Source organism: Geotrypetes seraphini, chromosome 1 (assembly GCF_902459505.1).
Source record: "Geotrypetes seraphini chromosome 1, aGeoSer1.1, whole genome shotgun sequence".
Lineage (NCBI taxonomy): Eukaryota > Metazoa > Chordata > Amphibia > Gymnophiona > Dermophiidae > Geotrypetes > Geotrypetes seraphini.
In genome coordinates, this window is record NC_047084.1 from 211,764,550 (window position 1) to 211,832,066 (window position 67,517).

Here is a 67,517-nt window from a genome sequence, read left to right on the forward strand (position 1 = left end):
CTTTCCCCAGTCCGTCACCTATGATAAATAGAGGGCCTCATCCCAGGCAGAAAGGACCAATTGCCCACCAGGGGCAAGAGGACACTGACTGTGGGATTCTGGTGCCACAACAGCAGAACCGTGTGCCATACCCTCCAGAGGAGACGAAGAAAGATACTTTGTCGAAAGGACCGAGGCAAATCCACCACCCTAGCATGTAAAAGGGAGAGTAGACTCATAGGAAAAAAATAATCCCGCTCCAAGGCAACATCGGTGAAAAAAGCAGAGTCCAAAACCCAATCCATTACATTACATTGTACTTATTGACTGCGTAACTAGGAGTTCAACGCGGTTTACAAAAGATTACTAATAAGAGTCACAATGCATGGAATAAAATGAATTAAATAGTCAAATATTTAGAAAAAGATAGGTCTTCAATTGTGTTATGAAGTGTTTATAGGAATAAGCTGTAAGCAGGAAGGTTCAAAATTCTTTATCATGAAGAGCTGCTTGAGATGCTAACGTGTGATTCTGAAATTTCTTGCTTTTGCAGCCCTGAACAGAAGGAAAGTTAAACAAGGGATGAGTTTTTCTACTGTGTTTGTATGAAGCTAGAAAAAAATCTGTTAACCAGGTAAAGAGGGGCTGTACCATAGAGAGCCTTATAACAGAAGCAGCCCAGCTTAAACAACACCCGAGCCTCCATAGGCAGCCAATGCAGCTCACAATAAAAGGATGTGACATAATCATATTTCTTCAAGCCATAAATCATTCTAACCGCTGTGTTTTGTATTAATACAAGTCTCGCTAGTTCTTTCTTGGTAGTTGTCAAATAAATAATATTACAATAGTCCAGTAGACTTAGTAATAACGATTGAACTAATAATCTAAAGGCAGCAAAATCAAAGTAAGCTCTGATAGTTCGTAGCTTCCATAAAGTAAAATAGCTTTTATGTACTACTGCATCTAGCTGGGTTTTCATAGTAAGATGCTGATCTAAGATAATTCCAATATTTTAATCGTTGAATGGACTATATAAGAAATTGAATTTATACTAATGGAAGATTCAAAAGGGACTTTACTAGAAGATGCCACGAAGAACTTTGTTTTATCTGAGTTAAGTTTGAGCTTAAATTGTTTCATCCAAGCATTCATCTGATGCATTACAGTTTCAATTTTAGCAGTAATCTGAGACAAAGCTGACTTGAAGGGTATGACAATTGTAAAATCATCGGTGAAACTAAACATCTCTATGTCCTTGTTCTTTAAGCATGAACCTAGTGATGAATGGTAAACATTAAATAATGTAGGCAAAAGAGGAGAACCCTGGGGGACACCGCAGGGGTTCTTCCAATTAGGAGAAAGGTGAGTCCTGAACCTAACTTGGTAAGGTCTGGCTTCTAAAAATCATTAAACCATGAATGAACTTTTCCTTGAAGACCCAGAGCATCCAAGCAGATTAGTAAATTAGTGTGATCCACAAGATCAAATGCACTACTAAGATCGAACTGAAGTATTCCTCATGTGTTGCAAGAGGCAAGCCGGATTGTACAAAAGGACATCAGCCACCCCAAACCCCCCCTCCCCCAAGGCCCCAAGAGATATCACCAATGCAATTTTGGCCTGTGGCCACCCCAACAAAATCTCGATAACAGAGAATAGAGGAGCCAAACATCCTTTTTAAGGAGACAGAGAGGGAGTGTCTGAAGAGCATACAGCCAATGGGGGAACAGAACCATATGAAAGAGACTAATCTGCCCCATCAAGGACAGTGGCAGACCATGCCAATGGGCCAAAACAGATCGAGTATCCGAAAGCAGACTATCCACATTCAAGCGATAAAGCTGACGAACATCCATGGACAGGCGGATAGCTAGGTATCGAAAAGAGTTATTAGCCCACTTGAGGGGGAAGCCCACCCCCCAAGCATTCCTCAGGGAAGCCGAACAGGCCAAAGCCTCAGATTTACCTAAATTCAGCTGGAACTCAGAGAAATCTACATATTCTCTGATACTTTCCAATAAAAACAGCAAAGAGCATTGAGGGTTAGTGAGATAGACCAAGAGGTCATCAGCAAATGCAGTTATCTTAAAGTGTGCAGCACCCATTACCATCCCTACAATATCCACATTCGCTTGTATCTCCCGGATCAAGGGGTCCAGAGAAAGCATAAACAAAAGCGGGGAAAGGGACCAGCCCTGTCTGGTACCCCTCTGAATCACAAAGGGCTCTGAGAGGTCCCCATTCACCAGAAGCCACACCCCCGGATCACAATATAAGGCAGACAGCGCACTCAAAAAGAAAGGCCCCATCCCATAGGTCCACAACACCGCAAACAGATACCCCCAACACACGTGATCAAAAGCTTTTTCAGCATCAAAACAGATCAACATGTCGGGGGTACCATCTGCCTGTCCTTTTTCCAAGGCCATCAATATCCAATGAATATTCTTGGAGACCGGACGTGCCCGAACAAAGCCTACCTGCTGCTCTGAAACCAGAGAGGGTAACATGCAAGCCAAACAGTTCACCATAATTTTTGCAAAAAGCTTAGTCTCATAATTCAACAGAGAAATGGGTCTATAAGACTCCGGCAAGGTCAAGTCCCTCCCCAGTTTCGGAAGCAGAACAATAGTAGCCTATTCAAGTGCCGAGGGAGAAACCCTTTAGCCCCCACCAAATTGAAGACCTCCACCAACAAGGGGGAGATCTCATCCACCAATACTTTATAGAATTCCCCACGATACCCATCGGGTTCCGGTGTCATCCCCAAGGGGTTATTGCAAATAGCCCAATCTACCTCATCTGCCGAAATCGGGTGCTCCAGAGCGGCCGAATACTCCCCTGAGAGCTGAGGACAATCCAAGCTGTCCAAATAGACATCTCCAACAAAACCATTGGTCCCCAGAGAAGCATACAAAGCCATGAAAAATTCTCGGAACACCCAAAAAATGGAAGCATTTGTGTGATGAAGGGTTCCCCCACAATCCCGCAACATTGCAACATTTGAACATCCCAGATGCTGTCTTGCCAAGCATGCCAAAAGGTGACTGCTATTGTTGACGAAGCAATAAAGCTGAAATTTAAAATAAGCCCTCGACCTCATTTCCCCCAAATGAAGCAGCACGTTCAATTCAGATTGGACCTGCAACAATTGAGCTCGAAGGTGGAGGGACGCTCAGTGTCCATACTGCCTATGCAGAATGGACACCCGACGCTTCAAAAGAAAAATTGCTCGAGTGCGCACCTTTTTCTTATGGGCCACAAAAGCCAACACTTCCTCCTTAGCAGTTTCCCAAAACAAGATGGGATCTTCTCTGTGCTCCCCGTTGGTATGCTGAAAATCCCACCACTCGCGAAACAAAAAATCATGAAACTTCCTATCCATATAAAGATAACAAGGAAAACGCCAGGAATCTCTGCCAGACCCCAGAGGCCCCAATCCCAAAGCAACTCAATCCAAGCATGGCCTGAGATCTCTATTGCACCCCGTCACCACAGGAAGCAAGGATCGAGAAATCAACACCAAGTCAATCCTAGATAGGGTCCTATGAGCCCGAGACAAATGAGAATAGTCACAGATGTAATACGCACCAATTATCAAGGAGCTCCAAGAAAGACAAGAGCAACTGCACTCTGATCCATCAAAGGTCCAGTACCTCATTAAAATCACCACCCAGAATAAGAGGTAAGTCCCCAAAGTGTAATAACTGATTACAGAGAGACCGAAAAAAATTGGATAGAGGGATTATTGGGCATGTAGACATTACATAAGAGCAGGAGTTTATTATTAAGGGAAACAGATGCTATAATAAAATAGCCATTGGGATCTTGAATAATCATATGCGTCTCCAGCAGAACCCCCTTCCGTATCAAAATGAGGACCCCCTTTCTTGTTGAGAGCAGGTGCCTCCAAATAGCTACCCACCCACCAAGTACACAACTTAGCAAACTCCACCAAGGTTAACCGTGTCTCCTGTAAGAAAGCTATAGACGTATATAATCGATTCAAGAGGCGAAGGATTTTAGACCGTTTAATCGTGGAGTTACTCTCACCCACATTCCAAGAAACCAACTTACACTCCTGGATCATAGACCTTAGAAGATGATGGTACCCACAATAGACCTATAACAACAATCCCAAAGGGCATCCCAGCCATCGCCCTCCAGGTGCCTCTGAGGCCTGAAAACCTTGAGCACGCCGCACACACAGGTGTGTGTTACTTCCAAGAAGGCCCAACACCCACCGCGATCACTCCGCAGCATTGCCCACAGAATCAAAAGGAAAAAAAGAGGAGACCGAAGATATAAAGGCAGAGAGAGCTAAAACAAGTCCCAGCTCCATGACAATCCCAAAACCCACCAACAGAGCTCCAGAAAATCCCTTACTTGTCCACAACAGGCATACTCCCGCCATCCCCCCACCCGCAGCCATCAACCCTTCAAAGATCCACAAAGCAAAAGCCCCTGCACTCCTGCGAACCAGGACCCAGCAGCGTGTAGAAAACAAACAAAAAGAAAAAAGGGGGGGAGGAGAAGGCAAGGGAACTAAAAGCCCCCTACCCTGTGGACCCAATGGAGGGCCAGGAAAAAACAAAAACAAACAGAGGCCGCCCAGGATCACAAAATCATGGATGCTAAGTCCACAGGAAGGGCCCCCCAAACAAGCACGCAGACACGCAACCCCCCCAAAGCACAAAATGACACTACCCAAACAAACATTCGTGATGCACACTCATCACCCATACCCCACATACACAGGTAAAAGCCAACCAAGAGCCATAGGGCAACCTAACATCCTACAGGTCCCACCAAAGCAAATCCCCATGGCCCGGAGATCCAGAACACACTCTGTAACCTGCGAAAGTGAGGGCCAAGCAACAAAACTCCCAGGGCCAGGGGATAGCAGCAAAACCAAATGAGTCCTAGGCTAGAGTCCCCACAAGGCACCCTCAGGCCACTCCCTCAGGCATGTTTTCTGCCACAAAACGTTGTGCCGACTCCAGGGAAATGAAGTGATAAGCCTGGCCCTGATGCATAAGCCACAACCGTGCTGGATTCTGCAGTGAGAATGGAATACCTCTTGTTCCACTAGACGGACACAATCTGATGAGGACCAGCCAGCATGGCTTCAGCAAGGGGAGATCTTGCTTGACGAACTTGTTGCACTTCTTCGAGGGAGTAAACAGGCAGATAGACAAGGTCGAGCCAGTTGACATTGTATATTTGGACTTTCAGAAGGCATTAGACAAGGTCCCGCATGAACGACTACTATGAAAAATTGAGAGCCATGGAATCGAGGGTGACATACTCATGTGGATAAAAAACTGGTTGGCAGATAGGAAACAGAGAGTGTGGTATAAATGGACAATACTCGGACTGGAAAAGCATCACGAGTGGAGTGCCGCAGGGTTTGGTACTTGGACCCATGCTCTTCAACATATTTATAAACGACCTGGAAATTGGTACGATGAGCGAGGATATTAAATTTGCAGATGATACAAAGCTATTCAGAGTAGTGAAGATGCATAAGAATTGCGAAGACTTGCAACAAGACATAAACACGCTCGAGAAATGGGCCGCAACATGGCAAATGAGATTTAACGTGGATAAGTGTAAGGTGATGCATGTCGGTAACAAAAATCTTATACACAAATACAGGATGTCCGGGGCAGTACTTGGAGAGACCCCCCCCCAGGAACAAGACTTGGGAGTACTGGTCAACAATTCGATGAAGCCATCCGCGCAATGTGCGGTGGCTGCGAAAAGGGTGAACAGAATGCTAGGAATGATAAAGAAGGGGATCACGAACAGATCGGAGAAGGTTATCATGCTTCTGTACCGGGCCATGGTATGCCCTCAGCTGGAATACTGCGTCCAGCACTGGTCGCCGTACATGAAGAAGGACACAGTACTACTTGAAAGGGTCCAGAGAAGAGCAACTAAAATGGTTAAGGGGCTGGAGGAGTTGCTGTACAGTGAGAGATTAGAGAAACTGGGCCTCTTCTCCCTCGAAAAGAGGAGACTGAGAGGGGACATGATCGAAACATTCAAGATACTGAAGGGAATAGACTTAGTATATAAAGACAGGTTGTTCACCCTCTCCAAGGTAGGAAGAATGAGAAGGCACTCTCTAAAGTTAAAAGGGGATAGATTCCTTACAAACGTAAGGAAGTTCTTCTTCACCCAGAGAGTGGTGGAAAATTGGAACGCTCTTCCGGAGGTTGTTATAGGGGAAAACACCCTCCAGGGATTCAAGACAAGATTGAACAAGTTCCTGCTGAACCGGAACGTACGCAGGTAGGGTTGATCTCAGTTAGGGATCTGGTCTTTGACCTGGGGGCCGCCGTGGAAGCGTACTACTGGGTGCGATGGACCACTGGTCTGACCCAGTAGTGTCAATTCTTATGTTCTTATGTTTATTTAATTTATTCTCCCCCCCCCCCTCTTTTTACAAAATCATAATGTGATTTTCAATAATTCATCCTCAAACTATTTCCCAAATACTTTTAGCATTCCACAAGGATCAATACTCTCACCACTCCTTTTCAATATTTTAATCTTGCCCCTGATAACACTTGGTCAATCAATCGGTCTGTCACTATATGCATATGCTGATGCTGACATACAAATCCTATATCCACTAGACACTAAGAACCCCAATGATATTTCTGATTTAAACTCCAAACTAGAACAAATTAGCTGCTGGTTAGGTAACAATATGCTAGCACTTAACATCAACAAAACAAAAACAATGCTGATTCCATGGAAGGAAGGTATTACGGTAAAATCGCCAGTCAGTCACCTCAGTTAAAATCCTAGGGGTGATACTTGATCAGAAACTATCGCACCATGACCAGATCAGTTCAGTCGTAAAAAATTGCTTTTTCAAGCTTATAATGATTAGATCCCTAACAAAGGTGCTAGACCCAATGGCTTTAAATATATTGATACATTCCCTAATTATCACAAAATTGGATTACCATAATTATCTTTATATAAATCTACCGCAAAAGGAAATAAGGCGTTTACAAATAATACAAAATGCAGCAATAAAAAGGATAACGAACTCAAAAAAATTTGACCATGACTCCCCCCCCCCCTTCTGAAAACGCAAACTGGTTACCAATTCCAGATAGAATTACTTTCAAACTGACACTCTTAACATTCAAAATCTGTCAGGCAAAACAACCAATTTTCCTAGATAAATTACTCACTCCCTATACTCCTTCAAGGACCCCATATGCTCCTTTAAGGACAAAATCTCCTGACCAACCCTTCTTTGAAAATCATCACTACAAGAAGAGCAGAAATATTCTCCCTAACCATACCACAAACATGGAACCACTTGCCATCCTTTATCAGAGCAGAAACACGATTAGATAAATTCAAAAGCTCTCTGAAAAGTTTCCTTTTTAATGATGCATTTGAGAGCTGAAATTATTGGCAAACATTAGATCCGTAAAATTAAAATAATTAATATCTCCACAGTGAAAACCTAGCCTTTTTAGGCTACTATGCTACCCTCTCTTACGTATTTACCTACTTAATGTCACTTTCCTATTACAATTGTAGTTCTACTTTCCTTCCTGTTTGTTCCTGTCAGTGACTGTCTTGTTTTGGTCTTGTACGACTTAAGTGTATTTTACGCTGGTTCTTTTAATTGTAAATCACTTAGAAATTTTTATAAGCGTTTTATCAAATTTTAAATAAAACTTGGTAACAGCTCCGACACTCATATTATGAGTGTCGGAGCTGTTACCGCCTTGGCCAGTGATAAAAACCATGCTACAGTTTTGTAAAAGGGGGGTTAATATGGTCTCATATATTGCTAAATCTCCCAAAGGATTCGAAGCAGTTTACAAAACAATTAAGGACTCCTTTTATTAAGCTGCGCTAGCGGTTTTAGCATGCATTTAGTACGCACTAGATACTAACACCTCCATAGAGCTGGCATTAGTTTTTCTGCGGGGGGGGGGGGGGTTCGCAGGGGTTAGCGCGTGCTAATCTTTAGCACGAGCTAAAAACGCTATTGCAGCTTAGTAAAAGGATCCCTAAATTGACATAAGTAATGGCCAAAAATCTAATCAGGTACTTTGAATTTACCTCTCTGTCCCAACGGACTCACAATCTAACTATTGTACCTATGAAAGAAATAATTACTTACATTTACCTATATAAAGAGAAGGGAAAAGATAATACAATAAATTCAGTACTACTCGTGGGTGCGTTAAAGGCACAACTCGTAGGTGGGCAAAAGGCACAACTCGTATGTGCGTAAAAGGCACAACAGAAGGGAAAACTTCAATATCAAATAACTCCAAAGAAAAATCCTAAAAATATAAGCAGGAAAAAGAAAACAGAAAAATGAAACAAGCCCAACAAAAATAAAGCAAAAAGAAAATTAAAAATAAACCCCAGTCATTCTCATAGTCTACTTGTATTTCTTCTAGTACTTCTTAGTGGATCCCTTTCCACATTTTGAGAGACCCTGATTGCATAATCACATCTTCTTTTTACAACTCTATTCATGTAAGAGCCTATTTAGCACCACAAATGGAGCCCGAGAAGCAGTTAACCTACGACACAGAACATTTATTTATAAGCAGCTACAGTAATGGGTCACTTTCTCTTCCATTGTATTACTAAGTACCCTTATCTCCCATCTGTTTCCTCCTACCATATAAGTGTATAACAAAGGTAATTATAACTAGAAAACTGAGCTCTGTCAGGCTAATGCAGTAAAACTTTTAGCATAGATTTGTTTTTGCTTTGTGAGAATATTTTACTTTCTAAATGTAATAAAGTAATGAGATCTATAGTGCTAAATGGGGAATGAAGTAGAAATTGTGTTACAGTGGAATCACATTAACTTTGCTTCCATTTTAACTTCAATAGAAATAGAAGTTCAATTTATCTTGCATCTCTAACCATCACATTGGAGGCACTCTGTTCTAATCCCAAATGACTCAGGACCCCTGAGACAGGGACCCTGTGCCCCAGAGCCAAAAGTCCTTATACACTCTCACTAACCCTCCAACCAAGCCACTGTTCACCAATGTTCACCAACTAGAAGACCTAAATATATATATCCTAGAGCAGTGGTCCCCAACCATGTCCTGGAAGACCACCAGCCAGTTGGGTTTTCTTGATAGCCCTAATGAATATGCATGAGATAGATTTACATATAATGGAGTTGACTGGCATGCAAATCTGCCCCATGCATATTCATTAGGGCTACCCTGACAACCCGACTGGCTAGTGGTCCTCCAGGCCAGGGTTGAGGACCACTGCCCTAGAGGAAAGAAGGGATAAGGGAGATATAATACAGTCATTTAAATACTTGAAAGGTATTAATATAGAAACAAATATTTTCCAGAGATAGGGAAGCAGTACAACTAGAAGACATAAATTGAGTTTTCAGGGTGGTAGTTGTAGGAATAATGTCAGGAAATACCTTTTCATAGAGAGGGTGGTGATGCCTGGAATGTCCTCCCAGTGGAGATGATGGAGCCAATTACACTGACATGGGATAGACACAATCCCATGGTGTGGTGTCAGTGAGATTTCTTTGGTACTGGGTGTGGCAGGGATAAATGTGAGAGATAAGGAACAAGCTCTGAGGTCTAGATTCTCAAAACATTGCATTAAAAACTGACGAGTGGAGAGTGGTAAAGATTCTCTAAATTTGCATGTGCCTATTGCTGGTGATAGCGATGGGCACATGCGCAGAATAAACACACACACATAAAAAAGCAACGTCAACAACAAATCAGACCCCAAAGTCAAGCAACCCTCCACCCTACAGCGGGAGAGATGCCCATTCTCTCCTGCCACCAAGCAACAACCCCCCTGGCAGCCTTAAACAACATGGGCCAATCAGAGCATCAGCAAGCAAGCAAGAGAGCTTCTGTAGGTGAGGCTTGGGGACCCCCCGCTAGCCAAAGCAGTAGACTGCACCTCAATTTTGGAGGGTCTGGACCCAAATTGGAGGTGCCCAGACCCCCAGGCTCCCCATAGGCAATGCTCCCACACTCTCAAATCTATTTCCTTTTCCCTTCCTCACCCCAAAGGGATTGCAATCCTCCATCCAGAACCTTCCCCACCCCTGTAGCCCTGCCCTGGGCCTAACTTTAGTACAGTTGTTGGTATAAGGTCCAATAGGAGCAATGCCCACTCACTCCTGCCCCTCATGGCTGCTTGCTGAAAATGATTGTTGTGACCTCTAGAGATAGTTTCTCGGTACTAGCTTTATACCAGCAACTATCCTAAAGGTAGGCCCTGGGGATGGGGAATCTGGCAGGGGGATCACAATCCCTTCAGCAGAGGGATGAAAGGAGGAAGTAAATTTGGGGGAGGCTGGATGCAGGGAAATTGAGGAAGTGTGGTAGGAGCTACATACATTCGTACTAAGTATATGATATGCCCAGTGTGTGACACCCAGGGCCCATCATTTTTTGGCACCCTCTCCCCCCCCCCCCCCGTCTGTACAAAAAACATGATTTTTAGTAACAAGCCACACGTCACACATGAGTACCTAGGAAAAGGCAGCATCTTACATACTGCAGTGAGAAGTACAACAGCAATACACCCATTGTAAAACTAAAGCCAGACTAGTACAGATCAATCCTGCAGTCAATCCTAACAGAAAACTATGTCTTTCGAACACACAGAACACAAAAAACACCTTCGCCTAGTATGGAATGTCATCACAAACTTACCCCTCCCCCTTTTACAAAACTGTAGTGTGGATTTTAACCACGGTGGTAACAGCTCTGATGCTCATAGAATTCTGAGCATCAGAGCTGCTACCACCATGGCTAGCGCTAAAAAACGCTCCACAGTTTTGTAAAAGGGGGGATAAAATAGAAATACATAGACAACGGTTAAATTGAACCAGCAAGAAGCTGGACTCTGCATACAATGCAACACCACAGAAACAGTGACACAGGTCTCCTAAAGCAATAAATATATAGAAAATTTTTGTTCGACCTTTGTCTTCTCTGGTTTCTGCTTTCCTCATCTTCTTGTTACTCTCTTCCTTCCATCCACTGTCCCTCTTCTCTCTGCATCTTCCATTTGCTCTGTTATTGTGCCTCTCCCTTTCTCCCTCCTTCCAAATTGGTCTGGCACCCATCTTCTTTCATCCGCTCCTCCCATAGTCTGTAATTTCTGTCTTCTTCCCTGCCAGCGTCTTCTCCCAGCTCTCTCTTCCCCATTTTCCTGCAGCATCTTTTCCCCACTCTTTGTTCCTCATTTCCCTTAAGCATCTTCTCCCCACTCTCTGCTCCCCATTTCCATTCAGCATCTTCTTCCCACTCTGTCTTCCCCAAGTGCTTTCAGCGTACTTCTCCCCCCTCTGTCTTCCCCATGTGCTTTCAGCGTCCTTCTCCCCCCTCTGTTTTACCCTGTTTTCCTCTCCACCCCACCTTTTCTTCCTTTCTCCCTCCCTGCCCCTTACCTTCGTGGCGCTTTCTCCCCCCCCCCGGCCCGGACAACAGGCCCGGTGCGATAAACCTCCCTGGCCTGTGGCCAGCGATGTCTAAACTGCCTTCTTACAGCAGCCGGAGCGTTGTAGTTGCATAGGGCTGCTGTAAAGGTTGTCTCTGATGCAACTTCCGGTTGCATCAGAGATGACCTTTACGGCAGAAACACGCAACTTCAATGCTCTAGCTCAGGGGTGCCCACACTTTTTGGGCTTGCAATCTACATTTAAAATGACCAAGTCAAAATGATCTATCAACAATAAAATTTTAAAAAAAACACAAAGCACACTGTACGCTGAGAAAATGTTAATTATCATTCCTATTCTGGGGGGTTTTCAAAGAGGTCAAGGCAGATGACTCTATGCACTGTCACCTCAGTAACAACCATACAAAAATAGACAAATACCCCCCTCCCTTTTTACTAAAGCACAATAGCAGTTTTTAGTGCAGGGAGCTGCGCTGAATGCCCAGGGATGCTCTCGACACTCATAGGCTCCCTGCGCTAAAAACCGCTATTGTGGTTTAGTAAAAGGGGAGCAATAGTGCAAAATAAAGAGAGCAGATATAAATTCAGGCACGTTTTGATCACTAAATTTAAAATAAAATCATTTTTTCTACCTTGTTGTCTGGTGATTTCATGAGTCTCTGGTTGCACTTTCTTCTTCTGACTGTGCATCCAATCTTTCTTCACCCCTTTCCTTCCTCCCTCCCGTGGTCTGACATCTTTCTCCTTTCCTTCCTCCCTCTTGTGGTCTGGCATCTCTATCAGCCCCTTCCCTTGCTTCCCTTGGATGTCTGGCATCTTTTCTTCCCATCCCCACGGTTCCAGAATCTCTCTTACCCTCCCCATGCTATTCCTCCCCTCTCCCCCCCCCCCCGGCAGGATCCGGTGCTTGCTCATTGTTCTTCCCAGCAGCACTGCTGCAACTCTTCGGGCCACCAGCAGCATGAATGAAGTAAACATGCTGCCTTCAGTGACCCAGTTCTGGCCTCCTTTTTTTTTTTTCAGTGACACATTTGTTTGCCCTTCTAAAGCCGCCGCCACCCCAAGCTCATCTTCCCTGCATCGGGCTGACATCAATTCTGCCGTCGGAGAGGAAGTTCCGCCCAGCTAGGCAGCGATTGACTGGCCCAAACTTCCTCTCCGATGACAGAATTGACGTCGGGGAGAGGCAGGCTGATCGGCCCGGTAGAGTTTTCCGGACCTGGCCGGGTTTGCACCCCCCCTAAGGCTACACCCGGGGCGGGCTGCACCCGGGGCGGACCGCCCCCCCCTTAGTACGTCACTGGCTATGTCCCAATTTAGTTTTTCCATGGGGTCAATTTCTTTGAGTTAATTTTGTGCAAACCATGACAGTAATGAATCGCACTCCTAAACCAAAGTATGAGAAGCACGGTTTCAGTTCCTCAAATTTACTTCTTTATAGAGTTCATAACATGTAACATGAATAGGCAACTTATCCAGGTATGATTGGAAGTTCTTTTTGATCAAGCCTTTGCCACCCAGAATGATGGGAAATATTTATGTATCTTTTTCTAGATAGCTAGTGAGCCCATCGGGACAGATAGGGAAAAATGCTTGAAAAGTCCCTGTATGTAAACTGCTTTGAATGTGGTTATAAAACTACAAAAAAAATGGTATACAAGCCCCAATCCATTTTCCTTTCCTTTTCTTGGAATGTATTTCTTGGAACTTAAGGATCTTCTTTCTCTCTACTTGCTTCACCGAGTATTTGTATATGTATATGTGTATTTGTACATGTATCTGTGTGTCTATGGCATTTATTTTTGAAGTATAAGGATGTCTCAAAATGCTCAGATGGATGTCCATGTACTTGAAACATCCAAATCTCAATTTTTGGAGAGACGGAAAAGAGACAACCAACACTGCAGTATGTCCAAATATCAAGGGGTCATGTGTTTTGGATAGGAATAGGGAGGGCCCACAATCAGGACTTCCAACAGCAATTACCAAATGGAAAGAAATATTCAAGTCTAAAAAGAAGGATGCCCTAAGTAAGACTCGGTGGGCTGTGAAAATTTGCAGAAAGACTTTAGGAAATTGGAAGACTGGGCATCCAAATGGCAGATGAAATTTAATATGGACAAATGCAAGGTGACGCATATTGGGAAGAATAATCTAAATTATACTCCCTCCCCCCCCTTTACAAAACTGCGATAGCGGTTTTTAGCGTAGGCTGGCTACTCCAGAGACCTGCTTGCTGGTCTCATAGGACTGGCCATAACATCTTCAGCTGTCATACTGTTTCATTCACATCTCTGGGGAGTGGGAAGGGGTCATTGATCCCTGGGGGAGTATGGGAGGTCATGCTTCCATCCCTCCAGTGGTCATCTGGTCAGTTTTAGCACTGATTAATTTTTAAAAGAGGACTAGCCGTAAACATCCTAATTGTGCCCTGGACATTTTCTAAAATGTTTGATTATGGCAGAAAAATGCCCAAGTCATAAGCTCATCCTTGTCCCACCCAAAACATACCTAGACATTCCCCCGTCTAGAAAATAGGTTTTGAAAATAATGATTTGGATTGTTTCATGAGAAAAATATTCATCTGGCACTTTATGCCATTTCTTGGACATTTTTTTCTTTCAAAAATGAACCCCATAATGGAATTAGAAAAGGCTGAAAAAAGAGCGACCAAAATAATAAAGGGGATGGAACTTCTCTCATATGAGGAAAGGCTAAAGAAGTTAGGGCTTTTCAGTTTGGAAAAGAGAGAGCTGAAGGGGCATATGATTGAGGTTTCCAAAAAACCCCAGAGTGGTACAGAACTAATAAAGTGAATAGATATTTTACTCTTCAAATTAAATGATGTGGTAGCTGTGTTAATCCACTTTCCAAGGTAATATAAAGAAATAAAACAAAGGAAATAAAGTAATACCTTTTTTATTGGACTAACTCAATGCATTTTATGATGAGCTTTCAAAGGTAACCCTTCTTCAAATCAGAAATAGTCCAATAAAAAAGGTATTACCTTATTTCATCTCCCCCCCCCTCCCCTTTACAAAACCGCAAAAGCAGGCTGGTGTGCTGAATGCTCTGCATTGCTTCTGTGGGTTGCTATGAGTGTCAGGAGTAGCACACAGAGCATTCAGTGTGCCGGCCTGTGCTAGAAACCACTTCCATGATTTTATAAAAAGGGGGGAGGGTTGTTTTTTGTTTTATTTCTTTATATTACCTTTAAAAATTACAAAGACTCAGGGACACAATAAAGTTTCATGGAAATACCTTTAAAACGAATAAGAAGAAATATTTTTTTCACACAATGAATAATCAAAAGAAATGTCTAAGTTCATTTTGGCCTAAGCCGCAAGTCGCCCAAAGTCAGACATGGGAAAAGGTCCATTTTCAAAACATACATCCAGCATATTTTTTTTTTTTAATTTGTCCAACTTTACATCCAGCCATCTGATCACCCAGACCGCTAAGTCGTCCATCTTTATATTCAATTTTCATCCAAAAATTTGGCCAAGTCACAAACACCTAGAAAAAGACCTTTTGGCCACAGGAGGGGCCAGAAAAGTGATGGACTGGACACCAAGACATGGCACCAGAGTAGTGGAGTACCTTACAGGGCACTGCTGTGAACTTCACAAAAAGGGTCCCACATAAACATCTCACTACAGCTCCCTTATAGGTCATGGTGAGTCCCGCAAAACACCCACAGAATCTACTAGACTTACCTATTTACCACCCCAATAGCCCTTATAAGGAGCCACTTATATGGCAGCACAAAAGGGTTTTGGGGGGATGAACTTGTTTCACCAAAATTGCAGTGATTACAATGGCTTATGGGCCTGGGTCCTCCTCTCCATGGTTCACTAACCCACCCCCAAGACCAGTTAAGCCACCTCTGTGCAGCTCTATTAGGCTTTCCTATGACAGGCTGCCAGGTGCTGATGTTCTTGAGGCAGATATGTAAAGTTGTTATTATTATTTTTATGGGGGTGTTGGTAGGGCAGTGATGACTGGGGGTCTGTACTTTGTGTCTTCATTGCTTATCTAGTCACTTTGGATACCTTTTGTGGACTTAGACCTGGTTTTGATGGCCTAAGTCAGTGGTAGGCAAACTCATTAGTCAAAAGAGCCAAAATCAGCAGTACAACGATTAAGATTTTTTTTTGAGAGCCATACCCCATACCCACTTGTGCTACGACGGATTCGTCAACCCGACTAATACCCCGCTCACCCGCTTGTAGTCGAAATCGATTCGTGGCAGAGCCTAGCGACATGGGGAAAAAATTTGTCCCCGTCCCAGCAAACCATCTGATCCCATCCACACAAGCCTCGAACAGTTTTATACTGAACTTATTATATTAAAGTATAAAAAGAATCAATATTCTGTACAATTTTCAATTTATAAATCAGCATCTTCTCCCCACTCTCTCTTCCGCATTTCCCTTCAGCATCCTCAGTCCACTCTCTCTCCACTTCCCTTCAGCGCACACATATAAAAACAAGCAAGCAATTTTATATCATTTTCATTCTATTCATTCATAGAAATTAAAGTCTAAATAATGTCAGTCACATAACAAAACATGATTTTACAAAAATAATTCCCTGCACAGTCCAGCCTGCTAGGATTACTAGATGTCTTTCAGCAGCTCCCCTCCCTTCCTCCCTCCCCCATACCTTCGTGGCCAAGTCAAAATGATCTACCAACAATAAAATTTAAAAAAACACAAAGCACACTGTAAGCAGAGAAAATGTTAATTTTCATTTATATTCCATGGGTTTTCAAAGAGGTCAAGGCAGATGACTTTATGCAATGTCACCTCAGTAACAACTATACAAAAATAGACAAATATACCCCCTCCCTTTTTACTAAACCATGATAATGGTTTTTAGCGCAGGGAGCTGCGCTGAATGCCCTGCGCTGCTCTCGATGCTCATAGGCTCCCTGCACTAAAAACCGCTATTGCGGTTTAGTAAAAGGGGGCCATAGTGCAAAATATAGACAGCAAATATAAATTCGCAAAACGGACACATTTTGATCATTAAATTGAAAATAAAATCATTTTTCTTACCTTTCCTGTCTGGTAATTTCATCAGTCTCTGGTTGCACTTTATTCTTCTGACTGCATCCAATATTTCTTCCCTTCTTTCAGCCTCCTGTATGCTTCCTGTCCTCCAGACCTCATTCCCTCCACCAACTTTTTCTTTTTTTCACCTTGCCCCCTTCTTTCTTTCTCCATGACCAGGCCCCCTTTCTTTCTGTCTGTATGTCTGTCTTTCTCTCTCTCTCCATGCCCCATTTCTTTCTTTCTTTCTTTGTTTCTCCATGCCCCCTTTCTTTCTGTCTTTCTCTCTCCATGCCCCCTTTCTGTCTGTCTCTCGTCTCCCTTCTTTCTTTCTATCTCCCTGTCCCCCCCCCATTTCTTTCTTTCTCCCTGCCCTCCCCCAACCACCACCATTGGGGAACATGCTGCCACCGCCGCCATTGGGGAACAGGCTGGTGCTGAGGTCTAACCTCTCCCTGCTTCCCTTCCCCACGAAGTCGACCAACTCTCGCAATCCAACATCAATTCTAATGTCAGAGAGGAAGTTCCGGGCCAGCCAGGCAGCGTTTTTTCAATACGTGTTTTTATCCTAATGTGACACATTGAAATCTAGTGCCAATGTAATTGACTGGTTATAGGCAGGTAGGTAGGTTTTTAATTAGATTACATTACATTAGGGATTTCTATTCCGCCATTACCTTGTGGCTCAAGGCGGATTACAAAAGAGCTAAAGAGGGTGTTTTACAAAAAGATTTCTGGTCCTTTTTGGGGAAAAAAAGAGTAGAGCAGGTTGATTTGGGGGTTCATGGGGTTAATTGTGGGGTGTATGAGAAAATGGGGATTCCTCTTAGGTTGTGGGGGTTGTGTTGGGAGTGTTTTTTCTGAGAGGAGTTTTTTGGGTTAGCGTATCTGCCCTGGTTGATGATGACTGGGCTAGGAAAGCACATGATGGGTAAGATTATTATAAGTTTAAGGTATAGCATTTGGATTGTTGAATTATATTTTTCATTTTGTTACCTTTTCCAGTACAAGTTTTTATTCTCCTAACTCGACAAATACTAAGGATCAAATACCAATACACTTCCCTCCGAATCCATGGGTTTAGTACTCGTGAATTCTGTTATTCGTGATTTTTTTGCCTCCTATTTTTTTAAGGCTGAAACTGAGATATCACTGCGTCCCAGACCTTACCTGGTGGTCTAGCGGTGACACGAGACAGGAGCGATCTTCCTAAGCTCCTGCCCCATGTAGAACCATCATAAAAAATGGCTGCTGTGAGTTCCCTTGGTATCACGAGACTACAACAGGAAATCACGGCAGCCATTTTTGATGACGGGTCTGCACGGGGCAGGAGCATAGGAAGATCGCTCATGCCCCACATCACAGGTAGACCAACAGGTAAGGTCTGGGGAGGTCCGGGACGCAGGAGGAGGTGGGGTGGGTCACAATAAGCCCTAAAAGTTATCCATGATTTTTCATATTTGTGGGCCGGTGATGCCCCTAACCCTCGCGGATTCGGAGGGAGAAGTATATCCATAATATGCATTTTCAGTACTGTGGAATTTCCTGAATCCCGATTGGAAGGCAGATAGGGCTCCTTCTTTATCGATGAAAGAGTGTAATTGTTTAACACTGTTTTGTTCCAGGATCTTGGAGATGAAGGGTAGGTTGGAGACAGGTCTAAAGTTGCCAGTCATGTGGGTTTTTTCCAAGATCGGTATGCTGACTTCCAGTTTGCAGGCACTATGCATGTTTGTAGAGAGGTGTTGATGAGGGGAAGGATGGAATCTACAAAGGCATCTTTCACAGCCATTAGGAGGCATAGCAGACAGAGGCTAGAAGGTTCTTATAATCTTACTGTAATGCCCTCTACCTTGGTCTGACTGCAAAAGGTTTGCATTCAGCATGACTGATTAAAAGCATCATTTCTGCAAAAACTTCATTCGTTCTCAGTACAATACAGGGATAAATTTAAAAGTCTGATCTTCAAAGCTCATTAAGGAAATGAGCCAGAGTACTTGAAGAACAGGATTTCCCTCTTCTACACACTTCCAAGGTTGCTAAGCCACCCATGGAATATGCCTAGCCATACTCTCTCCAAAGGAAGACACTCTAGTTCTGCCCCACATTCTGGAACACACTCCCAGGAAGGCTTTGCTTAATGCATAGCTATGTCAACTTAGGAAGCAGATGAAAGCTTGGATTTTCTCCTAAGTCTTTAATGAAAGAAGTGACTAACTAGATAGTCACACACACCAGTTGCATGTACTGTAGAAGGACTTGCTTCTCCACTCTTAGGCTAGCTGAGTATTTTCATATACTTCTTTTCTAATTTCAGGTGGAATTTTCCTTAAGTTAGTCACTCTTATTTAACTCCTTTATGCTCCACCTCCATTTATACCTTTGCTGTTTTTTAAAGATGTTTTGCTGTATATTGTTTTGATATTGTAAGCAGCATATTATGCAATAATGAGTTCTGTTATTTGAATATTTTTGCTGCTGTAATTGCCTGTCACCTATTCCCAGCTTATTCTTCAAACAGGAAGTAAATAAATATTGTACACACATATATATAGGCAGATAGACTGTTATGTTACCTTGATAAATTATATGCAATTTCAAAAAATTCTTCAGAGGGCTCAAGTCAAAACATATCAATAGTCCTCTCTCTGTATTACAGAATCAAGTCTAATTTCATATAGACCTCAGCAATGCCACCCTAGTTAGCTCAAAATTTCATTGCTGTCTGGGATTCTGGGATTCACGCATCAAATCATCATCAGACTGTCCCAAAACTTTTATATACCGGTTTACTTTAATAGTACACTTATACCTCTCAAAAACTTCCAGTCCTAAAACATCAAACAAGAAGTATCTTATAACTTTCCAAAATTCAGACATCAAAAACTTTTTCACATAGCTGATCGCCCAGTCAGTCAAGGGACTGTTCCACTGACATAAGTCATTTAATAATCATGATTTAAAAAATAATAATTTCAGCTAGTAAAATTTATTGCAGTGTTTTCCCCCGCCCAATAGCATCCATAATACTATTCTCCTTCCCTTCCTCCCCAAACAGGAGTGTGTGGCGCAGTGGTTAGAGCTATAGCCTCAGCACCCTGAGGTTTTGGGTTCTAATCCCATGCTGCTCCTTGTGACCCTGACAAGTCACTTAATCTTCCCATTGCCCAGGTATGTTAGATAGTGTGTGAACCCACCAGGACAGATAGGGAAAAATGCTTAAGTGCCTGAATGTAAACCACTTAGGCTATAAGTGGTTTATAAATAAAATAAAAAATCTCCTATCTTTGTATTTTTACCCTGTCCAGTATAGCTCTTCTGTGTCCCTATGTCCCCATCCCATGTGCCAGCATATCTCTCTCTCTTTGTTCCTTCCTGTCTTTCCCCCCTCCCAGGCCTGAATTTCTCCCTATCTCTTCTCTTCTACTGCTCCCCCAGGGGTCCAGCAAGTTTTCCTCTCTCTTTCCTCACTCCTGTTCTGCATTCTCTTTGCAGGTCTAACACCTCTCCCTTCTTTCCCCACAGGTCCTGGTGTCTCTTCCTCTTCCCTCTCCATCCTGGATGCTCTTCCTTCCCCCCCCCTCCCCAATCTTGGCAGCTGTCCTGACATCTTTAATTCTCCCTCCCCAATCTATCTCAACATCTTTCTCTCCCCCACCACAATCACCATATTCTTTCCTTTCTCCTCTCCCATGTGCAACATTTGCCTCTCCCTTTCTTTCAATCCATGTACAGCATTTTCCTCCTCTCACTTCACTTCCATTCATGACATACGTATTCCCTCTCCCCTCTTTCCTCCAGCAGAGAAAAGGGGGGGGGGGGGGAGAGGGAATTCGTATGTCATTTAAGAGGGAGCAAAGCACATTTCAGTAGTTTGAGAATACCTGTTGTTGAAGGTTGAGTAGTCTGTCTATCCATACTTTGTTGCCAATTGGCAACTACTGCACTGATCTGGCTGACATATGGCATGAAGGGTGGAGAATAAAATTGTGAGTGTTTGCTCAGGTCAGTGCAAAATTACAATTGCTTAATAAAACAACTTTTACTGTCTAAACCAATGCCCAATTTCACGTGTAAGAAAGGACACATGTCTTTGCATCATGGACCTATCATGTGATTTTCAGCTTGTTCACTTCTGGATTGGATTCCTAAGTTTTGTGGAAGTCCAAGGGTGACCAACTAGTCCAGATCCTGATTTTTAACGGAGGTAGGAACTCACCCCCAAAACTGTGGCCTTGGTGATCTTAGTGTGCTCGGTGTGGCCTAGTTTGCCAAAACCACAGGGTTTGGTGGGGTGTGGGCAAAGTGGGTGAAAAGCATGAGAGCAGAGGTGACCTCATATTTGATTGAGTTCCCCCAAAGGATATGTTTTGAAAATTCAGTGGCAGGAGGGAATCCTTCAATTGGCGTCTCTCTTCCCTGTAATTGAGGAGGAGTCTGGACTAGAGAATGACACGGGGACAAATTTTTACCCGTCCCCGCAGGAACTCAATTTTCCCATCCCATCCTCGTGAATTTTGTTGCTGTCCCTGTCCTAGCCCCTGCCCCATTCCTGTAAGCTCTGTCTTAACTGCACAAGCCTCGAACACTTATGATTTTAAGTGTTTGAGGCTTGTGCAGATGAGAACAGAGCTTGCAGGAATGGGGCAGGGACAGGGACAGGAAAAGAACTTGCTGGGACAAGACTCTGGCAGAGGGATAGCCCAAGACTAGGCCTGTGCAGATTGATGGCAAAGACCGAGAACCTCTGGTACTCTATGTGCTGCTTCCACCATCGGACCTACACTGCTTTCAGTCCCACACAGGGGTGCACTTTGCCATTGGTAGACTCAGACCCACGTGAGTGGGTGTTGCTGCCTCTGAAAGATTTGAGGAGAGCTGGAAGGAAGGCCTGAAAGGGAAAGAGAGATTGCTGGCCCCTTGGGGGAGGGAGGGGCATTTGACTGGCTAGGACTGGAGCTAGTGGGAAGGGAAAAGAGAAAGGGTGCTGGCCACATGGGGTGGGGGGCAGGGGTGTACTGGAAGGAAGGGAAGAGAGAGAGGGAGCTGGCCACATGGGATGGGATGGTGATAATGTTGGTGGATGAAGGGAAGGAAAGGGAAGAGAGAAAGGATGTTGACCACATGGGGTGGGGAGCTGGAGGGAAGGGAAGAGAGAGAGGGGGATGGAGGGGAAGGAAAGGAGGGAAGGGAAGGGAAGAGAGAGAGGGTTCTGGCCACATAGGGGGGGGGCTGGCTGGAGGGAAGGGAAGATAGAGGGTACTGGCCACATGGGGTGTGGGACTAGAGGGAAGGGAAGAGAGAGGGGATGCTGACCCCTCACAAACTGCCAGTGGTAGCTGGGAGCAGAGGAGGACATGAGAAGAAGGTACAGGCAGAAAATTTTCCTTAAAACTGGACTCTTGGAGTGGGGTGCTGGACCTGCAGGAAGGAGGAGAGAGAAGGGAAAGGAAAGTACAGAGAAAAAATATAGATAGTGAGCACTGAGAAAGAAGAAAATGTCAAATGGGCAGCAGACCCAGATGAGTGAGTTAACAGAAGACAAACAGAAACCAGAGCTTGGGACCAACATGATTTGAATAATAAAATGACTAGACAACAAAAGGTAGAAATAATAATTTTATTTTCTATTCTGTGAATACAATATGTCAGATTTGAAATGTATATCCTGCCAGAGCTAACGTGAGCTAGGACCTAACAATGTTTGTTTTGTTTACACTTGACAGCACCAGGGTAGGGTTGAAGAGGGCAAAAGGGGGTAGGGTGGGTAAAGAGGCTGTAAAATAAACCTGCCATCTAATTTTAAAACTATGTAATAGAAAATAAAATAAAACAAATTGAATCCTATTGAATTGAAAAATTGGCAAAATCAAACAGAATTGAGGTATTTTTTTAACCTAAATCAGACAGCTCTGGTCTGGACTGGGGTATTTTAGGCAGAGCACCTCTGAGGCACAGGATACTTTCCTGCTTCTCCAAGGCATCTTGCTTGTCCTCCTTGCCTCCCCTTTCAAAGGGCAGGTTGGTTGATTTCTTGGGGGAGAGAGGTACCCGAGCTACGACTGCATTCAAAAGAGTTAATACAGTACTAGAAACAGAGAAAATAACAGTAGATAAAGGCCAAATGGACCATCTAGTCTGCCCATCCACAGCATCCACTATCTCCCCCTTTCTCTAAGAGATACCACGTACCTGTCTCCACCACCTGTACTGGGTGACTATTCCAAATTAATTTCATGAGAATCTGGGGGCAAATTGACTCACATCTCCCATTTAGTTTTCTACTTTTATTTATATATGATATGCCTATTCTGAAAATGTGGTTTTTGTAAGTTGACTGTTTTGTGTACAAAGAACAGACAGACTTTTTTTTCTTTTAGAAAAGCACACTAAATAATTGGTAATGACGATTATACAGTTTACCTTTTCTTAGTTTCATGCTTTCCCTCTGATCCCCAGTTTTAAAATCTCTGTCTTTTTCACTTCATGAGGACTGGAAAGTATGTGTTTGCAGCACATAGAATAGTATACACCAGGGGTAGGCAATTCTGGGCCTCAAGAGCCAGAGCCAGGTCAGGTTTTCAGGATATCCACAATGAATATGTATGAGATAGATTTGCATGCACTGCCTCCTTGAGATGCAAATCTATCTCATGCATATTTATTGTGGATATCCTGAAAACCTGACCTGGCTCCGGCGCTCAAGGACCGGAATTACCTACTCCTGTTATACACCATTTATTGATACACTTCTCCCTCCGTATTCGCTGTGATAGGGGATTAGCAGAACCGCAAATATAGAAAAACCGTGAATAACTTTTTCATATGTTATTTGCTGTTTTCTATTAAAAACCATCATGAATATAGTGAAACCGTAAATAACATGGTGGGAGACCTGGCCTGCTCCTGAAGGAGAGGCAAAACACGGTGAAGAAAGTGCTGGGAATCAGCGATTTTCTCTGTAAACGTGTGGAATCAGCAATTTCTCTATGTAAGCTGACGTAATTGGGGGGGGAGGAGCCAGCAAGCTAAAAACCGTGAATAATTGAAACCGCGAATGCTGAAACCGCAAATACGGAGGGAGAATTTCCTTAGCTAAAGAGGAGTGGATTGGTGTGAAAATAAGGACAGGTAGTCACATTTCCACATCTAGAAGAGGTTGGGTCTCTATATATGCTAATGTGGCAAATGTTTATCTTTATAAATATAATAAAACAGTGCCCAGGTTTGATATGCATACTCTTTTCCCAAAGCAGCAACACTTTTTCCATTAAGTAAAATCCATTGCTATTAAAATTTGGAACCATTACTATTATTGTTTGTTTTGTTTTGGGTACTTTTTTGGGGGGAGTCATATTTTGCTCTTATGAACTCCCTCCCATTTAATGCATAAACTTTTTAAACATGAAAACAGAAATATCAAGTTACCCAATTCCTAACAGGGAGATTTTAGGCCAGTTCTGAACGGCTAACAGCTCTAGCTTGGTGCATTATGGGATAGGCAGCACTGATTTCAATGGCCAGGATCTGGGACTAGGAACATCACACCACTCTGGAGTGTAAATTCAAAATCAGGGACTGGGCAAAATTTGCCCTTCTAGAATGGAAACTCAAAGGGATTTCTGCAGCACTCAATTTGATTTCTGCCCAGTACACATTTCCATGTGTACTGTTGAGTATAAGGGAACCTATGAAAGTACAATTTCCAAGTCCCTCTGCAATTTTTGCTCTTTTTGTGGAGATCTGTATGCTTTCTGCATTGGTTGCAACTTTCAGATCTATTAGTGTCTTAGAAAGGAATGCATTGCCACCCTCCATGGCAAAGCATAAAGCCTCTGGCATTCCATCTTCCCCAGCTGTTGAGCACTTGTTCCTTTCTTATCCCTGTATACAGTTTGTGACTTCAATACAGAGTGCTGCCTCCTGAATGATTGCCAGGCCTGAGTTGGTAGTAATATGTAATAAAAATCCAGCTGTTACCTCTGCAAGTAAGGTGCTAAAGACACATTGACATTTTAATACATGATTAAATGAATATGACAGCTATTTTATAAGGTGATGGCCTAGAGCTCACCGTAAATTATTAATCCCTATTATGAGGGTGGTTTGAAAAATTTGGCAATAAAAAGGCATGCTATATATAAATTTAGACCAGCAAGTTTCCAGGGTTTTTGGGGGTTTTTTTTGTATAGTAGGAAAAAATAGCTTATGAAAATACTGGAAACTGGTTGGAGTAAGAGTATAGCCCTTGTTTAACTCGCTTTCTTATCAGACTTTTCAAACCCCCCTTGTATTTTTCTCTTTTCTTTCTGCGAAGTGTCAAATCCTTTTCAGTTAATGAGGTGTATCCATTCCAGGGGAAAATGTGGGACAGTTCTCCACACCTACTACCGGTGAAGCAACACTCTTTACAGCGACTTTAAGAAGTTCTAGCTTCCCCCAGAACCCCAGAAAATTTTTCAAGCACAATCGATCTAAAAAAAACATGATAGTTCTATCTCAAAAAATATTCCATCAGGATAACCATCCCTTATAAATCCCATCTTAAAGTGATTTGTGCAGGTTTTTTTTGTTTTTTTTTTTTAATAGCATTGCCCCATTTGGGGTCATGGATTTCGGTACCTTTTGAAAAGCTATTTCATAGTTTTCTTCCTGCAATAAAATGCAGTAACCACGGACTATACTATATTTCACTAATTAGTGTACCAAGCTGTCCTAAAAGGGGTTTTACAATCTGTATCATTAACAATGAAGATATTAAATGAATTTTATGTCTTCGCTAACCATACTCCATAATCTTAGAATAAGAGAATACAAAAAAAAAATAAAAATAAATGCAATATAATAACTATTAAATCTCTATAGGTTTAGAAAACCATGATGTAAAATTGTTACGATTTAACAGAGTATCATTCCTCTTGGCAGGAATTCCTTTCTAGAAGAAATGCACAGTGACACTTTTCGACTGTTGGTTATTAAGTCAATTAAAAATATTTATTCTGATCATATTTTATTTAAATAAATAAAATTTTAATATAAAACTATACATGTACAAATCAGTGTTCAGTCACTTTAACATTTTATATGATCTAGACGTCTTCATATTCTAAATTCAGCTTTACTTGCAAAACAAACCTCCTTTTCATACAAACCAAAACAAAAAAAAAAGTATTTCCTGATGCTAACCCCCAAAACAGGTGGGTCATGCGTTCAAAATTTCATTGTGTTAAGTTACAAACGATTTCACTGTCTTTTGTACACAAAGAATAACTTTTACGTTTAATTCTCAAAGCTATAGTATTTACAATGGAAAGCATATTTTCCCCGTAATCTGGTAAGTTAAAGAAACATATTGACAAGCAGAATTCTCCTCTTGGGCGACGTACATTGTGTAAAGTTTGTTGAATGCTGCCAAAATTACGCTTTTACATCGACGCCTTGGTGCAGCCAACCGCAAACGCTGCGGATGAGATAGTTTAAAAAAAAAAAAAAAAAAAAAAAGACAGTTTTGCTGTTTTCATAAAAGTGAGATCTCTTTGTCTTCACTGGCTGAAACTGGAGATAAGGATTCTTCATCTTCTGACCTGGGATAATTGCTGGCACATTTGCAGCCCCCGTGCGCGTTCCTCTGGGTCCCTTTCCCCTCCTTCTTGTGTTTCACTCGTCGGTTCTGGAACCAGATTTTCACCTGCTTCTCGGAGAGGTTTAGGTAGGTGGCGATCTCGATTCTTCTTAAACGGGACAGGTACATGTTGGACGAAAATTCTCGCTCCAGCTCCAGAAGCTGCGTGCTGGTGAAAGCCGTTCTCATCCTCTTGCCGTTTTGGGTTAACTTATTCTCGTGCCCTCCTGGAAGAGAACAGAGAGGATTATTATTATTATTTTTTTTTTTTTTAATGTCATGGTAAAGGCATTTTTACTGACCGTGAAACGACTACATAATTGGGGGGGGGGGAATGGACCGAAGTTTTCCACTATTTAAGGTACATTTCGTAGAGATTTCGTTTCAATCATTAAATCACATCTAGATCTTTCTGCTACGTGTGAAAAACTGTTACAGCCGGAAACTACCTGTTCAGTGAACACTGAAAATGATTCATCAGCCATACAACAACACGACATAACAAAAGTTAACATATTATGTTAACATCCGCCTGCCAAATATTAACCTTCCTTTTCCTATTTTCGGGTCACAGTAATTTGATATACTTTTTATACAATTGTGCCCCGTGTGATTTTTCATATTTAAAAAAAAACATGTAAAGGTGGTTCTTATTATAGCTGTTAAATCTTAATAATCGGTCCTCAACCCGTGCAATTTAGGGCTCCTTTTATCAAACCGCGCTGGCGGGGATAACGCGCGTGACTTTTCATCACGTGTTAACCCCTGCGCTGGCCAAAAACTACCACCTGCTCAAGAGGAGGCGGTAGCGGCTAACCCAGCCGGTGGTTTAGCGCTCTTTAAACTGCTAGCGTGGCTTGATAAAAGGAGCCCTTAATATTTTTCCCAAAAAAAAAAAAAAAAAATGGTCTGCACAGGAAAGTTGCAGGTTTGGCTTTTCATTCCTACCCATAGCGAGGCAGTGGAATCTCCTGGGGTCACTGGCGCTGTAACTGGGGCTACAGACAGGTGGATGTCCGGGGTGACCAATAGAGGGATTTTGCCGCTGGTTCATCCTCTGGCAATATTGGGCGTCTCCGTTGGCAAACTGGCTCTTGAGCAAAGGGATGCCAGTCCTGGACGAGTGGAGGTGGGAGGTGACACACAGGGGACAGACACAAAAAGTCCCCGTCTTCCTGGAAGGACAGACTGGAGCAGAGACAGACAAAACGCTAGGAGAAGGTATGCTAAGGGGGAGCAGGAACTCTTGGCCATGATGATGGTCAGGCAGGGATGGCGCTGACCTTGAAGAGTCTTTAATGATCAAAGAGTCAACATAGAAAGATCTAGACATTGCTGGTCCTGAGCAAGATGAATCTTCTTCCTGTTCTCCTTCTGTCTGTCTCTCTCTCTCTTCAAAGGCAGTGTAAGTTTCCTATGAAGCTCTGAAGGTGCTTATATGTTCAACAGCTACACAAAAGGGTCCCTGGAGAGGGTTGGTCTTAACGTCACCCACGTGTATCCCCCCTGCTTTGAAGCTTTAAAGCAACTGTTCAACACGTGATAAGTGAAAGAAATGCCCATCTAAATCTGCCCCATTTGTCTCCCCCTTTTGATAGGCTGTCTGACTTAACAAAACAAGCGCGGTGGAAAAAAAACTTTGGAAAGTGTGTGTTTTGTTAATTTTGCTGTGGCTTCAGCATGCTACTCCGCAGATAAATTACAAGGACAGCTCTAAAGAGCAGCTGCTCTGGGTGTTTCAGGAATAGGGGCTGGTATAAGAGCACTATCTTTTTCTATGCGAGGGCTAGAAATGCCTAAAAGGTTTGCGTCTCTCGTTAACTCCCTGGAATTGTTCTGCTCGTGTAACGTGCGTGTAGGCGTCTGATCAGTGGTTCAGGATTAGTTTCATATTACAAGGTTTCCAAAACAAACATATCCCCAAGGTGTTGCAGCTGACCCAGTGGCAGTTCATTTCCCATATAGAGTACCAAACGTTGGTACTTAGAAGTATCCATTTCACGTTTAAAGTTCTTGTGGGACATGAAATCCTTACAAATCATTCCGAGCTACAAGAAGCTTAACAGGCCAAAAAGCAAAATAGATATATTTGCGATTTATTTGGAAATTACACCCCACTTTTCAGTCTACAGTAGGTTAAAATGGAAGCCCTCTATTCAGTCTATTCAATAAATTGTATAGCTTCACTTTCAACTTCTAAGCAATGCCAAGGACTGAGATTCTTTGCTCTCGGTAAAATTTGCAAAAACAGACATTGGAAGGTAAAATTAGACAAACAGCTGAATACAGTATATGGCTATGCCTTTCAGGGCAGCTTAACTATTAGGCAAACTAGGCAATGGCCTAGGGTGACAAACTTTGGAAGGTGGCAAAATCCAGGTGCAGTCAAGCAAAGATAAAAAGGGTCTGACACCTACACAGTCAACAGCCCATCTGTACCTGCAGAAAGGCTGAGCAGTTTTCACTTAGGGCTCCTTTTACGAAGATGCGCTAGGGCCTTAAAGCGCGGAATAGCGCACGCTAATTTGCCACATGCGCTAGCCGCTACCACCTCCTTTTGAGCAGGCAGTAGATTTTCAGCTAGCGCGCACTAATCCGGTGCGTGCGCTCTAAAACGCTAGTGCACCTTCGTAAAAGGAGCCCTTAATCTTTTTACCTGGGTAAATGGCTATTAGTAATTGCCTTTATTTATTTATTGAAATTAAATATGTACTTCTTCTTCTATTAATTATGGGGGGGGGGAGAAAATGATTGTTTTTTTTAATTATTTGTGTATTTAAAGTGCGTTCTGTGTAGTGTTTATGTTTAAATTCATTGTATGGCACTGTTAACATTTGAAAATTAATAAAGATTTATAAAAAAAAAAAAAAGAAAGAAAGAAGAAATTGCCTTTATTTTATTTTTGTATAGGAAACAGAGTTTATTATTTAAAAGTGTGATGCCTAATAACCTATTTTCACAGCATTGTTCTGGAAAGGACGATGCAGGCAGAGAGTGATCACGACTGTTATGGTTATCAAATGTCAAAGTAGAGCCTAGCCACTTGAAAGCTAATTGGGAGGGGGAAGGCTGACGTATACCCTTGCTCTGGTCCTGAAAGATATTTTGGAACCTCACAGGTATGCAGCAGTAAGAAGAAAGAGCGAGGTTCTGTGAACAAGGATTCCCAAGAAGTTAAAACAAATTAATTTATTACAAAGTTTCGTTCTACCTGTTCAGAAGACTGGACATGGCAGTGTTTCAGCAACAATGCCTGCCTATCAACCTTAGAAACAAACTGAGGATGGAAATGATCAAGTTTTATTTAAAATTTGATGTAAACGCTTATCGGTTTTCTAAGCGATATACAATATTTTTAAAAAGGGGAACTTAACAGACATAAACAAGTACAATCAAATGTACACTAGACTTACTTCACAATAAGGGGGAAAAAAAAGAAAGAACTGTAATATAATAAAGTACAGAAGAACATGTAGGGGAAAAACGAACGGGGAAGGGTATGGATTGAAACCAAAATTGTGAGACTGGGATAAAGGATAGACTTAGATTTAGGGCTCCTTTTACTAAGCTGTAATAGCGGTTTTAGCGCACGCAGAATTGCCGCACGGGCTAGACGCTAATGCCAGCATTGAGCTGGCGTTAGTTCTAGCTGCGTAGCGCGGGTTTAGCGCCCGCTAAAATTCTGCGCGTGCTAAAAATGCTATCGCAGCGTAGTAAAAGGAGCCCTTGAGGTGTACAAAAAGAAAGCTTTAAAAAGAAAGCTCTTTAGAGATCCTTTAAATCTCTCCAGAACTGTATCCTTCCTTAAGTAAGCTGGTAAGGTGTTCCAGAGTTGTGGGGCTGTAACTGAAAAAATATTAGTCCATCGAGCATTAATCACTTTCAAAGATGGGACAGACAAAAGGTGCCGTTCATTTGATTTAAGTGTTCTAGATGAGGAGTAGGGAATGAGGAGTTTATCTAAAATTACAGGTGCTTTGGATGCTGGAGTTTTTAAAATTATTAGGCTGTTTTGTATGTTATCTTATGGGTAATTGGGAGCCAATGTGCATTCTTCAGAAGAGGTGTGATATGGTCAAACTTTTTTGCATTTGTAATTATTTTTATTGCCGCATTTTGGATAATTTGAAGCCTTCTTATTTCTTTTTGCGTGATGCCCTTGTAAAGCGAGTTACAGTAATCTAGTTTAGTGATTACTAGTGAATGGATTAGGACATTTAATGAAGCTGGTTCTAAGAAATTTGCTAATGATCTAATCAGTTCATTAGAAACTGTTTTTAACAAAATGGTCATGAAAGGAGAGCTTTTGATCAATGATAACTCCTATGATTTTAATACTAGTGACTATTTGTAATCGAGTGTCTTCTAGATGGATTGGAGACATCATGGAAAGTCCTTCTTTCCATGGAAATAGAATGGTTCTTGTTTTGGATATGTTTAGGGTCAGCACGTTGTTGTTAAGCCACTTACTAATTTTTTCAATCTTCTGGTTAATCCTTTTTTTTGTCATCAGGGCTTTCAACATCTAATGGAGGTAAAAGCTGTTTGTCATCCGTGAAGACATACGAGTATGTGGAGAATCTGATTGACTTTGGGCCTGTTTTACAAAGCCACGCTAGCGGCTGCCGCGCGGCAACAGCCCTGAAGCCCTTTAAATTTCTATGCATCAGATGATGAGTTGTTGAGTGTCACCTTATAGGAGCGATTTGAGAAATTGGAATGGAAGCAGCTTAGGACTTGACCAGAAATGCCTATAGAGGTCAGTCTATTAAGAAGCAATTGGTGGTCTATGGTATCAAACGTGGCAGATATATCTAGAGCAGTGTTTCTCTACTCGGTTTTGCCAGTCAGGTTTTCAGGATATCCACAATAAATATGCCTAAATGATTTGCATACACTCCTCCTTTATATGCAAATTTCTCTCATGCATATTCATTGTGGATATCCTGAAAACCCGACTGGCAAGACCAAGTAGAGAAACACTGATCTAGAGAAACGGGATGACAGACTTATGATGATCCAGGTGATATAATCCAATCATGGAGTGTTCCATTGAATGGTTCTGCCTGAACTCAGTCTGGTTCAGGTGAAGTGCATTAGTTTTGTCAACAAAATCCATAATTTGATTAAAGACTACCTTTTTGATGATTTTAGTGAGGAACGGAATATTTGCAATTGGCCGGTAATTAGATTTTTCCTTTGAAGATACTTTGTGATCTTTTATCATCGGACGAATGGACGCTTCTTTCCAGGAACTTGGGAGAGACCCCGATGATAAACTATTAATAATCATTTTATGAATAATTGGGCCAAAAATAGGAAAGAAATGCTTTAAAAGTGAGGGAGGGATCAAATCCAGGGTAGATATTTTAGAGTTTAGGGTCGGTGGTAGTCTTTTAAGATCATTTAAAGATGGAAAATTAAAGTTGGCGCATTTAGATAATAGTAGCCTTGTACTTTGATCCTCGTCTTGGTTGACTATAATCCACTGTTAGAGAAAGTAGTTAGCTCAGGAATCAGCTAGGAGTACAACAGTGGCTCCCCGCAGATACCTCGAGTTAATAGAGCTAACTCATATGCTCTTCAATTTTAAGGTGTATATAATAGATTCCTGATGCAGGCATTGTTGCTGAAACATAGTCCTGTTGAGTCATCTCAAGATGTGGAACTGAGACTACAATAGATTAATTTGTTTTAACTTCTTGGAATCCTTGTTTATGGAATGTCACTCCTTCTTCCTGAGGATATTTGCAATCTGATTTTATACTGATAAAACTGGGATCTGTTATGGTCCTATTGTGCCTTACCTCCTCCCCCCTTTAAAACTGTTACCCTTATACACAATTATTTATTGACATCAGGAAAACTAATGTATCAGTCTCTTTTATTGGAAAAAATAAAAATAAGCCACAGCTTTGTTTATTAAACAACATTTGAACAGATAAATAACTTCCCAAACTACTGACAAAGTATAATTGTACAAATATAAGAATATATCCCTGGTCCTATCATGTCATATAGGGCCTAGGGGTAGGCATGGACCTCCATGCCCCCTTCCAGGGTCACCTGACCAAAACCAAATCACTCACAGAGCTTATTTCTTGCAGAACCGCTCATCACCTGATGAGCCCCATCAGAAAACCAGTAGCTCGGGATTACCGCAGCTGTGACAATCTCAAGTTCTAGTTCCAATTGACTAACCTCCCTTCCCCCTAGGGTGGGTGGGCAGGAAAATTCTGCCTCTGAGGAACAGAAAGAGGCCTGTGACTTTAAATCCTTTTCTGAAGCCCAACCCCCTTTCTATCCTTACCCAATCCCCTATCTTCCCTTCGATGGGAAATCTTTCAAATTTCCAACTTCCACCTAACACTACCCACTGTTCCACTCCCACTCCCTCTCCTCACTCATTTATTGCCTTGACTAGCAAGCCTCGACCTTTCTGGAAACCCTCTAAACAAAAAGGTCTTGGTGGGCAACAAACACGGGCCATCCAGCCCCTTTTTAAGGTCACCCATTGAGACCAGCTCTTGGGCTCTAGAATTGTTATCTATGAGTTTAAAGAGTGATTTTTATTCAACAATTTTAACATAGCAATAGGACTTAGTTGACAGACCTGCCCTTTCAAAGTTACTATTTTAAATTCCTTATGATTCTGGAAGCACAATTAGTTTTATTTACAAGCTAAAGTATAGCTACAGTGTTAGGTCCAAAGAAATATATATACACATACAAAAAATACTTGTAATGAAACCTCTGGGGTGTCCTCCAGAGCCACAGGGTCAGGTTTTCAGGATATCCACAATAAATATGTATGAGACAGATTGCATCTCAAGGAAGCAGTGCATGCAAATCAATCTCATACATATTCATTGTGGATATCCTGAAAACCTGACCTGCCTGTGGCTCTTGAGGACCGGAATTGCCTACTAGAGAATGACACGGGGACCGTTTACCGCGGTAAACCATCGTCACTGCAGTAAATCCGCAGGAATGGAGAAACTGGCAACTGGTTTACCGCAAGAATAGGGACAAGACCTTTCACCACCCCCAGGGAATGGAGACAAGATCTTTTACTGCCCCGTGAGAGCGGTGAAAAGTCTTGCTCCTATGGTAAAAAAAATTGCACCTGTGTCAGACTCGGCATCTCCTCCCCAGCTCCTCTTGCACCTATTTTACCTTCAGGAGCCAGCCATATCACAATGAAAACAGAAGGAACCTAAAACTAAAGCCTGAGACCAATGTGATTTGAAGAATAAAATTACCAGAGAACAAAAGGTAGAAAAAAAATGAATTTTAGATTCAAACAATTTTTATATATTTTGTGATTAGAATAGTTCAGATTTGAAATATGATGTATCCTGCTAGAGCTAGTATTAGACATAACTGGGGGCCGCAAAGCCCAGGCTGTGCTTCTTTAGTTTCCAGATGGCTTAGGACTTTCTCTGACCAGGGGGCAGTTGCCCTAGTTGCATTCTGTAGTAATTTGGTGGGTTCAGTTTTCAGAATAGTGGAGGGGATATTTGTGAAAGGGAGGGTGTTTATAAAATGATAATTGTACAGAATATTGTTTCTTTTTATATTCTAATAAAATAAGTTCAGTATAAAATCATAACTATTTGAGGCTTGTGTAGATGGGATCTGACAGTGCGCAGGGCGGGGATGGGGACCAAGCTCACAGGGACAGGGACTGAGCTCATGGGGACGAGCTCATGGGGATGGGGCGGAAACGGTGATTAATTTTTTCCCCATGTCATTCTCTATTGAACCTGTGAACTTCAACCAAGAACATCTTCAGAGCTTTTCATCTACACTTCTCCCTCCCTATTCGCGGGGGTTAGGGGCAGAGCCGGCCCACGAATAAAGAAAAATTGTGAATAACTTCTGGCTGGCTCTAACCCACCCCCCGGACCTTACCTGGTGGTCTAGCGGTGACGCGGAGCAGTAGCAATCTTCCTACGCTCCTGCCCCGTGCAGAGCCGTGCTGCTGAATTCCTGTGGTCTCATGAGACTACAACAGGAACTCCCTGTTGTAGTCTCGTGAGCCTACGGCAACTCACAGCATGGCTCTGCATGGGGCAGGAGTGTAGGAAGATTGCTCCTGCCCCATGTCACCGCTAGCCCACCAGGTCAGGTCCATGCTCCAATTGCCCCCATGCCACCTCTGATCCCCCCGCCACCTCAGATCACCTCCCTCCATCTCCAATCGCCCCCCCTCCCGCCGCCTCTTATTGCCTCCCTCTGCCTCTGATCGCCTCCTTCCAAGTTCCAGGGCCTGTTTTTTTTTTCGATGCCAACAAGCAATTCTCGGAGTGGGGGGGGGGGGGGCCTGGGGAAAACCCCGCAGATAATCTAAACCGCAAACATTGAAACCGCGAATAGGGAGGGGGAACTGTATTCAGATTATTTTCCATTACATTTCCCTTGTTGGGCAGAGATCTAGCACCAGGGATTGCATATGTAAAACGAAACTGAATGGTTATGCACCATGACTGGTAGCACAGTGCAATTCAACACTATGGGCTCCTTTTACTAAGCTGCGTTAGCGTTTTTAGTGCACGCAGCATTTTAGCACACGCTAAACCCACGTTACGCGGCTAGAACTAATGCCAGCTCAATGCTGGCATTAAGGTCTAGCGTGCGCGGCAATATAGCGCACGCTATTCTGCGCGTTAAAGCCCTAACGCGGCTTAGTAAAAGGAGCCCTATATATTTTAAAGCTCGATTTCAATGTCTCTCTATAGCCGAGGAGAAAGTATGAGCTAGGCTACCCAGCAGAGCTGCAAGTGAGTTCTAGGGGTACTCCACGCTTGGAAGTAAGCCCAGACTTTACGGATGGCAATTAAATTATGACTTGCAGCCCAGACAGGTTAGTGAGCTTCTGAATGCAATTAGGACTCGATTAGAAAGTGTTCACCGGACGGTGAGTCTTGTGAAAAAAAACCCGACGGCTATTTCAGAAATGTGCTAATCCAACGTCTTGTGACAACTAATGAGTTTCTGGATTTAGCAAAGGTCAGCAGCAACTTAAATTTATCTTTACAAACTATATTTAATATCTATTTATTTCCATGGGCCCACACTAAGGGCTCCTTTTACAAAGGCGCGCTGGCGGTTTAATGCACTTAATAGCCCGCGCTAAACCGCCGGATGCGCTAGCCGCTACCGCCTCCTCTTGAGCAGGCGGTAGTTTTTAGGCCAGCGCGGGGGTTAGCGCATGATTAAAAAGTCACGCGCGTTAACCCCGCTAGCGTGGCTTTGTAAAAGGAGCCCCAAGATTGAAGTGCCAGAGGAAAACTCAGAGTATGCGTTATGTACTTATAATTCGTGGTCATTGTACGTATGTCATGGTCTCTCTTACTTTTTTATATTTCCTTAGGGACAGAATTTGGATACCAATGTACACGTGGCACATTTTGAAATTAGAAGAATAACAATACCTTAAAAAAAGAAAAGGTTTCTTTTTATTATTATTATTAATAATCTTTATTGATTTTCCCAAACTTTGACAGTGCCATACAATTAATTTAGATATAAACACTACAAAGAAGGCACTTTAAATACACAATTAATACATAAAACAATCATTTCCCCACCCCCCTCCCCTCCCCATAACTTGTTATATTAATTAAAAGAAAAGGTTTCTAACAAGTTTGTGCATCAGTTAACTGTCAGGGACTTTCCTTTTTACTTAGTTACACATTTCTTAGGTTGGGTTTCAAAAAACTGGTTGTATATGAGGATCCCATTGAGAGGTGGGACTCTGTAGGGCGAGTAACTAGCACAGTGGACCAAAAGCAAGTAAACAACCACGATTTGAATATCACTTACAGTCAGATTGCAATTCATAAAGTAGTTTTGGAGCTGAAGTCAGCGGTTTCAGATCAAATACTAGCGCTTTACGTTGGGATCAAGTCAGAATGTGGCTCTGGAACCAATGCGTGGGACCAGCCCTGTCTTTAACAAGAGTCAGAGGAAGGATTCGTATACCAGGAACCGCTAGATTAAAGTAAGTGAGAAAAAAAAAAAGGACATGCGGAAGGAAAAGATGTTCCAAGCAGTCGGGGGTGATGGTGCGGCCGCAACACATCGGCCCTCTTCCACATTTATTTTTCAAAAAATTTCTCTCTGATAAAATGTCACTGTCCATTGAGCAATCCTCAAAATGAGAGCTCTTATGAGCCTATAATGAGCTCTAATTGCCACAACTAGCAGAGCCACGTGGAAGATTTAGAAGGTATTAAGCAGTTGGGAACAGAGCACAGGCTGTTACCTAACCATTACTTTCATAATTCAAGGAGAAAATTAGTCCCTTTAATGGAGAAAAATGCTTTGATTCACTTCATTCTGCTCGAGGTGACAGAGCAGAGCTTTGTTTGCGTTTAGTTCAAGGCAGTGTAACAAATGCGAATGTAGCGAAATTGCCCCCTTTCCTCCTTTATCAGAGCAGTTGAAAGGAGCAGCCGATATGCTACCAGCGGGCTGAAAGGTGCGTTGCTGGCTGGAGGCTTCCCCCATATTCCTCGGGTTTGGTTTGGTTTTTGACACTTCCTGCCTGAATAAATCATATCTTTTAGTCAAGCATCAGTAAAACTACCTGTTCAGTTTTGGGCACTATTTGTTGAACCAAAATAAGGGCCATCTCCCCAATGGGCATGGGGTAAAACCATGTTTTAGGTTCATCTAGATGCATTCTATTAGTGACTCTCTGCCACGAGGAAGTGATAGAATTCTAACATCACGTTTTTGGAGGTCCACGTCCAACGTGATTGACAGTGCACGCAATTATTTTTTTCAGCTCGACGTAGCATTTCTTCTGCATGATGGAATGAGCCTTCTGATTGGTTAGAAAAGAAAGGAAACAGAGGATGGAGGCTAAACCCAAGAAATAGCGTAAGAAGTCGAAGGAATGAGCAGAGAAGAAAAAGAAACTAGTCAACAATTACTATTCTCAACAGTTATAATAACAGAAAAGCTAAGCAGATGACTTGTAGAGGTGAGAAAGGACATCTCAGCAACTTCTCTGATAAAACTTTTGTAAATCTTATGGCTTTTAAGGTTTCCAAAATGAATCAAGTTACTGCCTGCTGCAAAAAAAGAAAAAGAATTGAAGCAATGGATCAAAAACAACTTTTATACCACTAAGCATGCAAGGAAACTCACAGGAGTAATCCAACACATTATTAAGTTAAACTGAAAAGTTTCTATTTTGATCTATGGCACTCTACAATACATTGTTTTCACACATGACAAACCATAGAAGATTGACCCAGAAGTACACGGTGTAATTAAATTTATTTGTTAATCTAACATTGATTTCATATTAGTTTCCAGGCGATAAATGATCTGAAAGCTGTTTTTTGTTATCTGAACACAAACAGAAGACAGAACTTGCCCCAGCGCCCATTAATGAGGTCATTATAAAAGCGTGAACAAGTCTATTAATGTTTTATTGAAAGCACATCGTTAACTTGTATCCATCCTTTTCTAAAAGTGGCATTGTGATATTGCTGTCTGTGGCACATCTTACCCAATATAGACCGAGATTTCTCCATTATCTGTAACCAGGCAACACTTTCTGAATACCAAAAATTGAAAAGAACCGCTTAGTCTTCAAGAAAGTCCTTAATAATAGTAGAAAAGAACAAAGATCCAGGAGACAACAAAATGCCACAGGGGTGACTTTTCATGAGCAATTATCTCTCATTAATCAGAAGAACAGCTCCAATATTAATTTTCTCTCTTTCTTCCTTGCCTTTCACACTCTCCAACATTTGAATAATCATCAATTTTTTGATGTTATAGAATAGAGTATAAACGTTTTCAGGAATTTCAAGCAAAAACATGTTACCTTGCAGACATGGAAATAACTCTTCTGCTAAGCTGGAAAAGGAGGGGAAGAGAGAGAGAATTTTCTACAGTTTGAATATGAAAGGGAAATATTTTTCTATGTGCTGGGGTGGGGGGGACGGGAGTAGTGCTGAAGTGTGTATTCCGCTTATGGAAGGCGAGATGAAAATGCAATCAAGTTTTTGGGTTTTTTTTCCAGTGGATGAAGCGTGGGAGTTTCAACATCCCTGCTGTCAATTTAACTTTCAAACATTAAGCCAAGCTTTGTAGATCTGTCCAAAGAGACAATCTTTGGGCGTAACGTGCATTGTAACACATCAAAAGACCCTAGAATTATAAGAACTGAGAAGGGCATTCAACAGGAATGGTGCAAGAGTTTTCCTTTCAAAGTCTGAGAATTTGAATGTTAACAGATATGTAGCAATGGTAAAACTAAGGTTCCCCCAAAGATAAGGATGTAACATTAAAACGAGCCTTGGGAACTTAAAAGAATCTCATTACAGCAGGGTCTATAGCAGTAAAAATGAAAAGGATTTGTATTATAATGAAAAAAAAAGAGGGGGGGGGGGAGTATGGGAAACAGATTTCATTTCCATTGGGCTTTGAAAATTCACAGTCCAGAAACCTACCAGAGTACACGATGCAACTTTCAATAGCCTGGGTGTCAGCACTCAGGTACCGGGGCTTATTTCACAATTTATCCAGTGTGCTTTGTTGTGGCTTCTGTGTGCTCTGTATTCGAATTCAGCTGCTTAGGTATCTGAACCTCCAGTTCCAAGAGATTTTAATGAAAGAAATCTCTCAGAGCAGTGCGCAAAAGTATTCCTGTTTAAAAAAAATTGCTCTGCACGTTTTTGTTTCTATCAACATGCATTCAAGAATTGTTAACAGAAGACCTCCACAAGTTTAACAAGGGAGTCATTTTCAGTACTTAAATCAATATATTATTCTTGCTATGCATGACGTTATTATTATGTATTTTCTGTAGGTTTTTGCCAAGTAACTCTACAATAACATTTAGATAGGCATGGTTCGATCTGCTGTATCGTATTGTTTGTCAACATTCTGAGATTCCTTATTTTGTGCAGCTTATTTGTATCATGCCTTATTAGCATTTCCTGTTCTTACTGTATATTAAAATCAATAAAATCTTTGAACTGAAAAAAAAAAAAGATTTTATTTTCAATATAGTGATTGAAATGTGTCAGTTTTGAGAATTTATATCCGCTGTGTATATTGTGGCCCGGATTCTGTATAGGACGCCCATCCCTGGCCATTATACTTAATGGTGTGGCCATTATACTTAATCACGAAAAGGGATCTCCCTGCCTCGATTAGTATAGCGGCCGCGGCTATGGCCGCCAGTCTCCACTCTACCCCCTCCCCCCGGGATGATCACAGCAGGAGGGTGCCCAACCCCTCCTGCCCACAGAACCCACAATCGCCGGCAGGAAAGTGTTTAACTCTTCCTGCCGGAAGGCCCCGCCCCCAGAAGATTGCTGGCAGAAGGGTACCCAACCCCTCCTACCGGATCCCCCAATGACCCCCCATCAAAATGCCCCAACCCTCCCTCCCTGGACCCCCCCAACAAAAACCCCCACCCCGGAACCCCCCTCGGGCTTATTCGCAAGTTGGCCAGATGGGTCCTCGCACTGTCCGGCTAGCAGACCCGCCTCTGTCCAAATGAGGCGGGCCCGCCCCTCCCTTGCCCAACCCACAGGATCCTAGGGCCGGATTGGCCCAGGTGCCTAAGGCCCCCTGTTGCCAAAGGAGGAAAATAAATGGAAAAAATTGCATTACAATTAGTAAAGGTGATGGGATCTGGAGCAGAACTTGGGTGGGCTTAGGGAGATCTGTGGTTGGGGTACTCAGTTGATATTTGTTAGACTTGGGTACTTAGCTTGAAGTAGTTGAGAAACACTGCTGTAGGCAATCAGCTGGCGCCAGTGCCCCTCCTTTTCTTCAGTCCTCTTCCCTGCTGGCACCCCCTACAGGCATCTCAGGGCCCATATGGAAGGCCTCTGTACATACGCAGACGTCAACATGATGATGTCACGCATATGTGTGATGTCATCACAGCAACACCCGCGTACCTCTGGGTGCCTCAAGGCATGGCCACTACCTTTAGTGTGCCCTGGCTCAAGAGCGTTTGAGAGACACTGGTCTACAGGATCCATACAATCTTTAGCTGCAAGCTTTCTCATTCTTCACAACAGAAATGAAAGCAATATTTGCACAGGGCACAGTTTTAAGTATTCATCAGTATTTCTGTAGAAAAGCTGACATTTGCAGATACAAGCAAAAATCAGAGAACTGCATCATTGCTAGATTGCTCTCAAGTGCCTGTGATAAATATCCCTTACAAATGAACAGCAGTCGAGAGAATTGTCTTTACCTTTGCACTATTGGCTTGGTGTTATAACAGACTGTATAGTGAATTACAGCTGGGGAGGGAGGAATAAAGATCCCAATTCCAAGTGGATCTCCTGAGGTGGGGGGGGGGGGGCCTGTCTTGAGCTACCTACCATATAGACTGAAACACTTCTCGTGCAGGGCAGGGACAGGATTGAAGTCACCAGTGCAACCTCAAGGTCAACTGCCATACATATGACACAGGAATAAACAGCTCAGTGTCCAAAGACAGTCACTAGAGCATCATGCACCATTTCAAAATGTGTGACATCATACACATTTTGAAAGCATATATGAAAGATACAAAATTAGGATGCATTTCAAAAACTGACAGCTCCAGTTTAGATTTCAGCGCCCTCAGAAGATGGAAGCCTGAGCTGAGCCATTGGCAGGGTGCAAAGCCACCCTGCCTAGCCTCCAAAATTGTTCTGCACTAGATGCCTCATGCCCCTCTATTCCACTTTCAGATCCAGCTTTTCCCCTCTTCCCACAGCTGGCAATACCCCCTTCTCCATTCTACCTCAGCTCCTTCCCCAGTAGCAGCAGTGATGCCTCTCTGCTGCCTGTGCCAAACCTGCCGGCTTCCCTCTGCCCTGCCAAGTCCTCATTGGTGTCACTTCCTGTTTTCTGTCTGGCAGGACAGGGCAGAGGAAAGCCTGCAGGGCTGGTGCTGGCAGTGGATGTACATCACTGCTGCTGCTGATGTGATTAATAGTATTAAGCAGGATTTGGTGGGGTGGGGGGAAGTCATACACCAGTACATGCGAGACTCCTATAACTGAAGAAAAGGAGACAAATATAAAACTGGCTATGTCACTCGAAGCCCAAATGATGAGACTGTCTTATTTTGGTCACACCATCAGAAGAGAGAGATCACTGGAGAAGGACATCATGTTTGGGAGGATCCAAGGACCAGGCGAAGAGGGTGACCTGCAATCAGATGGCTGGACACGTTGAAAACAACCATGGGGATGAGGGAGGAAAAACCAAGATGGCGATGGAGAAGTTCGCATAGTTGGAGGCTCCCCTCTCTAGGCTTTAAAGATTAAAGTTACCTGATTACCTTTTTTGCAATACCTTTTTTGGAGCATGCCGAAAAGAAGAGGGAGGTAGAGGACAGTTCCTCCCGCTTCAGCTGCTACTTCAACGCTGTGGCAAACAGCAATCACCACCTTTGCTGTGCCTGTTAATCAGGGCATATCCACTGCCGGGAGTTGGCAGACCCCCATCTTGGACAACGAGACATCGTTGAGCCCGGCAAGGCCAGGAATCCCTCCATAGCCCGGAGGAATGCAGGGCCAGGCATTGGGAGTTTTTCACCAACGGCACTGCCGGTTTCTCCTCTGGCCCTGGAAGGACTAGCACCGCAGAGGAGCGCCTCGAGGGAAACGCTCTCGCGTGGAGAAGCGGGCTCTCAGTTAGCATTGGGAGAGGTGGAAAACTCTCAGAATATGGAATTCACTTCAGTATCAGGATTTTCATCTATTCCACCTCTAAAGCCACTTGTGAAGCCCGTAGTCGTGGACATGGAGGCAATCTGGGGAGCTATTGAAAATTTGCATCAGGTATGCTCCCAGTTTATTGTTCCTCTTATTGACTCCACAAAACTAATAAAAGCTTTAGAGGAAAAACTTCAGCAACATTCAGCTAGATTAGATCAAGCTGAAAAGTCAATTTCTAAAGTTAAAAATCAATCTGGTCAACATTTAAGAGATAGGAATATGCTAATTAGGAAAATAGAAAATCTGGAGAATGCTAATCGGAATCTCAATTTGCGCCTCCTTAACTTTCCTGTCTCCAGATTGTATTCTCCTAAGGAAATGGTTCAATTATTTTTGACCTCAGTCTTGAAGTATTCAGAGACAAATATGCCTCCACTTCAGAAACTGTATTACCTTAACTTAAACAAGAAAGAAGTAGTGGCTAAAGAACCAATTGGACTGGACATTACTGGATTCCTGGAATCTTCCCAGGTAGAAATTAATGTTAGAGCCATACTATTAGTGACATTTGTCTTTTTTCAAGACAAAGAAGCAATTCTTTGATTATTCTATAAAACTGAAAAAGCTGAGTTTTTTGGCTCTAAGGTTGCCATATTTCCAGATGTTTCTAAATGGACTCAATCTCGACGAAATAAGTTTTTAACCTTTTGTCAAGCAGTTTAGAATTTGCGGGCTACCTTTCAACTACGCTTTCCATGTAAATGTTTTTTATGAACTTGAACAATCACAATATTTCCTGGAAGGCAAGGCAGTTTCCAGAAAACTGGATAGTGAACCCATTGTCCACGAACCTGATCGAACATAAATTTGATTTGATTAACAGTCTCCATATTTCCTTTTGCCTTTTCTAAGTTCCAACTTCCCTTGGTTGTGAAAGGTTTTTTCTCCATCTTTTCTTCTTTGTGGACTGTATTGTTGTAACTAAGATATGGAAAAATTTGCTTTCAGGAGTTGTTTTTTAATTTCTTATTCAAAGTTTGTTTGCTTTGATGTAAATAAAAGACAATAAATAATTTTTTAAAAAAGAAAACAACCATGGGGATGACGTTGGAGGACCTTTCCAGACTAGCACAAAACCAAATTCCTTTTATCAATTAGTTACACACAAAGAATTAACTTTGAAAAGAAAATTAGAAAATTTACAATCAATTAATTTCACTAAATTAGAGCAAACAACGTTCAAATTATTATGTAGTCCATAACTGGGAGAACAAAATAAGAATATAAACATCCCTTCCAGGAAAAAGGGTAAATTCTAATATAGTTATAAAGAATAGAGCAGTTAACCTCGGCTAATTATTAACAGACATGAGTTATCCTGTACTTCCCTAGGTAGCATTAGAGATCCCTATTCCTTCTAAGAAAAAACGCAGCTGTTCTGGGTCAAAGAAAATATACTTATTTCTTTGATAGTTAATTAATTTACTCAACTGAAAACCTCAACTGAAAGGAGGCTCCCAAAGAAATAACTTTAGACCTATATTGCAAAAATTTTTTCCTTCAACTGAGTCCATCTTGAAACATCCGTGAAGATATAAATTTTTTCTCCCAAGTAGAAAATATGTTTTAAATTAAAGTATAGTTTCAAAATCATGTCCTTATCTTGAAGGAAAACGAAGGATACTATCAAAGTAGCACGATCCAGAATTTCAATTACAGAAGATTCCAGTACCTCCGAAACTCCTAACTGTGTTTGTTCTTCCTCTTCTTTCTTTTCCATGATAGTTCGTTTAAGGAAATAAAGTTTTTGTATCGGGGGGATATTAGATTCCGGGATTTTCAAAATGGAGGTCAAAAAATCTTTAAAAATCTCTCTTAAGGTCATATATTTAGGTATAGGAAAATTCAATAGCCTTAAATTTAAACTCCTAGATTGATTTTCAAGATTTTCAATTTTCTTTAAGTAGAAAGTTTTATCTGTAACCTGTTGTTTATTAAAAGTTTTGACTTCAAGCATAGTTTGTTCAATCCCCCAATTTTCTGATTTTGCTGTTGAATCTGAGTTTCATTTTGATTCATTTTTATTGGAAGGCCAAGTGTTAGTGATATAACGTTGGTACATACCAAATACAGGTTTTCTATTGCTAACCAAAAGAGAGTCCAGGGTTACCACCGATGGCTTGAGAAGCGGCTTGAGTTGGATCAAATGAGGCTGATCTTGTTCCGGCCGCTGGACTCCTTTGCGGCTCATGTCTCCTCCCAACTCACCACCATTCTCCTTCGGTGCTCCTCCCTCAATCAGCTCCATCAAGATTGAAGGTGTTGAAGCTTCCGCCCCTGAAGTTGCTAGCTGCAACGGGTTCTCCCTCCCTTCTACTCCCAGGAAGCCCTCTAGTCGGAGATTCGTCGCAGTTGCATTTCCAGGTGGGAGGGGAGGGTCAGGTCCAGCTGGGCTCAGTGACAATTTGCTATCTAAGCTGAGCCTTTCCTTCGGCTCTGCAGCAGAGAAGCCCGTCACCGAGGGGACTGTAAACAAAGTCATTACAGTCTAGACAGGGGTAGAGGGGTGATCCTCTGCCTTCCCCTTCTTTTTGGCATCGAAGCAATACAGCCAACATTGCAGGTAAGAATTTTAGGTCTCGCCGAAACAGGAGCTCACAAACGCACGTCCTGCTCTGTCGTCATCTTAGTTGTTCTGCTCCTAATGGTTATTTTATATGGGGTTGTAACCGCAATGCTGATATTTCAGGGCAGAAGAGGGCAGGAGAGTTGGCAAGGATAGTAACTGACTGGTCCTCAGCAGTCACTTCTTTTTGTATCAGCAAACTCAATCGGTGGCTTCCTACTTTTGCATGCATTTCCCTTCATTTGCATGGGTGGATCAGAGATTGATCAGCAAGCTCTTTAGGCAAAACCAGTAAAACTGGCTTTGTGATCGTCGGGACAGATTGGTAAGTTCAGTAAATCTAGCCCTTATTATCCACTTATCTCCTAAGCAGCTTACAAGTAAACATACACAGTAGAGTTCAAATTTTACCGTACATTTTCCAATACATTACAAACATCAATCAGCTTTGTTTAATTGTTCAACTAGAAATTGTAGTCATTCTCAAACATTTTATTGGGTGTCAGAGGGACAGCTAAAATTTAAGATGAAAAAATGAGCCTTAGGTAATTTTCAAAATAACAGTACATTATTACAAAAACGTATTGCTCCGGACAGTCCATTCCAAAGAACCGGATCTGCAAATGGAAAAACAAGACTTTCTAGTGGAGGCATACTAAATTTTGTCTCTCATTCTTGCATCTAACAACATCCTATTTTCTGATCTCTATTAGGTTTATATATTTTCAAGCATTTGGTTAGATAGTCTGGAAAGGTATCATATATCCCTAGATGGATTATTTTCAAAATCTTAAACTGTACCCGATGATAGATTGGCAACCAATGTAATTTCTTTAAAATTGGTGTAATATGCCCATACCATGCTGCTCCCATTACAACTCGTGCTGCAGAATTTTATCTAATCTGTAATGCTTTTAAGTGGGTGAATGGAAGACCCAGGTAAATGCCATTACAGTAATCAAGCTTTGAGAGCACTAATGTCTGTAAGACTTATCTGAAATCCCAACCTGATAAGATCTTTTCCAGTTTCTGATTACGAAGTATGCAACCTACACTACTTTAATTATTTGAGACTTAAAAGATAATTTTGCATCGAGGATTACCCCCAGCATTTTGATCTCTTCACTAATGGTAATCAGATGATCATTTACAAGAATGCGACTAGGCCAAAGATGTTCCTGCCGCACACCTATAATCATTATTTCAGTTTTCCAACATTTAGTCGCAACCCATTATCAAACATCCATCTATTGATCCTACTCATGTAATCATTTAATTTCATAGATAATTTCTCACCCCACTCGTTAATCTTGAAAAACAATTGAACATCATCAGCATATATTCTATATGATACCTCCGTCTCATCCGAAAGATGTCCTAAAGAGGACAAAAAGATGTTAAAGAGTAACAGATAGTGCAGATCCCTGTGGAACACCTCTTTTATGTATAAATTTGTGTGAAATCTCTCCATTGCTGCAAACACACATTTTTCTGTCTACAAAGAATAATCTAAGCCATTTCCACACTGTTCCAGTAATCCAAAGTTGTCTAAGAGCTCCTTTTACAAAGGTGCAGTAGCGTTTTAGCGCACGCTAAAATGCCACGCCCGCTAGCCACTACCGCCTCCTTTTAAGTAGGTGGTAATTTTTCAGCTAGCGCACACTATAGCGTGCGCTAATCCGGTGCGTGCACTAAAAACGCTAGCACACCTTTGTAAAAGGAGCCCTAAGTTTCAGTAATAAAATTTCTGAGTCTATGGAATCAAACGCAGCAGAAATGTCAAAAGAGACCATACAAAAGCACATCCCTTGATCCATGCCTAAGCGTAGCTCATCAGTTGTGGCCAACAATAAGGTCTCCACACTGTGCGCTTTCCTAAAGCCAAATTGATTTTTATCCAAACAAACATTTTGATCTATAAATTCCTCTAATTGTGGTAAAAATTACCTTTTCTAAAACCCTGGCCAGAAATGGCAAAACTGAAATGGATCTCAAATTACATATTTGGGCTTTGTCTAATCCCTCTTTCTTAAGCACTGGTTTAACAGCACCAACTTTACAACCCTCAAGAAAGATTTAATTTTAATTACAGAAATTTTAAACTGCTCAGATAAACCTAATGGGCAGTATATCAACAAAATTAATACACGTGGAGGGGCATAATCGAAAGAAACGTCTAAGTCCATTTTGGGCCTAACTTGCTAGTTGCTCAAAGTCATATTATATTATAAACAAAACAGACTGACTCTGTAACAGTAACACAACCCCAGAAGGAGGACTCGTTATACAAAAAGTTAAGCTCAGAGATATAAAACTCTGAAGAGGGAGAGGTAACCCCCTCTTAGGGAAAGAGTTTATCTTCCAATCATTGCTTCATAATTGTGACAAACGAGCCCAACTCCAAGGTGTAAAAGTTTTAACTGTGTATATATCTCAATGTGGATGCAATATGCATTCAACAGGCTTTCAAAAATAGATAAATATTCTGCATTCAGGTAAGCACTAGAATTTTCAGCATTCATATGATTAAATCTCAAAAGTACTTATCAGGGTCCCGACGCGGCCCCGTTTCGGTGTCTACTTCAGGAGACCCCGTCTGACAAAGTTGAATTTTGCAAAGAGTAATAGTCATAAGAAATTCAAACACAGGTTCTGAAATGCAAAAACATAAGGTCAGAATGCAATGGGTGTGGGCTAATACATTCAAAAAGCCACCAACCCATGCAAGTGTGTAATAAAGCTTCCAGCTGACTAACTGGATGGGAGCACAAAAGTGTACATACCGTTCTGTTGTTGAAAAATTTCCGTGCTACACAGGACGCCCGTCCCCCACTGCGGTATTTAAACCGGAGAAAAGGCGGGAAACCAAACGTAGCATAGCGTGATGATGTCACTGTTAAAGCTGAAAGCAGTGTAGAGCAAAAAGCTTCAATACAGAGCAAAAATACAAAGCAAAAATACCTAGCTTATACCAGACATGATCAGAGGAACGCCACCCACTCGATCTCATTGTTGAGGCCATGAGGATGAAGGGTATTAAGATCGTAGATCCATTTCTGTTCCTTTCTCCTGAGGACTTGACACATTTTTATGATTGGCTTAATAGCCGTGATTCCAACCTAAGAGGGGGTTACCTCTCCCTCTTCAGAGTTTTATATCTCTGAGCTTAACTTTTTGTATAACGAGTCCTCCTTCTGGGGTTGTGTTACTGTTACAGAGTCAGTCTGTTTTGTTTATAGCATAGTGCTTTTTCTGACTCTTAGTTACATTGTCCCTGCTTATAGTGGAAACATAGTTGCTCAAAGTCAGCAGTGCTTAAAATCCATTTTCGACAAATATGTCCAAAATATTTTTTGAGAATCATCTAACGGTATGTCCAGCCTTTTGATCACCCAGACTGCTAAGTCTTCTATCTTTATACCCCATTCTCATCCATAAATTCATCCAAGTCAGAAATGGCTAGATCTAGACCTTTTGGATGTGGGAGGGGCCAACAAAGTGACAGACTGGACATCAAGACAGGTAAAACAGTACTGGGGCACCTTACAGGGCACTGCCTCGAACTTCACAAAAAGGGGGCCATATACACATCTCAACACAACTCCCTTATAGGTCATGGTGAGCCCCCCCAAACCTACTAGACCCACCTGTCTACAACCCCAATAGTCCTCACGGCTGCAGGTAGCACCTATATGGCAATACAATAGAATTTGGGGAAGTTTGGGGGGGGGCGCATATGTACCATCATAAATGCAGTAGTTAGAGTGGCTTATGGGCCTGGGTAATCCTCCCTATGATTCACTAGCCCACCTCCCACACTACTTAAGCCACCTCTGTGCTGCTGTACTAGGCTTTGCTATGCCAGGTACTGATATTCTGGAGGCAGGTATGTACGTTTTTATTCCGATTTTTATGGTGTTTTGGGGGGTCAGTGATCACTGGGAATCTGTACTTTGTGTCTGCAGTGCTTATCTGGTCACTTTGGATACCCTTTTGCCACTTAGACCTGGTTTTACATGGCTTATGTCACAACATTCAACTTCCATCCAGGCAGCCTCGTTAAACTATCGGTTATACTTGCAGTACAACTAAGTTTAGATCAGCCCACATCCCGCCCAAATCCTGCCCTCACCACTCCTTCTAAAACGAAAAGGCCCAAGTCATTTTTAGGTACGTCTAAAACCCGTTTGGATTATCGGCACTTGGACGACTTGTCTTTTAGATCGTCCAAGTGCCGAATTAGGCCGGTTTTTAGACGGGTTTATTTTTTTTAATTATGAGCCCATTAGAAACTTGGAAACTTCAGATAGATGTAATCCCCATAAATTGTTGATGAGAGTGAAACTAATTGTACAAGTAAAACATTATACTTTTTGCTAATAGCAGGGAAAGTACTAATGAAGTAATGGTGTTAGGAAAACTTGTGAGCGACTAATCAAATATGGGCCTAGTGTCCAACTGCAAGAGTATGTAATTTATGATTAGATGCTAATTAAGAAACTATATTGTGATTGGAAATGTACTAATTTACATATGAATAATAATAAAGGAGTGGCCTGGTAGCTAGAGTTATAGTCTCAGCGCCATGAGATTGTGGGTTCAAATCCCACACTGCTCCTTGTGACCCTGGACAAGTCACTCAATCCTCTATTGCCCCAGTTACGTTAGATAGACTGAGACAGATAGGAAAAATACTTGAATACCTGAATGCAAACTGCTTATAAAACCTTGATAGGCAGTATATAAATACCTAAAACAAATAAATAAAAATTTTAAAAGGGTCTAGAGTTCATGGCTCAGGGAGAGATATTTAGATGAATACTGCCTTTGTGTGTCTCTGAATATTCTCCCAGCTATTATTCATTGGCACTCAGAGATGGAAGAAAAGGACTGAGTAGAGCATCTGACCAAGCAGTTATATGGAGCAAACACTGCTGCTATCAAAAGTATTGAAGTATGGGAGGGGGGAGTTATTTCAGAAAGGGAGGAATTGCTGGAACTCGGGAAGACCTTAATTTGCAGATAAAAAGGAAATGAAACTGTGGAGATGGGAAGGGCTTGGGTGGGCCAGGATCAACAGAAGAGGGGATGGATTAGGGATTACAGTACTTGACCAAAATATCATTCTTTTTTTTAATTAGGTACCATTGACTTGTGCTCGAGTCCTAGCAACTTGATGAATTACAGATCTAAAAAGAAATCGGTTTATTTCAATAAGGTCCTCCAGCATCATCCCCATGGTTGTTTTCAACGTGTCCAGCCATCTGATTGCAGCGTGCCCTCCTCGCCTGGTTACTTCAATCTTTCCAAACATGATGTCCTTCTCCAATGATCTTTCTCTTCTGACAGTATGACCAAAATAAGACAGTTGTAACTTCATTAATTGAGCTTCTAGTAACATAGCCGGGATGTATAAATTTCACCTAAAATCACATAAAGTGTTTAGGAATCTCAGGATACTGCTAGACTCATCACATACTTTGATCCCACAAATTCAAACATCTTTGAAAACTGCTTCTATTACTTGCTGCAATTTTGATATCTCTCATATATTAAGTCAAATTCTTAAAACCAGCTATTACATATTTAATACAAAAAGTATTATCTGAATCAATTCAATTTTCATCTTATCTCCCACAGTTCATTTCATTACAGTACTTTTACAACTTACTAACTGACTAAATTATTCTGATATTTATTAATAAATTAAGTATTAGTAAGTTGTAAAAGTACTGTAATGAAATGAACTGTGGGAGATAAGATTAAAATTGAATTGAATCAGATAATGCTTGTTTGTATTAAATATTTAATAGCTGGTTTTAGGAATTTGAGTTATCCAATAGGCAGCTATTTAATTAACCAAGCTTATTAAGAAGATGACTCTCATCACAGTGGTTCATAGAGGCCAACCAAATCTCAATTTTGGGTTTCAGATTTAGCACAGAAATGGGTTTTGGCCAAAAATGCCAGTGTATTTTCAGCTAAAACCAAAACTCTCTCTTTCTCTCTCCCCCCCCCCCCTTATGATCTTACCAAGTACTAATGGGAAATACACAATCTGATATTCAATCTCAAAATTACGGAATCCCTCATGGCTCCATTCTGTCACTGAATCTTTTCAATCTCTTTCTAGCACCTCTGCTGACTCTTACACAATCTATTGGCTTCACCACTTATGCTTATGCTGATGACATTCAACTGCTACACCCTCTGATCCCAGACAATCCAGGTGAGATCCATGTCCTCAATTGAAAACTCAACCAAATTAGCCTATGGCTCGGCCAAAATATGCTCGCCCTAAACATCAACAAAACTAAAGGTGTCCTGGTCCCCTGTGCCGAAAAAAAAAGATCTTACCACTCCAATCTGCATCAATAACACTCCTATCAAAATAGATTCAAAGATAAAACTCCTTGGTGTCATTCTTGATAATAAACTCACTTATCATGATCAAATCAGTTCAATGGTAAAAAAAGCCTTCTATAAACTCAAAATGGTACGATCAATATCTACACTTCTAGATCTTCCTTCTCTAAACATACTAATTCATTCCCTCATTATCACTCAACTTGACTACTGCAATTCCCTATAAAGTAAGGAAAATTCACAGACTCCAAATACTTCAAAATACGGCCATTAAGCTTATCCATAAAGCAAAAATATATGATCATGTTACCCCTCTGCTTTGAAAATCCCCTTGGCTCCTCATCTCACATTGGATCACTTACAAACTACTCCTCTTCATCTTTAAAACCAAACTTTCAAATTCTCCGGCTTTTATAGGTAAACATAATTCCTTACTCCCCTTCTCGATCTTACGTAAACTGCTTTGGGTGTATCCACAAAAAGGCTGTGTACCCCATCCATGACCCTTTAATTCCTTGCATCTCACACCAACACACATACCTTCTGCTGGAAAGTATTCTGGAAACTATGCCACGCCATGCTTTCCTTGTTTCTTTCTTCCAACTTTTCCCTGTTATGCTGCTGTTCTGTCTTCCAGAAGAGCAAATAGAAGATACCTTTTAGCAGTGGTCAAAGAATTTTCAAACCCTTCATCCTCATGAAGGGAAAAAGTTCTACCCTTTAACCTCCAGAAAAAGAGCAAGAAGAATAGGGTAAAGTTTAAATGCCCTTTGTGTTTTTAAGAATATGTTTAATGATGTGTGAGCATGACTAAGTCTGAATGCAAGAATGTGAATGAATGTGTATGGTGTAGGTCAAGGGTATTCACTTCCAGTTCTTGAGGGCTGCAAATGGGTCCATTTTTCAGGGTATTCCTTATGAATATTCATGAAAAAGATTTGCATACAATGGAGGTGGTAGGCATGTAAATCTATATCATTCATATTCATATTACTATCAAGACTGCAATATCCTGTTTGTTCTTCGGTTAAAATATTGGGAGTTAGGAAGGAGCAAGAGTATTGGCAGGCAACATGAAGAAGGCCATCAAGAAGGCTTTAAACTAAAAGACAGGGGAAAGCCGACAGCCGACCACCAGTTGATGGCCCGGGCGACAGGATGCCCCGAAGAAGGAACCACAGGCAACTACTCAGACACAGAAGGGGACGACCTCTCAGCAAATAAGGGAGACAAGGCAGGAAGGGACGACCACACAGCAAATAAGGGAGACAACGCAGGAGCAGAAAAGGATACCGTGAAAGAAACAATAAAGACAGCTAAGCTTAGAAAGTCCAAGAAGGTAACACAAAGAGAACTCAAATGTATGTATATGAATGCTAGAAGTCTGAGAAACAAAATGGGTGAATTAGAGACAATAGCAAGACACGATGAACTGGAAATCATTGGCATAACAGAAATATGGTGGAATGAAGAAAACAAATGGGACACAGTACTACAGGGATACAAACTATACAGAAGAGATCGAGTAGGGCAGAAAGGTGGAGGTATTGCCTATATGTTCAGGAGTAGAATCTGTTGAAGTGGTTACGACGGATAGGAAAGAGAAGCTGGAGTCCCTCTGGATCAAGATTCCTAGTAGAAATGGTGCAGACACAAAAATTGGCCTGTACTATCGACCCCCAGGACAGACGGAGGAAACAGACTCAGAAATGATAGAGGAATTCAAACAAGAATGCAAGACAGGCAATGTAATAATCCTGGGAGACTTCAATTTCCCGGGGATAGACTGGAACCTGGGAACCTCCAACTGCGGCAAGGAGGCCAAGTTCCTGGAGGTGCTAGGGGATTGCTTCCTGGAACAAATGGTAAGAGAGTTGACAAGAGGCAACGCCACCTTGGACTTGGTCCTAAATGGCCTCGCAGGACCGACAAAAGAAGTAGAAGTCACGGTCCCGCTGAGGACGAGCGATCACAACATGATCAACTTTAAACTTGACATCGGGACAGGAAAACGCACCAAAACCTTAACCACGACCTTAAACTTTAAAAAGGGTAAATACGAACGCATGAGAGCCATGGCAAAACAACAGCTCACGAAAAAGATGGACAAAATTGAAACTGTAGATCAGGCATGGTCCCTACTGAAAAATACTATCACGGAAGCACAAAATCTCTACATTCCGTGGATTTCCAAAGAAAGGAGAACTAAAGGCAAAGGAGAACCGGCAAGGCTTACCAGACAGGTGGAGGAAGCCATAAAAGAAAAGAAGGACTCTTTTAAAAATCGAAGCTTGGAACAAGCATAAAGATGATCAAAAGAAATGTCACAAGGCGGTGAGGGATGCCAAAAAGGACTATAATAATAATAATAATTTAATAATAATAATAATTTTATTTCTTGTATACCGCTATACCGTGAGGTTCAAAGCGGTTTACAGTAGATACAGAAGAGATGCAATTAAGTAAGATTAATTAAAATGAAGAAAAAATACTTAGAGTTCCCTGACTGTCCCAAAGGCTCACAATCTTGCTAAAGTACTTGAGAAAAATAGATTAATTAGGCTAGAAACATAGAATAGAAGAAGGCAGGAGAAACAGTACATAGGAAAATTAATTTAGAATACATTATATAGGAGGTTTTTTTTTCGGATATGATATATGGGAAGGATTTAACATAATAAACATAATAAATTATGTATCATTAAAAAAATAAATCTAGTAATATTACAAAGATTCTAAACTGAATTCCATACATTGATTAAGTAAATGGTTTAGTAAAAGACTATGAGGAGAAAATAGCGCAAGAGGCCAAAAACTTCAAGCCCTTCTTTAGATACATAAAAGGAAAAAAAAACTGCAAAAGAGGCGGTGGGACCGCTGGACGACCAGGGAAGTAAAGGGTACATCAAGGAAGACAAACAGATTGCAGACAGACTAAATTCCTTCTTCGCGTCTGTCTGTACAAAGGAGGACACCGCAATGATACCAGAAGCAGTGGAAGTGTTTAAAGGAGTAATAGAAGACAGCCTCAGCACAGTAGAAGTGGACCTGGATCAGATATACTACCAGATCGACAAACTTAAAAGTGACAAATCCCCTGGACCGGATGGAATTCACCCGAGAGTCCTAAAAGAATTGAAGGTTGAAGGTTGTACATTGTGAGACCTGTTATAAGTGATTATCTTATCATACTCAAGGACATTCTTTTTAATCACTCAATTTGAGAAGTTTTGAGCTTTTTGTCCCCACTTGTGTGTACAGTTAGGTGTGAGCATTTGCACCAGTCATTGAGTTGGTGAAGGTGCTCTGGCCTAAAGCTAGGTACATAACTGCATACTTATGCTAGTATTCTGTAATGGCAGCTGCACATGTAATTGCCATTAAAGAATTTCACTTAGCACACATGATCCCAGCACCCAACCTTAGACATTCTAAAGATTTTCTCCATGTCTATCTGTTTAGAAGAATGAGCTCCAGAACTGCATACACTATTATTATATGTAAGTTTAGAGACCTACAGTTCTAGATAGCAGAGACTTCTAGGGCCCAATTCTAAAAAATCAGCACCAACTAGTATGGTGTTAAGCGCGATTCTATAAAAGTTAGAAACACTGGGCCTGATTCTAAAAATGGCATCCCAATTGTAGGCGGTGGTAGGCATCCTACCACCATCTAACAAACCAATTGGGACATATGCTTTTAAAAAAAAATTAAATGATGGGGTGAAGGACACTACTCCATCCTCAGGAGCCCTTCTGGAAATGTTTCAAAGAAAGAGCTTCCACAAGTTCGGAACAAAATTTTTCAACACCGTGCTCTATTGTCATGGCTCTTTCTTTAAAATATTTCCAGAAGGGTTCCTGAGGAAGGAGCAGTGGTCCCTGAAAGTCTGGTCGAACCCAAATAACTAGAGGGAGTTTTAGAAAAATAATTTTGCTCCTGGTGACACTATTGAAGCCTTAATGGTGGGTTTTGGATGCAAGATTTGATATAAGCTAAGTACAGTTCTCTCTGTGTCCCTTTTCATTTTTTCCATCTTGTCAGGCTAACAATATGGGGAGGAATGAAGTATTACCTCATTGCCACTATACAGATATTACATTGACATTCATTAATATTATTTTCACTGTTAAGCACACAAAGGGCTCCTTTTACAAAGGTGTGCTAGGGGCTTAATGCGTGGAATAGCACGCGCTAAATTGCCCCGTGCGCTAGCTGCTACTGCCTCCTTTTGAGCAGGGGTAGATTTTTGGCTAGCGCATGCTAATCCAATGATTGCGATAAAACTGCTAGCGCACCTTCATAAAAGGAGCCCAAAGTGTATTCTGATGATGGTGTGTGGCTAAATTGTGAGTGCTGTCTCACCCCCGAAAAGTCTGGGTTTGGTAAAGTATTGAAGCGGTGGTTCCTTTGTGTACTCAGCTCTCATTGAGGATACACTGCATGTTGGCGGTATATAAGAATAAAGTTATTATTATTATTATTATTTATAATTTTCCTATATAACTTTGAGGTTTCTTGAGTGCTCCTCCCAGTATATATTGGCAATTGCTGCTTTACGTGTGACCTTTAGATATCAACGGCAGTTTGTTGGGTTGTTTCTTTTGTTTAATTTGGGCCTACATTTAAGGCATCTATAGAAGAAAATAGACGCAATTCTGGCCGTGGCACCTACCGGTGATTGACACGCAGTAGGTGCCTGTTTTGCAGGCACCTACCGTGACAGGCACCGTTTCCAGAATCAGGCCCACTGTATAGAATCACACTTAGTGCCACCTAGTTCTGGCTAATTCTGTGCTCAGGTGCTTGTTGAGCTGGCTCATACCAGTTCTGGATTTGCTAGGTGCTGGAGCTGTTCCAGTCCTGGCTTTAGGAATTCTCTGCCCTTGGCCTGATGGGGTTTGTAGTCCTGTTACCTTGCTTTTCACTTGCTGCTTAGAAAAGGGTAAACAGGCATGAGGAGTCTTTATCTCCTTTTGCGTACTACTATGTAAAGGCATTTTCTTTCTTGGCAGTGACCTAGGAGGAATTTTAGGTTTATCTACTGTTTTCTCCTGGGACAATTCTCTACTTTGTTCATCAGTTCTGGGGCAGTGCAAGGATTCCTTTGCCTTCACAGGGGGTTCCCTATGACACTATGTTTTCTTGGACATATGTGTATATTTACAGAATAGCACTGAGGCAAATTTTTGGCTTTTAAGTGCATGTGTGCCATTATTTTAAATATTTATGCAAGTAATTTGTACAAGACTATTAGCACTTACATTATCCTTGCAGTGTCTGTTTAGGAACAATATACCCGAAACTTAGAGTAAATAATCAAAACTGTACTGTACTAAAAAGGGACTAATAAATTCATTTAAAAATTCCAGTAATCAAAACTGTCCAACTACAAAGTATGGAACAGGAGATGAAAGAAGAAAATACAGTGAATATAATGAAAAAATCATGATCAAACTAGTTATGTTAAATCAGCTTCAAAATATGCTCTAAATGGAAAGAATGAAAGAGCAAGAAAGAGATTAAATGGTCTATAATTAGCACCTAATTACTTCTAATTAGACAATTGCCATTTTATGCTGCTTTCAAGGAGATGATGAGTATAATGTGATGCTATTGTTTTGAGATCACTTAGGCCCCCCTCTTCCAATGTGACCTATGTGCTCTGGAAAACTCATGTGACGTGACATCTTTCAATAATGTATGTGTTGATTCAATAGAAAGTAACCTCCACAGAATTCGACTTTCTGCTGCAACAAATCTGGCTACTCAGACTGTACTTCATAAATGCAGACATCAGTTTTCAAATACTGCACATGATGCAACAGTTATCGCCCATTTTAGACATAAGGGTCATATATAAAACCAACTAATCTTCAGAGCTTGAAAGTTATATCGAAAGGAATCCCTCATTCTCCACTCCTCAGTCAGAGCAATGACTGCATCTGTGTGTTGGCTATAATCTACCGGTGTATGTATTTATTGGTCTGTCTGTAGTGCACCCATAGAGCGATGGAGGTAGAGCATGGTAAGGGACTGGAGGAGTTGTCGTACAGCAAAAGATTAGAGAAACTGGACCCCTTCTCCCTCGAACAGAGGAGATTGAGAGGGGACATGATCGAAACATTCAAGGTACTGAAGTGAATAGACTTGGTAGATAAAGACAAGTTGTTCACCCTCTCCAAGGTAGGAAGAACGAGAGGGCACTCTCTAAAATAGAAAGGGGATAGATTCCGTATAAACATAAGGAAGTTCTTCTTCACCCAGAGAGTGGTAAAAAACTGGAACGCTCTTCCGGAGTCTGTCATAGAGGAGAACACCCTCCAGGGATTCAAGACAAAGACTTGGGTTTAAGAAAGGATTGGACAATTTCCTGCTCGAAAAGGGGATAGATGGGTATAGATAGAGGTTTACTGCACAGGTCCTGGACCTGTTGGGCCGCCGCATGAGCGGACTGCTGGGCATGATGGACCTCAGGTCTGACCCAGCGGAGGCATTGCTTATGTTCTTATGTTCTTAGACAAGTTCCTGCTGAACCAGAACGTACGCAGGTAGGGCTAGTCTCAGGTAGGGCGCTGGTCTTTGACCAGAGGGCCACCGCATGAGCAGACTGCTGGGCACGATGGACCACCGGTCTGACCCAGCAGCAGCAATTCTTATGTTCGGTAAACATACATCCGTTGAGTGGCAGGACGTTAAAATAAGATACTTTCCCAGCACAATAATAAAAACATAGAAACATAAAAATGAAGGCTGATAAAGACCCAATGACCTATCTATTCTGCCTAACCATGCCATATACTATCACCTTCTCTCCCTTAGAGATCCAACCTACATGTCCCAATATTTCATGAATTCAGAGAGAGTGGTTGATCATTGGAACAAGCTTCCAGTGCAGGTGATCGAGGCAGACAGCGTGCCAGACTTTAAGAATAAATGGGATACCCATGTGGGATCCCTACGAGGGTCAAGATAAGGAAATTGGGTCATTAGGGCATAGACAGGGGGTGGGTAAGCAGAGTGGGCAGACTTGATGGGCTGTAGCCCTTTTCTGCCGACATCTTCTATGTTTCTATGTTTCTATGAATTCAGATACACTTTTTGTCTCCATCCCCTCCACTGGGAGGCCATTCCATGCATTCATCACCCTTTGTGTGAAAAAGTATTTTCTGAGGTTACTTCTGAATCTATACCCTTTCACCTTCATCCTAGGCCCCCAAATTTTCCTTTCAGTTGAAAGAAACTCGCCTCATGCGCACAATAAAACAGTATGTAACAGTACCAGGGTTAGATCAAGGGACTGTGACATACGGAGCCAACTTGTGTCCTGGTGCCCCTTCCTTGTAATCTGAAATCTTGCCCTCCACTCTCTCCTTATCCCCATTTGTGATCTAAATCTCCCCCATTCTCTCAAGTCTCCCATCCTGCTAGACCAAATGAGGCACTGTCTCAGAGCACAGGTGATAAAAGGACACCAAAATCCCAATCTGAAGGTAGACTGGATTGGGATTTTGGCACCCTTTGTCACTGGCACCATGATCCAGTGCCTCACTTTGTCTATAGGATGAGCCAGCCCTGAACAGTAACACTATTTGCTAAAAATTAAATTACTGTACTAAAATTCATGTCGCAGTCCCTCAGGTACACAGATCCAAAGTGAAAGGGCCAACTAACTTGAGGAATTCCCCCTAACTCTCAGATCAAGAGTGGACCTCTCTGTCCCTTCCCACACCCCAAGGAAGCTCTAAACTCCCATAGGTCCTATCAGCTTTTCACCATTCCCAAAATCTCCCCTTCCTACAGAAAGCATTCTCACCATTCTTAAAGGTCCTTATCTTCATCATCAAAAAAGAATGCAAAAGCCCAATATCTCTTGTCTCCCTTTATTAATAATACCCATATTAGCTGCAAGGAATATTCCCTACCGTTCCCCATTTTTCCATGCCCCTAACATGAAATCCCTCATTAGGTGTTTAACAAGTACAATCTCCACATGTTAAAGAAAGTGAGATCCTGCTTCCATCAACAACACTTTGCTGTCCTCGTCCAATCCATCATTCTTTCCAGATTAGATTACTGTAACTCCATCTACTTAAGCCTAACAAAGAAAAGCCTTCTTAGACTTCAGCGGATTTAGAACACCACGGCTAAACTAATCTTCACAAAAAGCAAATTCAACCACATCTCCCTGCTTCTGTCTAAGCTTCACTGGCTCCCAGTAATCCTTAGGGTTCACTACAAATGCGCCTGTCTAGCCTTCAGGTCTCTACACAGTATCCTTCCTCCTCTTTTCCCACTATCTTGGATCTCTTCAAATCCCAACTCCACCAGATCTACACAAAAATTCAAACTATGCTTCCCCTCTTTAAAAGGCATATCCCACACAGGAAAACTAGGGACATCCCTTCTCTTCAGGATCACCGAGCTATGGAACGGCTTTTCTGCCCCGCTTCGGAGTACGACCTCCCTCCAACGCTTCCGAAAACATTTGAAAACCTGGCTTTTTTCTAAAATGTAACTACTCCCCCCCCCTCTTCGATATGCTAAGTCCCTCTATCTTCCTCTTTACTAAGTCCATCCCCTCTTCATTGGAGTTCCTTTCTATATCAATTCCTGTAAGCCGTGTCGAGCTCTACTTTTGTGGAGATGATGCGGTATACAAACTTAAGGTTTAGTTTAGTTTAGTATACTGTTAATGTGAAATATTGAATTTTTTTTTTTAACTGTGCATTAAATTAGTGCTTGTTAAATGTTTTGTTAAATACCTAAATAGAAACCTTAGTACTTTGCATAGAGTGAAAATAATTCTATAACTGGTGTCAAAAAAATTGGTGCTGAAAAACATGAGCATTAAGCACTATTATATAAAAGGCACCCTGAGTTGGGTACTATTTACAGAATGGTATCTAGTGCTGGAAAAAACCAAAAAAAACTTTGTGGAGTGACGATGTTCCTAAATGGACTTTATTTGAAAGTGTCAAAGTTCCAAAGGTACACTGAAATCATCCACATAAAATAATTCCATCCACATAAAAATAAATCATCCACATAAGAGCCTTAAAGGACCTAGTCCGCTAAGGATACAGGACCCAACACGGTCTGCGTTTCGACAAAAAGTCTTCTTTAGGGGTCCAATTGTGAGGTGAGCCGGAAGTGAGACACTGCTTGCATTTATATTAAATATCTGTGAATATGAGTGCTCAGTGCCCAATCTCCTGCATTGGAGTCACAATGAGATTATAGAGGGACCATCATTGTGCTCATAAGTCCCTCATATTAATCAGTTCCGATGGTAAATAAAGAGAGCCACTATACCATATTCCTTCTTACATCTATCTTGAAATTCTAGTTAAAGGCACTTATCTTTGGTGTTATTGGCTCATAAAATTGTTTCCATGTGACTCCACAGGATTCCACCACCTTGTTTGTGCTGTATAACGTGATTGTTATTGTGTGTGTGTGTAGGGGGGGATGCTGGCGATGTTTGGGGGGTTCTGGCAGGAGGGACTAGGCATCCCTCCTGCTGGCAATGTTCAGGGGGGAGGGGTTCTGGCAGGAGGGATACTTTTGCAAGAGGACTTTGTCTTTCCCCTAGAAGCTGGCAATGATCTGCTGATTGTGACAAGTGTTGGATATTCTATTCTGGGACTTTCCAAGAAATGCTTGGGCCACAGGAAAGCCACAATGTTAGGTCAAGATGACATGGTCAAAATGACATGAATTATAGATAAAGCTGCTGACAATCTACAAGCAAGATTAGGAGGGAGAATGCCCACCCGTGCCCACCCATCCTCAAGGATCATTGACCTTAGTATTAAGAATGCATTGTCAGGGAAAATAGAGAAGTCATATTTGACAGCAGGTTGCACCAAGCTTCATTATGACTCAACTACTATTATGTATACCATCCAATCATTAAAAATGACAAGTGTGACATTCCAGTAGAAACTAAGTATGTAATTAGTTACCAGATTGAACTCTTAATCCCAGGCTACTAAGTTTGATTATAAAACATCCAGCTTAGTTCCTTAAAAGGTAGGACGGATCGGACATCAGAGACTGCCGGCACTCTGTATGTTATCATCCGTTGGCCTAACTGCTGTTATTACATCCTGCTTGGACGCAATTTATTCCATGTAAGCTGACTTTTGTTTATTACTATTAAACATATATTATATACAGCAATTGGGTTGTCAGTGTGAGGTCAGTCCAATACATTGAAGATATCGCAGCGTCTTCAATGGTGACCCCGATCGTGTTTGAAGGGGCTTGGGACCCTTGTTCTCCCTTGCCTTACCCTTTACTTTTACAGAATTTTGCCCTAATCTGACTGGCATGAAGCCAGCAGAGGGAATGACCCGATCTGACTGGTGGAAATCCAGCGGAGATCTCTTGCGCATATTTATTGGGAGCAGTCCGGTAAATGGCTGGCTGCAATTGTATGTATTTATTTTAATTTTATTTCTCAGTATTGTAGGGACCTTGGTATAGGCAGGGAGCCGCTATTTTCTTGTATTTAAGTCCATTTTTCTTGAAGATATAGGAGTGTACTACTGTTCTCTTTCTATTACGTTACCTTTAGACATTGTTAAACTTGCTAATCACCCTAGTTTGACTAACATCATACAACAGTACGGTGACAGCCACTAGTCAAAGGAATTTAGGGAAATATGTACATATCCTACATAATTAAACGCTAGCCGCGCATGCGCACTCCTATCTGCGTGTTCCGTGATCAGTAGGTCTGTGGCCGCAGGAGTGCACATGCGTGCCTAGCTGTGACAGTACCCGGCAGAGAATCTGGACGCGGGCCTCCCTGCTCTTTAACTCCTCTAGGCAGTGGCAGACCAAATAGGACCGTTCCCCTTTCGCAAACAGCGACCGCCGAGGGAGTCCGCACCACCCGTCGTGGCCTCCCCCAAGGTGAGGCCGAGCTGCCTACTGATCTCTCCGAACTGCAGCGCGGACACAATGAGCAGCAGCATGCCTCCGAAGCACAGGTACAGGCCGTGCCAGTGTGGCAGGCGCATGTAGGTCTGTCTCTGCAGCAGCTTCAGCGCCGAGGTCAGCACCATGGTATGCCAGGCATGTCCCTGCCTCCCTCGGGCTCCTGGGGGCCGGCGGCGCAAGCCGATTACGGGACCCCGGCCAGTGCTGAGGCCCCACCTCCCCGCTTCCGCCCGACACGGCACCGCCAGACCCGGACAGCTTCCCACGAGGAAATAACAAAACGGCCCTACACTCACGGACCCGTGAGCAGGGTTGACATGGAAACCCAGCTGGCATAACAAAAATGATGCAGTCGCAAGGGTCAGTGAGAGGGGGATCAGGAGCGACATGCACAGCAGGGGCTTAGAGAGCTGCAGTTGGAGAGACTGAGGAAGGGAATGTTCAGATAAAGAACTGAGACTGAAGAAGGAATAAAAAAAAATAAAAAAAGGGAAGAGACACCTACAGGAAAACACAGGATCAGGAGCATACAGAGAAAACAGAAGTTTGCAGGAATCAGGAACATATAGAGAAAGGAGAGCAGAGACCCCTGCAAGAAGAGAAAAAGAGCAAAGAGACTGGGGATGAGAAAGAGAGCAGAGATGCTTGCAGGGAGAAAAAGCGAGGCAGTAATGTTACAGCTTGAGAGTGCAGAGTGAGGAAGAAAGCAGAGACAGCGCTACACATGGAAATGGAGGGAGGAAAGAGACAGAAAGAAAAAGACAGACAGACATATATTCTAGCACCCGTTAATGTAATGGGCTTAACGACTAGTTAATGTTAATATTCGTATAGAGATTGAACATTAGCTTCTGCTGTTAGGATTTTATTTTTCTCCATTACCCACAAGAGGGGTATCATAGTCACCTCAGCAGGGCTCCAGGGAGTGGTGAAATCTAAGTATAACTTTAAGTTTGTCTTGTAGAATAACGGATTCCATGGTCATGTTGTTAATGTTGGCAGTTCTGAAAATTGAGACACATAGATGATAGAATTTGTGAACAGGGATACTTTACTGTTATGAAATATTATAAATTTGTACTCACATCATATGTATTATTATATTAAGAATGAAGATGAGGATGGGAGAAAATGATTGTTTAATGTAATAATTGTATAGTGAATAGTGTGTTTTGTGCAGTTTTTCTGATTTACCATTTGTATTGCACTATCGAAATTTGAAAATCAATAAAGATTTAAAAAATAAAATAAAATATATATATATATATATATATATATATATATATATATATATTATAGCTGAGTTCAGAGGCACAGATCTTGTTTCCTGTTCTTTTGCAATTTACCAAAAAAAAGACAGGGAGTAGAATGAGGAAGTATATTATGTCTGCAAGTTCTCAATGTTAGGCACAAATATTAATATTAATAATTTAGTTTAGTTAGGTAATCAGTTTCTAGATTTATAAGTAAATGAAGGTAATGGTTTTTGATGTGCTTTGAGGTTGATTTTATGAATAAGAAAATGAATTGAACGTAGATTTGAAACGCTGTTGCTTTTGTATATAATTATCTCAGAGCAGGATGTTAATGGAAAGTACAGAATACTTTATAGAGAGTTTGTCAAAAGTACCAAAAGGGGAGCAAAATAGGGGATTATAGTATATGTGGGAAGGTGAGAAGGAATAAAGAGAAATTGATAACAAGGGAGAAATGATTTGGGTTGGAAACATGGGAAAGGATGCAGATGCATGTTTGCGTTCAAACTGATGTGAATCTAATAATGCAAGAAAGATGCAGAGGGTTACCAAAGGTCTAGGATAGGACAGTGTATGTTGATAAGAAGAATTTGTGTCAAGTGTTTGCACAGTGGCTGTTTAATAAAAAATATGCATATAGGAAGTATGTATATTAACAATATAAATGAAGGTTGAATGAATGATAACAGGATGTCCTGGCATGATTGTGGCTTTCTGGGATATGCATGACACTAAATAAAAACTGACAGGCAGTAAGTATGTGAGCTCGTGTTGAGCAGTTTCTTGTTTTTTGAATGTTGAAAGATAAACCCTTCACGCCTTTACAGGTCCAAGAGATATGGATATGGGCATTCCCCATCACTGTTTTATTGGTTCATAAAACTGACTCCGCAGGATTCTACCACCTTGTTTGTGCTGTATAACATGATCGCTGTATAACATGATGTGTGTATGTGTGTGTGTGGGATGCTGGCGATGTTTGGGGGGTTCTGGCAGGAGGAACTGGGCATCCCTCCTGCTGGCAATGTTTGGGGGGGTTCTGGCAGGAGGGATGCCCAGTCCCTCCTATCAGAACCCCCCAAACATCACCAGCATCCCCTACCCAGTAAAGTCACCCACCCCCTGGACTCCCCCCTCCTCCATCCCCAGACCCCATCAGCCCACCCCCTGGAATCTCCCCAGTCCCTCTTCAACCACCCTACCTTGTAATGATGGCCAGCCAGAGGCATCCTTCCTGCCTTATCGGCTGGCCCGCCTTCACAGAAATGGCGGGCCTGCCCCGTCTCGGTGCATCGTAGGATGCACTGGGGTGAAGCATTAGGCCCTGATTGATCCAGGTGCTTAAGGCCCCTCCTTTAGGAGGGACCTTAGGCACCTGGGACAACCAGAATCTTAGGCCTCTCTCACAGTTCATTCTTTACGGTATGTGGACAGCATTGGTTAAGAACTCCTGGTATAAAAGGGTTATACTGTATTGTATATGTGGAGGGAACCAATCAGTGGAAGGACCAATCAGTCCAAGGGAAAGGACCAATTAGGTGGTGCTGTACTATAGGGTAGAGACAGGCCGTAGTAAAAGACCAGAAAGAGGCCTGAGTTTACTTCTTATTCAGAGTCCAGATCCTGTGAGTTAAGTGTTTGGCAGTGTATAAGTTTCATATCAAAGTGCCTTATTCTAACTTACAATATTTCTACTATCAGCCCTATTATATATTTCTACTGAAGCTCTGCCGTAACACTTTGGACAATCAATAGATGTCTTTCTATTTTTTTGCTAGGAAAAGCTGTGTTGATAACATTCCTATAAAAGATATCACGCATATCATACCACTGATGCAAGTGATATCATCTTACACATCATTGTTAATAGGAATCACATACATAATACAGATTAGAATATTATAGCCAGCATGGCTGCTCCAGGGGAAGCTGGCGCACTGGAATAACACTGATCACAGTTCTTTCATAACAATAATGGTACGTTAATATTTTTTATTTCATGCAGATTGCACATTAATACATAACATGTAAATGTGGAGTTCTCTTTTGCATTTTCTTTCCAATGAAGTCACAGATTTGAAATGTAGAATATGCTGAGAATCCGTGAGATCCTTCAAAACTGGGTTTTCCCATATCTAAGTAGCTCAGTTCCGCTTCGAGGCCCTCACAATCTCCATTACATTCTGCTTGCCCATTAATTTCAAAAGCACAATCAAATATCTAACAATAGAGCACATTTCAAGTGCAACAAAGAACAGCATAAAGAAATAGACAGTAGGAATTTCATTTAATGTTCAGGTACTATACTGTATAACATATTTTAATGACAAAAGATGTCTTTGTAAATTAGCATAATTAATCTAATTCATCAATTAAGGGAACATATTAAATTGTCATTCAAAGCAATACAAAGCACAAATCTTATTAAAGATCTCCGGGGGAAAAAGACTAATACAAACTTCAAGTCATCAGTATACTAAACTAACAAGTAAAGCTGGAACTGGCTTGAATTTTATTTTAGTAAGAATCTATTCAACCTGATGCGTTTGAGCAGCCATGATTGAGACCATGGAAGAGAAATGTGGTCAGAAGTTGATACACAAATCAAAAGCCTCTACTGGATTATTTGCATAGTATATTTACTTGATCCAGGTCAAACTAGACTGGATAACCTAGTACCACGTTTACCCATTACATCTATAGGTATCAGTTCCAAATTATCTTTAACAAGCAAGCCTATCCTCCTTTTTTACTAAGGTGCACTAACCAATTTAGTGCACGCAAACTGATTTAGCGCACGCTAATTGAATTAGTGTGCGCTAAACGATAACGCATCCATAGACTAACATGCATGCGTTAGCATTTAGCGTGCGCTAATTCGATTAATGAATGCTAAATCAGTTTGCACGCGCTAAATCGGTTAGCGCACCTTAGTAAAACAACCTATATGATTCCAAAGATGCAGCAAAGGGGGGAACTAGTGAGCACTGATAAAGATGGCCTTGTGTGCTAAGAGCTCCTTTCCTTGACCCATATTTAATGTTAAGATATGCAAGGTCATGCATTTGGGCTGCAAAAATCCAAGGGAATGGTACAGTTTAGGGGGAGGTTATGCCCAGTAGGAAAAAGGAGGTATTGATGTCCCTGTACAAGACTTTGGTGAGATCTCATTTGGAATGTTGTATACAATTCTGGAGGCCGCACCTTCAAAAAAATATAAGAAGGATGGAATCAGTCCAGAGGAAGGCTACTAAAATGGTGTGTGGTCCTCATCATAAGACGTATGGGGACAGACTTAAATATCTCAATCTGTATACTTTGGAGGAAAGGCAGGAGAGGGGAGATATGATAGAGACGTTTAAATACCTATGTAATGCAAATGTGCATGAGTCGAATCTCTTTCATTTGAAAGGAAACTCTGTAATGAGAGGGCATAGAATGAAGTTAAAAGGTGATAGGCTCCAGAGTAATCTAAGGAAATACTATTTTACAGAAAGGGTGGTAGATGCATGGAACAGTCTCCCAGAAGAGGTGGTGGAGACAGAGACTGTGTCTGAATTCAAGAGGCCTGGGATAGGCACGTGGGATCTCTCAGAGAGAAAGAGATAATGGTTACTGCAGATGGGCAGACTAGATGGGCCATTTGGCCTTTTTCTGCCATCATGTTTCTATGTTATTACCTGATCACATGTTTTGAGTATCCCTTGGTTGCCATGTTCGATGTCTACAATGGCTAAAAGTAAACCTACTTGTTAGGACTTTGCAGCTGTAGTGTCAAAGGATGTTAACAAGAGCTTCCATCCCTGCAAACACTAGAAGGACAGTTGAAGCTAACGCTTAGGCTTCCTTGCAAAAAATGTTCACTGAGATACTCCAGATCAAAGATCTACTGCAGCATAATGTTGAGGCTACTGCTTTGATAAAAGCAGAAATGACTCAAATTCAGGAGCAGCTGGAGATTTATTTGACTAGCTCAGCAATGATGGAAGCTCAAGTGAGCATATATGAGGAGCAGCTCTCTATGGTGCATGGACAGATGAAAAAGATTCCCATGCTGGAGTGGAGCCTAGAAGACCTGAATAATAGGTCCCGCCACAACAATGTAAGACTCCATGGAAGGCTCAGAGGGAAATAACCCTGTTACGCTTGTTGAAAAACTATGGGGCTTATAATCAAAAAATATAAATATCCAAAAAGCATCCTAAATCGGCACTTGGACATCCTACACATCTTGCAAGGTGTACCAATCTCTGTGCATCCAGAGCTTGAGATGGGCATGGTGGAGGCATGTTATGGGTGGGCTTTGGGCTTGCCTAAGGGTGGGTTAGACTTGGACGACTTGCAGTGATAATCAAACAGTTTGTAAGACATCCTGGATGGAACTTACATATTTGGAGCTAGACATGTTTTAGAAGCCACAAAGATGCCCAAACTGACCACATGACCATTGCAATGCATCAAGGTAAGACACCCCCACACTCCCCCAGTGCT

At 41.8% G+C, this 67,517-nt stretch overlaps 1 protein-coding gene across 2 annotated transcripts; it reads right to left on the minus strand.

Moving 5' to 3' along the window:
• Positions 1-26,022: 26,022 nt before the first annotated feature.
• On the minus strand, positions 26,023-36,104 carry GSX2 (GS homeobox 2). 2 transcript variants are annotated; one of them, XM_033945490.1, is made up of 2 exons: positions 27,076-27,460; positions 26,023-26,354 (listed from the first exon to the last, which is right to left on the minus strand). In XM_033945490.1, the coding sequence occupies exons 1-2, from the start codon at positions 27,458-27,460 to the stop codon at positions 26,023-26,025; spliced, it is 717 nt and encodes a 238-aa protein (XP_033801381.1). The 2 variants fall into 2 exon arrangements, 1 of the variants encoding a protein (XP_033801381.1); XR_004539553.1 differs by lacking the exon at positions 27,076-27,460 and adding an exon at positions 35,956-36,104 and having other exon boundaries at positions 26,218-26,354.
• Positions 36,105-67,517: the final 31,413 nt, after the last annotated feature.

Bases quoted from the DNA above. Each gene is read 5' to 3' on its own strand.
- GSX2 (XM_033945490.1), bottom strand. From the start codon at position 27,460: ATGTCTAGATCTTTCTATGTTGACTCTTTGATCATTAAAGACTCTTCA. The intron at 26,355-27,075 runs GTAGGAATGAAA...GTTCTCTTCCAG, and splicing joins ATTCCACTGCCTCGCTATGG to GAGGGCACGAGAATAAGTTA.